Raw genomic sequence first — 72,089 nt, 5'->3', positions numbered from 1 at the left:
TTTCGGCCACTGTGGAGAGCGCGGGAGTGACGCGAAAATCTGCGAACAGCGCGCACAGCATGAAAAACATGCTTATCTCGCTAACCAGGGGCTCGCTGACCCTAATTGAGGTGAGCACTGTGATCAGGACTGACATACTATCACCATGCTCACCCCCAGAGGCATCGGAACAGCCTCGGGTCGCCGGAACGGTGACTAGAACAGGAAATCATGTGCAGAACAGCAAAAACATTGCTTACTTGCCAGGGCAGAGCTAGGGCTGGCCGCCGGCGGCCGGACGGCGAGCGCTTCGGCCGGAGGTAGGAGCAGTTGGTCCAAGGGGTCCAGGGAACCTGCTGGCCGGCGGCGGGAGGTGGCCGGTGGCGCGGCGGAGGAGATCAATTCCTCTAAGTGGTTCTCGGGTTCAACGCTTCCCGGCAGCGCGGCGGCGGCCGGAGGAGGTCGGGGCAACGGCGATCCGTCGCCAGAGGCCCAGGGGGAGGCTGAGGGATGACGGCGCGGCCGATCTGGAGTGGCGGGGCGCGCTGGCCTCGAGCCTACCCGTGGTCGGTCTGGGCTGACCGAGGGTGGCCGCAGGGAGCAAAACGGCGCCGGCGGCGCACGGGACCGGCGAGGGTCAGCGGTGATGACGCCGGGGGGTTCAAGGAAGGTGGTGCTTACCATCTTGAGCGGCCACGGCACGAGGGGAAAGAGATCCCACAACCCCGGCCAGATCTGTTCAGATCTGGCCGCAACTGGCCAGGGTGGTAGTGGCGGCGCTCGGGGGCGACAGGGACGGCGGTGGCCGGTGGCGATGATGCTGGAGATGGATCTCGGCCAAGGGAAGGCTTCCAAAGGTGTTCTGAAGCTCCCCCCGAGATCTATGGCCGAGAGGGAGGAGAGGATGGCCGAGAGGAAGGGAAAGGGTGGTGCTGCGGGGTTTTTCGGTGGCCGGAGCACCTGCCGGCGGCCGTGGTGTGTGCACGGCTAGGGCAAATGTGCAGAGGTGTCGCAGGGAGGTCGGCTGAGGGAGAAGGTGAACCAAGGTTAGGGTTTTCCATGATGAAACCCTAGAAGAACCATACATGATTGTCAACTTTGCACACAAGTCCCTCTAAACTGATTATTAGAAAATCAGTCCTTCACAATGCGAGTATTTTACACTTACGCACCTCCACGTCTGATCTCGCGTGATTCGGTACATTAAATATTACGACTTTTGCGAATTTCCCGATTTTCCACTCTCGACCCCTTAGCGAACTTCATGCAATATCTGACAATCCGTTCATCGGATTTTCAAACGGATTGCACCATCGCGTTCAGCACGACGAGGGCATCAAAACTACCATCTTGTTTCGTCATATTTGGTCACGGATTCGCGACGGAACCTATCCGCTCTCTAATTAATCCGTATATCGCACATATACCAAAGTATAAACCCTAAAACCTTTAATTCAAATTCAAATTTGAATTCCCTACCACCAGTAGGTACCAGAAACAACTCTCACCTAACCCCAGGTCACAAGCACAGAGCACGAGGAGTCTTAAAAATGCACGAATAGCAAAGAGCGAAAACCCTCTTTTTGTTAAAACTCCTTTTTCTCGAAAACCGTGCATCGGATCTGAAATCTGTCAGTGCCATTGGTTCCAGAATAGCTAAACCGTTCGAAACGAGCTATTGGATCGCTATGAACAGAGTCCGATACGCGCTAGAAGCCTACTTCACGCATTGGCCTCTTCGAAAAACCGGAGTTACTATTCACTTAAGTGAAATTTAAAAATCGCGTAACTTCTCCATTTTAGCTCATTTTCTCCTGAAACTTGACGAGTGTTTATGTAATTAAATTACACGCATAAACATCGTCAACAGAGAGTTTAGTAGCACTGTAAAAATCTCAATCCTTACAGTACCGGTCTCCAAGAGCACAAAACTGCAGTTTGCATATTTTTGCTCCAGCTTGATCTCGTGACCCCTCCTCAATGCACTTTTCACATTTTCGACATCTTCGGCATTTCCGAAGCGTACCAACGCGACCCTTGGTCGATTCTAAACGAAGTCCAACTCTCGTATTTCGAAAATTCACTTCCTTACATCCTCCTCTCCTTAAAAGGAGTTTCCTCTTCGAACATTAGAACCTTGCAATTTGCTAAAGTTCAGTGTGCTACAGTAGGGACTAGGGTTAGGGTTTCCTTCATCTTCTCTCTAAATACCAAATATATATACATATACATGTATACAAATTGTATTTGAAGAATTTGCACATAAGTCCTCCTGAGAACCTCAAAATTTTGCACCCAGCCTTTTTTGGCATAAGATACTTTCGTCATTGTCCCTCTCTAAACAATCTTGTGCACTTAAATACGCCCAAAATCACATTTAAGTCCAAAAAGCTACATGATCACAAATCTCCCTCATAAGAAACAAAGCAACACCATTCTGCACCGGTAAACCCTAATTTCGTGAAATTTGAGATATAAAATCCTCTCTGAGTCTACTTTCATGTAGAACCTTCCACCCACCAATACTGTGAAATTTCTCACATAAAATGATAACCTCTTTGCAAAGTGCTCAATTTTGACACTTTGCAAAAATAACAATTTAGCACTCCAATCCTTGAGTTTTGTACAAAAAACTCACTAGTGCGTGTAATATACCCAGTGGCATCGACCTATGGGTTTTCATGCAAAACGGAACATCGAACACCTTTAAAAAGCAAGAACATCAAGTAGAAAAAGGTCAATATGCGATAAAAGCTGATTTTCTCAAAAATCGTGCATCAAACATAAAATCGAACAGTGCAATCACCTTCGGAATAGCCGAACCATCGAAAACGACCTATTGGATCGTCTGAAACGGAGTCCAATTCATGTTAGAAGCCATCCTCGACGCGATGCCTCAAAAGAAAACGTAGGTTACTATTCACTTTAAGTGAAAAGCAATAATCGCGTAAAATCTTTATTTTAAAATATTTTTTGCTGAAATTTGACGGTCAAGTTTAAAATTAAAGTACACACGATAACACTTGAAATATGTCAAATTTACATAGGGAAAAAAATCTCTGCTCTCTCAAAAGTTCAATTTTTTATTTTTATCCCGACAAAATTCCAGTGATATTAATATTTTCCCCTCTGGTTTGTTACCATTCGAGCACTATTTATTTTTTAGGATTAATTGCATATAGATCCCTACAAATATGGTGAATTATAGATATATCCCTACAAAGTTCAACTTTCAGATGCTATCCCTGCAAAAGTCTTAATATTTTCAAATATGTCCCTCTGGTTAGGATTCGTTAGAGAATTGTTTGCTTTTTAACAGTAGGTTCGTGAAATGACATTTTTGCCCTCATAAATATGTCCCTCCAAAAGTTTCAACTGGTACATGTTTCAAGAAATGCCCTCTCAAGTTTTGCCCTCTTTCTCTTTCTTTTCCTTTTTGGGCTGCGGGAGCGGATGGTGGCGGCAGTGGTGGCGGCGGCGGCGGCGACGTCGTGGAGCTTATCAGAGTTGCGGCCGACGAGGACGAGAGGCACGTAGCGGCGAGACGGAAGGCAAAGGTGCGGCTGATGCCATTGGAAGCACTCTTGATGACAGCCCACGCGGGCACGACGATCAGATCATCGATGCGACAACAAGGAAGAAGAAAGAGGTGAAAATGAGGAGGAAAAAGAGGATATGAAGAAGAAGAAGAAGAGGAATGAGGTGGCAGAGGCCGTTGTTCGGCTGTTGCCGCAGTTATCTCAGCCGGAGGTGCCGCCAGGGATGGCGAGGTTGGCGCTGATCTCCCACGAGGACACCGCCGGATCCTCCTTCTCCGCGGCTATCGCTTGCCGCTTCTCCTCCCTCGCCGGCAACAACGACGACCACTCCGACAAGCAGCAGAGGAAGAGGAAGAGAAAGATGGGTAAAATTGTCAATTCACCTTATTAATTAACCATGGTTAAGTATTTTAACTGTGGCTAACTAAATTTCTTTAATGGATCCTAACGGCAAGGATGTATCTGAAAATATTACGACTTTTGTAGAGATAACATCTGAAAGTTGAACTTTGCAGGGATATATTTGCAATTCACCATGTTTTTGGGGACCTGTATGCAATTAACCCTATTTTTAACAATAAATAACTATATTTTACCAAATAACATAAAAGGTAAAAAAAATCAATTTAACTCATTCATAAACAGGGTTAAGTATTTTACTTTGTTAATTACATTTTTTTAACGGATCCTAATAGCAGGGATATATTTAAAAATGTTGAGACTTTCGCAGGAATAAAAATAAAATGTTCAATTTTGTAGGAATATATCTGTTATTCGATATGTTTACGAAAAGTTGTACACAATTAACCCTTTTTTATTATTTTGTAAAATTAGAATGACATTATTTTACTAATTTCAACACTATTAAGGATTCAATAGCACTTTACTAAGATATTTACCAAATAATACTTTTATCATAAGACCAGCCAAACAATTTATATATACTAGTGAAGGCCCGCGCTACGCGGCGGAAAATTTATATAAATTCCAAAATAGGGTTTGAATGAATACTTATATATCATCTTGCATATCATCTTATTCATCATGGCATTAATCTGAAATATATAGGTATAGATAAATATAAATAAATAATTTCTTTGGCTAAATGTACTTTATTAAATCCATTTACATAATAATGGTTAACTTAGATGTTTTTACATGACTTGCATATCATCTTATTCATCATGGCATTAATCTGAAATATATAGGTATGGATAAATATAAATAAATTAATTCTTTGGTTAAATGTGCTTTATTGAATCCATTTACATAATAATGGTTAACTTATTATTACACTCATAGATAAATGTGCATCTTTTTGAGGTACTTACAGCCAAAAAAAAAAAAGCTGCGTAAAAAAAATTAAAAAAAAACAATTTCAAATCAAAAGTGATAATATACATGTTTGAAAATTTTGGGTTGAAAGAAATAGAACCAATTCAACTGGAGAACAGTCTTTTCTTAACCTCTATAGGTTGAAACTGCTCAAACATTAAGTAACTATTCAAATCATCACATGCTAGAGCTATGCTAGTAGAACATTAAACAATTATCTAAATTAACTATCCAAATCATCCCATACTCGACCTATGCACGCAGAACATTAAGCAATTATCTAAATCATTGCTTACCGAGCTTAAGTACCAACCACAGTATGAAATGAAAACCCACATAAAGGACGAAAAGCTCAACATTAAATCGGTTTGTGAAAGTCCAAAAAAGTAGGAAAATATAAGTTTAAGGCAAGACAACAATTCAACCAGAATCAGTAGCTTAGGCAAGAAAATCAAGAGATGGTTGCCGAGGAATTAGGCCGCCCAAATCCCTTTTTTTTTTCCCTTTATAGCACCACTGCCTCAAAAGGCATAGAAAGAACTAAAACCCCAAAAGATTATACAATAGCATACACAGTAAGCTGCAGTTCTCTAATGAACATTTATCTTTTGGGGGGTTGGGGTTGCCATATTCTAATGAACTTCCTTTTTTTTTTTTCCTTTCTTTATAGCATCACAGACTCATAAGACATCAAAAGAACTCATAACTCAAAAGATCATACAGCAGAAAGTCAGCTCAATCAAAGACAAAAGAAGTCTATCGCTCAATCAAAGACAATAGAAGTTTATCTTCCAATGAAAACAAATCCCTTTCATAACAAAGAAAGATTAAAAGAATAATTCGAGCTTAACTGTACAACCACTTGCATTTTACAATGTATAAGTACATCCACAGCAAATCCCACCACAATCTAACCAAACTTGTAGAATAGGAACACAAAAAGAGAACAACTAAAGTAAACTTTATATTAGCTAACAAACAATGCTAGGAAAAGAAGCAATAAAGTTTATTAAATATGACAACTGCTAACAATGCAATCACTAATGGACAGTTTGCATTGGTACATATAAATTTTTCAAGAGGAATCAATATATACTAGTTAAAGGACCCGTGCGATGCTGCGGGTAATTATTTCCAAATTTTATTTCTAATATATATTTTAAAATAAGTTTATGGTGAAATGAGTACATTCCAAATTTTATTTTTGATATATATTTTAGAATAGGTTTGTGGTGTAATGAATACATAAAAAAATTTTAGTAGTCACGGTAGTCCCCCATTAGTTAGTGACTTAATACGTAATAAAGATGACTTTGTCACTAACAAATGAGAGAAGAAATCTTTACTTGCATCTATATAAAATTAACTTAAATTCCATCAATCTTTTTTTTTTTTAATGTACAATCTATATCTGAATGTTTAATATTATAAAATTAAAATTCATATTTAATACAAACAGTCTAAACTATTTAAAATTTCTTTATATATTTTAAATTTTAAAAAATTTTAAGAGAGAGAAAAAAACTCTCTCTTTCCTTTTTCTTGACTGGGCTCCAAAATTTTTAGTAGGCATGGTAGTCTCCCAATATTAGTTAGTCACTTAATATATAATAAATATGACTTTGTCACTTCCAAGAGGGGAAAAAAAATTGAATGCAATATAAACAGTCTAAATTATGTAAAATTATATATTTTAAATTTTTATAGTAAAAAATGAAAAATTAGATTGGGTTTAAAGAAAAAAAAAAGGAAAAAAAATAAAGAAAGGAAGAAAGATTAAAAAAAAACTCTCTCCCCTCTCCCAGTTGGGCTCACCCGCACCGAGCCCACCCTCTCGCACCTGGCGCCGATGCACTCTGTGCAGGCTCTGCGCCGGCCGTCTCGCTGCCCGGCCGCTCACATCCCCCTTCTATGGTAGAGCGCAGACCCCGCCCCGGCACGCCCCCACCCGCTCGCGCAGCCACCTCGCTCGCGCCCGGCCAGCTCCCGCCCCTGCCTCACTCCATGCCTCTCCCCACCGCCCAGCCCCTGCGTCCCCCTCGCCGCTCACCCTGCGACCCGCCCCTCGCCCCACACCAACGCCCAGCACCCTTGCCCTCTGCCCCGCGTGCTCCGTCTTGTATGCCCCGCCCCTCGCTGTCGACTGTCAGTTATTCGGAAATAATATACTTTAGTCAAGATAAGTTTCAAAACCCATAAGATAGTTTCCTTATATATTATATAATACTAATATATTAATACTTCAAGGAATTTTTTTCATTATTTCAATAATTTAGATTCAAAATAACGAAAGATCAACTTTCAATTATAAAACCTGCAAAACAAAGATAGATTGGTTGTGCGATAGATATAACAAGAGTAATACAAGTAAGATGTATTGGTAGAATCAAATACATTCTAATAACAAACGTTTAACATAACTTTAATGAATTTGATAATTAATTTGAATATTGACATATTTTGAAAATATAATATATATATAATATAATATTAATAGTGTTATATATATATATATATATTATATATATATATAATTTATATAGTAATATATATAAGCTGCTACTATACTTATATGAGTATTACAGCCCTGTACTCATAATTTCAGCACGTCAATGAAAATAAATCATCGTTATGATTGAAAAAGTGTTACGGTTAGTGACATGCCCCCTAGGTTAGTTGTTGTAAATATAAATCTAACGGATGAAAAGATTAAAGGGTAATCTAACGAGTAAAACTTAGATACAAAAGCTCTATACTCATAAAAGTATAGTAGCCGACTCTATATATAATACTAAATAGGGAAAATGATTACATTATATATATATAAATCTTATATGCAAACAATTGCTTGAAAATTTGATAAAAAATTGTCAAATGCTCTCTGAGGTCAAATTTAAATTGGATTACCTTCAATTAGAATAATCTGAAGAACGTAACCATATAATAACAATATAGATATTAGAACATTTATTCTACATCGATTTTAATTAAAATATCTATATATATATATATATTATATAAATTATTATATCATATATATATATATATATATATATATATTATATATATATATTTATATATATATATATAACTATATTAATTAATGTATACATATACATGTAGACTGCATATATATATATATATATAGAGAGAGAGAGAGAGAGAGAGAGAGAGTCCGGCTACTATGCTATTAATAGCACGAAGCACTTGGTGCTACCAAGTTTTCCGCCGTTAGATCTACCCTTTTGATCATTTTCACCCGTTAGATCATACTATTTAACCAACCACTCACTCAACCCTACGGGGCCCACATCATCCTAACCACACATCTCTTAATCCAATGGCCAAAAACTTGGTAGCACCAATGACTTGGTGCTATTAATAGCATATTAGCCTAGTTATATATATATATATATATACAGACACACACATTGTCCTTGGAGCCACAAAGATGCATAGTCTCTAGAGTCAAAAAGGTGCATACATATGATCGAATCCGATGCTACCAGGCGAAGTGATGGAAAGCAAGAGAGAGAAGGGCATATGAGCAAAACTTGCAAACACTGGTTAAGCTAGCAAAATTGAACCGTGCATAGACTTTAATCATTTTACCTAAACAAATTGGTAGCAAAATAGCTAAAATAACTCCTAAAAGAATTCAGCATATAACACAAATCATACCTAAATCCTCATAGTCATATGGAGTACATTCTTTCTTAACTCCTTCAACTCCGCCGGTGCCATACAATATGGAGCCTTCGAGACCGGCGCAGTCCCGGTAACCAAGTCTATCACGAACTCGATCTCCCGGTCTGGTGGTATCCCCGGTAACTCCGCGGGAAATACATCCGAAAACTCCCGGACCATGGATAAATCCTCGAGCATCGAAGTCACCCTCTCAACCTCTAACTCCCGGACCATGGATAAATCCTCGAGCGCCGAAGTCACCCTCTCAACCTCTACAACGGTCGCCAAATAAGCCGCGCAACCACTGTTAACCAACGTCCTTGCCCTCGTCGCCGACACCGTTGCGACGAAGCACGAGCTCTTGCACGCCCGATAAGCAAACTCCTCCTGTCATGGCTCACGAAACATTATCACCTTGTTCTTGCAGTCGATAGACGCATAGTATCTCGAGAGCCAGTCCATGCCCAATATAACATCGAAGTCCATCAACTTCTTGAGCACCAACATCCGCATCGGCATGATCCAATTGCCCACTTGCAGTGGACACGCCAAACACTCTTTGCGGATAACAAACGTGCGCCCGGGACCCTCTACTCGCCAAGTGCTACCATTCAGTTGAACCTCTATGCCATGCATCTCAGCAAATGGACGGCTAATAAATGAATGCGTAGCACCTGTATCAAACATAGCCCTGGAGTGAACTCCGTTAATTAAAACCATACCTGCCACAACATTGCGCTTCTCGACTTCGGCAAGTTCCTCGGCTTGAGCGGCGAATACCCGTCCACTCGGAGCCGATGGCGTCACCTCGGGCTGACGAGGCACCATAGCACGCCTAGCCAATGCAACAATAGGTGGAGTACCTCCATAATGAGCCGGAGTCACCGGAGCCGACGCGACAGATGGGGCGGGCAAAGCCCTCACCGGGCAGTGGCGACTTATATGTCCCGCCTGGCTGCACGTGAAGCACTTCCTCTCCCGCTGCCCACAAGTCCTAGGCTCATGATTTCCACCACAAATAGTGCACCGCTGAGGTCCACGGCCCTTGGACTGAGCTCGCGGGTACTTCGGGGGCCTCCTTGACCTCGATTGAGCTCCCGAACCACCTTGCGCCCGCTTCTTTCCACCGTCCCTCTCGGATGCTTCTCGCTCCTCACAGATGCAGGCATTACCCTGCTCCGCCCACAACGCTCGATCGAGCACCTCCACAAAAGTAGTAAGCTTCAGGATGTGAACCGCCCTATAGATATCCGGCCGAAGTCCTCGCTCGAACCAATCCGCTCGATCTCTGTCATCCCGCACCACGTCAGGGGCGCAATCTATAATGTGTGAGAACTCCTGCTCATACTCCCCTACCGAGGGGTTACCTTGCTTCAACTTCCTGAACTGCTCCTGAAGCTTCTTCTTCTCACTATCGGGGAAGTAGTTGGTGTACAACAACCCTCTAAACTCCTCCCACGTCAACGGCGGAAGGTCGAGAGACCGATTCCGCTTGATCCTTTTCCACCACACCTTCGCCGTCCACTCCAAACAACGTGTGGCGAGGTGCACCTTGTCCCTCTCCAATGTGTAGAGGTCCTCAAACAAGGTCTCCATCGAGTCCACCCACGGCTCGAGCATCCAAGGCTCGACCTTCTCCCCGTGGAAGATCGGTGGATCAAACTTGCGGAACTTCATAAAAGCCACAAGCGCGCGCTCCCTTTCTGCTTCAGCTGTCGCACCCTCGGGATTAGCAGTTCCCGAGCTAGTAGCTACCATAGTCGGCGCGGGCCTCGCTGCAACCGGTACGACCGCCATAGCCACACCCTTAGTCACGACAGGCGCAACCATCGGAGGCGCGGGTCGCTCAACCTCTGCCTGAGCCGACGCCTGTTGTGCTACCAACTCCTGCAGCCTTGCTATCTGATCCTTTTGGCGCTGCATCGCGCCGACCATCGTAGCGATTTGTGCTTGCAACTCCCACACTTCCTCAGATCCCGACTGCTCGGGCACCTCGGGAGGTGGTGCTGGAGTGGATCTGGTCCTAGGGTGTCCTCTCGGTGCCATAGCTCCTAAAACGCAACAAATTGGTTAATCACATTAACCCATTAACTTCTTGCAATCACAAGACAACGACTCAACAACGAAATCGGGCGGAAGCACACAAGTGTAATCATCCTAGGCTCTCAACGTCATGTTGTCGGCTGCCAACACAACCACTTCGAGTCGAGAACTAATACAACTTGAATTTGTTTCTAGCAACTACTAGAAACATACTACCAACTTCGACCTAATCGATCAACTTCCGCCACCGGTATAGGTTCACGTCTCACTCACGCACCTATAGTCTTAAGGTTGCCAACCTAGGGTCTCCTAGGTCCATCCTAGACTCTCTCTTTACTTGCTCTTAGCTCGCTCTGATACCACTTTATCTGTCACGCCCCGCAACCGCCGATTTGGTCGGTTCGAGCACGTCAAACAGACGCCGAACGGACAGGACCTCCCCTACACGCCCAAAGCCAACCAACAGAGTCATGTACATCAAGTTGCCCAGGTAAACTTAAACAATATACATGAATCACGCAAGTGCGATACAAGAGAGAGCAAGACACAAGTAGATATACAAGTGACTAAAGAGAGATAGTTCTAGCTATTACAACGAATCAGCATTCATACTTTATTACATTTACATCTCCCAAAATGGATACATGAGTTTTACAATTCCATCTCATCAAACATGCTAGCTCTCCAAAATACATCATCTTAACTATGTACACGAGGGTACTCTAATGCCAAATAGAAAAAGCTGCTAGCTACTAGGGCGCTATGTCCTTACCGCGGTCCTCACTCGGTCCGCTCAAACTCGGTCCTGCAACAAAGTGGGGTGAGAACTATATAAATATAGTTCCCAGTGGGTTCGGCGGCCGACTCTGCCGATCTTTCCACTAGGTCTAAGCATGCATAAGCATATAGATAGATAGATAGATGGAAATGAAATGCTATGTTCTACTATGCCTTCAAATGCGAAATAATGCACGAAGTGTCCAACTAGCAACAAACCTACTATCATGCTAGTATGCTTCAACAGTGTCATGGATATGAATACAACATAGTTATGCAATCTACTAACATACACTATGTCTACTCATGATATGAATGCAAATCTACTATGCTATTCATGTTCATTACTCAATCAACTTGGCTAGCCTGAAGGTTCGCCCCGACTCACTCTTTCAATCTCATAGGTGAGGAGAAACTGCACTCGCACACTGAGACCGTCTGGGGGACAACTACGTCTGCCCCTATCGTGAAGTACTCCGGAGACCACTACTTGGGTGGAGCGACCACGCCAAGTGTAAACAGATTAGTGAGTATGATCCAATCCTCACAAGAGGATACCCTATCTACAAGGGTCGTAGTGCTTCTACCGCACTAATTCCAAATGCACAATACAACAATCAGGAACTCTACTATCCCTAGAATCATGTCATAATGTGTCACTATACTAGATTCGATGCCACTCGTTCAAATCATTAGTTGTAAATGTTTCAACTAGTTTACATGCTACTCGTTCATGTTGTAGTGCTTCTACTACACTAGTTCAATGTCAACTATTATCATCATCTCAAGGTCAGGTTGTCACTTATCTTGTCACTATAGGATTTCATGTCACCAAATCTAATCCTCATGCACCCTAGGTCCTGGTGTCAAGCTCACAATGCTACACTACTAAGGTACATGCAAAGAAATAGAAATGTCACTATACAACATCCTATAATGCATAAGTACAACATATGAAAAGAAATATGATCGACAATATGACTTAGACATAAAAGGAAGCCCAACTGCTTCGGGATGACACCCCCCACCTTTTGGTGATGCCACGAAGCTAAGATTCCAATCCCGCGATTTTTCGACGCTGCCTCGGCTCTCCAAGCGGAAACGAAGTCGAAACGCCCTTTTTGCTAATATCTTTGCGCAGGCACGACGGATCGCGGAACCGTCTTCACCAGCGCGTTAGACTACCTAGCAAATAGGTACAAAAGAGATCAATCCCAACCTTGGATCTCTACTTTACAAAACCTATTTTAGAACCCTAGGTCGGAACTATTGCAAGAATCCGACGTATAACTTCGCGATTCAAGCAATAATCACCTACTTAGCATCTAGGGGTTCCATAAAAATTATTTCTAAGGTATAAAACATCAACCCTAGAAATCTACCGTTAAAGCTCTACGAAGCTCACATTAAAAACTTGCTCCAACAGCGAAGAAGAAGATGAAGAAGACGAAGATCCAATTTCAACTTCAATCTCCTTCAATCCCTTCACTAGCTTCCACCCTTGGGAGAGCTTCTAGAGAGAGAAAAGAAGAAAGAAATGGTGAGGAGGGAGTTCATTGGCTGTGAACAAGAAGGGAAGTGTTGGGGCCCTTTTATAAGCTGCCACAATTGCATAAAAGCCCCTCAAACATTCCCAAATTGCAACAGACCCAACCTGCAGTTTTCTGCAGTTGGTATCGGTACACGGGCAATCTGTCACCGGTTTAACGATTACGCAGCAGCAACCCGAGAGCAGCCTTCTCGGTCAGTAGTCTGGTACCGGTACCATTTTGGTTTGTCACCGGTTAACAACCTTGACAGAGACTAACCCGAAAGCAACTCTGCTCTCGGTTTCTGCAGTGTACCGCTGACACCCCTGGGCTGTCACCGGTTCACAATGCTCCAGACCTGATTCTCGCATTGTTTCGACTCCAATTCGCGCCGAGCAATGCTAAAACCTCTCTAACTCTTCTGGAATTCAACTTTAACCCTTCCAACATAGTTGGAATGTCAAATGAAACATGTCCAAGCATCCGTCTCACCACACTTTGGTCACTTTGACCAAAAGTGGATTATTACTACGAGGATTCGATATCTTACACTATGCCCTTACCGCGGTCCTCGACCTGTGCGCCCGTGCTCGGTCCTGCAACAAAGTGGGATGAGAACTAATAAATAGTTCGAGTGGGTTCGGCTACCGACGCCGCCAATTTTGCCATTAGGTCTAAGCAGGCAAAAGTAGTAAAGGGTTAGCCAAATATTAACATTTCTATCATGCTACTATGCCTCTGCAATATGTACAATAAGCAAGTAAGGTAAATAAATTCTAGCAACTATTATACTCATGATGCATGCCATTTACCTTTGTTTTCATAACCCAATCAATCCTGCTTACCCGAAGGTTAAGCCTCGACTCATAACCAATCCCTACAAATCGCGAGGAGCAACCGCTACACTCACCCGGGACCGTCTGCGGGACAATTACGTCTGTCCCTACCGTGAAGTACTTCGAAGACCACGCTTGGGTGGAGCGACCACCGCCAAGCAAAATAGACGAATGTGAGTATGATCCAATCCTCTAACCCGAGGATACCCTACAAACTAATGGTAATCAAATCTGGGGACACCAATCCCAATACTCATACTTGAGTAATCACCTTGTCTCTAGTTAAATGTCATTAGACCACAATGTCTCTAGCTAACGCCACAATGTCATGTTTATCTTTAGTTAATGCTACATTGTTTTAGTTGTCTGTAATTAATGCCACAATGTCATTTTCTCACATGTTTTCTGTAACGTATCAAAATCCGAAAACGATATTCGAACTTTGACCAAATTGGTTAAGGCGTCGAAGGAAAGCGATGGACAAGTTCCTCTTGCTGCCCGACAAGTTTGAAAGGGCGAAAAATGAGCTAGAGAAGTGTTAAAATGGTTTTGGCGTCAACCGGCGCGAAGTAGAGCTGAATCGAAGTCAAAACGGCATTCTGGAGCTGTTGTACCGGTACAAGGTGATGGCTGTACCGGTACAACCATCACGGAACAGTGCTCTGGTTGCTGTACCGGTACAAGGTCACCTTGTACCGGTACAAGCCCGACGAAACCGAGAAACCAAGCTCTCGGGTTTGGCTGGGCTTCAGACGCTGTACCGGTACAAGGGACCTTGTACCGGTACAAGACCTGCGAAACCGAGAACCAAGCTCTCGGGTTTGGCCTGCTAATTGGCCTTGTACCGGTACAAGACCCCGTGTACCGGTATAAGAGGCTCCAGACAGCCCAGTGAGACTTATTGCAAATAAGAAGAAATAGAGGGTTTAGTTGCAATTGTAGCAACATGTTAACACCCCAACCCCTCTCTTTCTTCCTCCCACAGCCACTCATCTCCCCCTCTCTCATTCCTCTCATTTCTCTCTTTCTCTCTCTAGAACCAAACCCTAGAGCTAAGGAGAAGGTGGAGAGGAGCTAGGAGAAGGAGATTTTGGAGCTTTGGAGGGTCAAGAAGCTCTCCAACAAGAAGGAGCTTGCTAGGGCTTGGACAAAGGTGAGTGTAATTATTTATTTGAGTCTAGAGTTTGGATTTTAACCCAAAGTTTTAGGGTTTTGAGCTTGTTTCTAGATTTAGAAACCTTGGGGACCCATGAAACTATGAAATCCATGGTTTTCATGAAGCCCTCTCATGGTGGATCACTAGGGCTCAGTAGTTGTGTGTCTAGGGATGGCTTGTGTTAGGTGTTGTGTGTGTTTATCTAACTATTTTGCTTAGCTAGTAGAGATCGATATAGAGATACCTTTTTTGTGAATTGGGGTTTGATTTTGCCCTAATTTCAGGGACAATTGACCGTATGAGAATAAGTTGGGAGTGGTGTCTACGGTTGTTGTTAAGCATTTCCAATTGTGTGGTGTTATGGTAATGGGCTAATTGGACTGTTTTTGGTATGATAGGACACGAGTTTTGAGGTCGTGTGGGCACGGACTTAACTTGCTACTGTTGTGTGGTGGCGTGGTGTAATCTTTAATGGTCATAGTGATTATTTTTGGCATATGATATATTTGGCTTTTGCATAATAGGGGTTAAATTGTTGAGCTGTTTGTGTGTTTTTTGTGTGTTGTGTCATTGCATGTGATGTTTGAAGAATGATTATATTATGTATGCGTAGGATTGTGACAAGAATTGTTTTAATGGTTGTAAACAAAAGTGCCTAGACAGTAGATTTATGTCAAGTGCATGGAACGAGTCTAGAACATTTAGTAAAAAGTGTGAATTGGGTTGTGTGTTGTGTGTAGTGTGATTAAAACTTTGACAGTGCATTTTTTAGTTGACACGAGTGATCGCAAGATTGAAAGAAAAGAATATTGTGATTACGAATTTTAACTTTTTGGTCATTGGAATGTATTCTTAGTTAGGATGTGTAATGTAGGATTTGGTTGTTGTTGTTTGGTGTTCCCCCCCGCTTCGGCGATGTGCTCACGAGGTCGTCATCAATGGCGTTGTATGCGAGTATTTCACAGAGCGGCAAGGGGTTCCATCGGGTCTGTGTAGCGGTTCTCCCGATTATGGGAATTTTGGTTGTGTGAGTTTGTTGAGGGCGAACTACGGTGTTAGCCAAGAGTTGGGTAGCACTATGATCTTGCATGCATTCTGAGTTTTATCAGGATGCTTTTAATTGTTCAGGCTAATAGCCATTGCATTTGTTAGACGGTTACTTACTTTGTTTTTCCTATTTATGCTTGATTAGCTTAAGTGGGTAGTCGCAGTGTGTGGTTCCCGATCCATGGGAACTTCGTTGTAGTTCTCACACCCCTATTTCCACAGAGCCGGGACCCAGCGAGCCGGCGGACGATCGCGGTAAGGGCATCGTGCCCTAGATAGAGACCGCCCGAGTTGTTCATTTACCTTAGTTGCATACCCTTTATTATATCATCTTTTGTACCTCGATGACGAACTTACTTTAATGAATGATGTAAGGGATATTTACTTAAATGTCAAAAGTTATGTTTTGGGTGAAATGAGATGTAAAAAGAAATGATGCAAAGTTGTAATAGATTCTATAGGTGTAGTTGTTTACTTTCACTCTTGGCTATTGCTTGCCCTCGTGCAAGCCATTGTGTATGCTTCCGCTTATGCAATTTCTATACTCTATCTGTACCTGTTGTTGAGCCTTGGGCGGACAGGGGAGGTTCTGTCCGTTCGGCGTCTGTTTCACACTCTCGAACCGGCCAAAAGGATCGGGCTCGGGGCGTGACATTTTCACTTTTATGTCGATGTCATTTCCGGTGCCACGATGTTCTAAGTTAGGTTTATCATGCCATTATAGAGCCCTTTGTTCACATCCAATCCTCTATACACATAACACTAGGGGTGCGTTTGGTTCACGCTATCTTTTAAAGATTCCTAGTAATCCAATGGGAATAAAAAAATATGACGGTGTTTGGCTAAACGCACTAAGTAATCCAGTTGGTAATATTGGATTCACTTGGGAATAAGATTCACCCCAAAGTACTAATCTCATTCCCTTGGAGGAGGGTGGGTATCCTCATATTAATGGATTTGAGTAATCATAATATGTCTAATCTCTTTCTTTCTTCCTACTCACCGGCTAATTGATATTATTTTTTTTTTACACTCTAACCTTATATCTCTCTCTAAACTTATTTTTCTTTCTAAAATTCAACTTTTTTTTCTCTTTCTAAACTAAACTTTCTCTCTCTCTCTCTCTCTTTCTAAAATTTCAACTCTCCCACTCCCTCTAATTTTGACTATATTTTTCTTTCTATTTTTTTAATTATGCTCTCTCTCTCTAACTTATACTCTCTCTTCCTTTTTTCTAAAAAGATGTCGAAACTTTTGGTAACATTATCTAAAATTAATTAAATAAATTAATTAATTAATTGTATATTTTTTGTAATATTAAATAATATGGCTATTTAATATTACCGTGCGAACCAAACACAGGAATTCCACATTCTTAGTAATAGGATGAATAGGAATAAGATTCTCGGATATCTTTTATTCCTAGTAATCTTTCATAATGCGAACCAAACGCACCCTAAGTTCCATCTCATATATATATGCAAACCTCATGAGAATAAGCAAGGAAAGGAATAAACAACAATCTACTCTACGATGCATGAATGCTAACATGAACATATGCATGGCCAATGAAGTAACTTAGACATAAAAGAAAATTTGGATGTACCGGATAGCACCCCCCAGCTCTAGATGATGTCAAGATGCTAGAAATCCAATTTCGTGATTTTTGGACGTCGTCTCGGCCCTCCAGGCGAAAACGAAGCAAAAACTATCGTTTTCTTCAATAACTCGCTATACGATCGTAGGAGCTTCGATTTGAGTTGCTCCCATTATCAATTTTACCTTCAATTAAGTTTACGAAGGGTCAATTTAACAATAAACCCTAATTCCACAAAAACCCTAATTTTCAACCCTAGGGTTTCATGCCATGAGCTCCATGGTTCCAACATGGGATTTCTAGGTGACCTAGGTTTCTAATCTTGCAAGAGACTCAAAACAAAGGATTTAGGGCATAAAACCAAGCCCTAGCAAGGATCTTGCAAGAAACCATACCTTAGCCCACTAGCTATCCAAGCTCCACCTTGTAGGAGAGCTCTAGATCCTTCAAGCTCCAAGAATCTCCTCTAATCTCCTCCAAATCTCCTCCAAATCACCTTGGGGGAGAGCTCCTAAAGAGAGAGAGGAAGAAAAATGGTGTTGATGGTGTTCTCTTGGCTGTGAACAAGAGAGGAGAAAGAGTAGGGTTTTTATAAGCCTCCACAATTGCAAAATAGCCCTCCAACTCCCTATGTTTGTAGCAGTCTGCAAACTGCTGTCACAGTGCAGTGTACCAGTGACACGGGCTGGTGTCACCGGTACACCCGTCAGCAGCAGCCAAACCCGAGAGTTGCTGCTCTCGGGTTGCTGCAGTGTACCGGTGACTAATCAGGACTGTCACCGGTACGCTGCCCCAGTACCGGTGACACCCGAATGTTGTCACCGATACACAGTCCCAAATGCCCAAACCCGAGAGCTGATCTCTTGGGTTGCCTGCCTAGTACCGGTTAACACCCTGGCCATCACCGGTACGCAGTGCCCAGGCAGCAATGTAGCATTTGCTCAAGTTCTATTTTGCGCTGAGCAATGCTAAACTCACTAATCTCATTTGGAACTCAACTTTGACCCTTCCAACATCATTGGAATGTCAAATGGACCATGTCCAACCATCTTTCTCGCCACATTTTGGTCATTTTGACCAAAAGTGGATTAATACGACGAGGATTCAATATCTTACAATACATATATACATATGTTTGTATATATATGCATGCACACACGAACAAAGAGATCGAATTAGGCCAGCCAAAAAAAAAAGAGACCTTCAGCATAGAGGCCCAGGTATAAGTGCAAACATTACAAAAAAAATTTATGTAAAAACAAAGTTAAATCTAGAGAGAATTATTTTTTAAAAAATCGAAGCAAGGAGAAGTGTGAGAAAGAAATAAGGGAAATTTATTATGAAAGTAGCCACAATTTAAAGAATGGGCGTATAAAATAGTTCCAACAGTTTTAAAGCAGTAATAAACATTAAAAAATAGAGCAAAAGGATAGGATGAGCAATGAACTATAAACTAAAGAATGGAGATTAAAATTGATAGAAATAGGACTAAAACATTAAGAAAGTAGTAACAAAAAAGAAATGGATAATCAGCTGTTTCAAATGACCCTTCATTCTTTTAATCACACATTAATGTATTTTTTTTAGCAAACAATTGGCGCAAGTGTTGCCCTAAGGCCATCAAGCTTCCTCTTTTTTTTTTATTCCTTATCGTCATATATTTGATGCACTTTTATTATCTAGCAATTGGTGCAAGTGTTGCCCTAAGGCCATCAAGCTTGCCCTTTCTTTAATTCCGTAGCACCATAAGCTTGCCATTTCTTTAATTTCGTATAACAATAGCCAACCAAACCATCCCGTATCATCACATATTCAATATAATTTTTTTAGCCAACAATCGGCGCAAGTGTTGGCCCAAGGCCATCAAGCCTAGCCTAAAAGGAATATAAATCAAAACATTATGAAAGTAGTGTTGGCCCAAGGCCATCAAGCCTAGCCTAAAAGGAATATAAATCAAAACATTATGAAAGTAGCGACAAAAAGAAATAGATAATCAGTGGTTCCAAATGACCTTAAAAAAAATAGGGTGAGCTCAGATGGTAAGGACATCTCCATTCGTTTCACTACACATTCAATGCACTTTTTTTTTTAGCAAACAATTGGCGCAAGTGTTGTCCTAAGGCCATCAAGCTTGGGTTTTTTTTCTAATTCCGTACCGTCATATATGTGATGAACTTTTTTTAGCGAGCAATTGGTGTAAGTGTTGCCCTAAGGCCATCAAGCTTGCCCTTTCTTTAATTCCGTATCACCATTGCCAAGCAAATCATTCTGTTTCATCACATATTCGATATTCTTTTTTTAGCCAACAATTCCATACCATCAAGATTAGCGTTTTTTTAATTTCGTATCATCATCGCCCAGCAAATCATTTGAGGTCACATATTATCCAGTCCTTTTATGGCACTACTTTCATAACATTATGATTAACATTCTAACATTATGATTAACATTCTCTGAGCTGGAGTGTTTATCGAGTGTTGCTTATAAGATAAACTAATTTAACTGAAGCTCAGCAAGGAACAGAAATTTAACTAAGGTAGTAAGAACACCAGCTTTCTTCTCAATCTGTATGGCAACATTGGACGAATTATGGCAACATATGCTTTCTAGATTATCTATATAATATGTTCAAATCATTGGGCTTAGACACCTTTTTTTTTTTTTTTTCTTTTGCCTCATTATCCTTTGAATACCTGGGTATTTGACATGATTGTTTTGAGGTTTCACCTATGTAAAACTTTTACGGGGAATAAGACCGAAAGTTTAGCGCACAAAGTCTTGTTGCCACGTACATATGTTTTTTTTGTTTCAGCATCCTTTGAATACACATTTAACTGATTAATTGTCCAACAGCCCCACCTCAAAAAACTTGTCCAATAAGGATTTCAAATGTAAAAGAAGTATAATTGGAAGGCTTAAAATAATTATAAGACCCTAATTGTCAACAAATGAGCAAATCGACCTATCTAAACTAATCAAAATCCAACAAAAAAACCTTAGGAAAGAACAAAGCTAATCTAAATGTTGATCTAGATCAGCAGATCAGCATTCTAAACAATGCTGATTGTAAAAAATACTTTATATCAGATCAACAATGCTAATTGTAAAAAAAATACTGATTTAGCATTGCTGATCTAAATCGGCAATCTGATCTAGCAATGCCGATCTAACAAAAATGCTGATTTAGATCAGCATTGCTGATCTAAATCAGTTTAAAATGCTGATTTAGCATTGCTGATCTAAATCAGCATTCTAAAAAATGCTGATTATAAAAAAAACCAGCATTCTAACAAATGTTGATTTTGTTAAATACTGATTTTAACTGGACTTTTTTTAAGAGAGGGCCTAAAAATGCTGATCTAAAAAATGTTGTTTTTGACTGTACAGGGAAAAAAGGTCCAGTTAAAAATCAGCATGTACAAATCAACATTTAACTGGACCTTTTTTTACCTGTATTCTAAGTCTCATACATGTAAATCAGCATGCAAAAAAATCACGTATGAGACTTAGAATAAAAATATTATTGGAAATCAAAGAAAGTCTCATATAGGCAAATCAGCATGAACAAAAATCATGAAATCAAAGGAAATAAAAAAGAACAACATAAACTACTTCCAAGAAAGATGAAAGGCTCCATACTAAATCAGCACATGGAAACCATACCAAACAACATACATGAATGCATACTAAAATAATTGGAGAGTAGAAGCGCAGATTTGGAAATAAATTAGACCACCAAAAGCATACAAAATAACCGAGACAAATTTAGTCGAAAATAGTCTATTCATAAGCATAGAACGGTAGTAAGAACAAAAGTTGGCAGGCAAGGTACAAACATTTTGCTCAGTCCTCCCCCATTTATCAAGCATTGATTGGATCAGCAGTAATGTTTTTTTTTTTTGCCTTAGAAGTGTCAGAACCAAATAAGCTATAGCACAAATGAGAAGCGCTGGTTGCCTGCAAAGCATACCATCAGTGATTTAAAAGGCGCGCCTCGGGCGCGCGCCTCGGCGCCTAGGCGCTAGGCGAGATCGCTCGCGCCTAGGCAGCTCCTAGGCGGGCGACCTCGCCCAGGAGCGCGCCTCTTGCGCCCAGGCGCTCGCCTTTACTGAGGCGCAAGGCGCGCTTGATGCAAAAAAAAAAAAAAAAGCTGTTGGGTTGGACTTTGGATCCAACATCCAATTACCCGTTAAGAGTAAAAAAAAAAAAGAAGAAAAAAGAGAAGCCCTAAAAGTTGATCGAACTTCCTCCTGAGTCCTCCGCTCGAGCAACCATCCGCCATTTTCGCTCTCTCTCCTTCTCGCTGGCTGCCTGGCTCTCCACGGCTCGAGCAAGCAGCCAAGCGGCCCAAGCATCACCTCTCTCTCTCTCTTTCTCGCTCACTCTCTGAGGTTCAACCCCGAGCAAGCAGCCAAGCATCACCTCTCTCTCTCTTTTTCTCGCTCACTCTCTGAGGTTCAACCCCGAGCAAGCCTGGGCGAGGAGCGATCTCTTCCCCTCTCACATTGGTTTTTAATTTCTCTTCCTCTCTCTCTCTACAGTCTCTACCTCACGTTTTTTTTNGAAAAGAAATAGGCTCACACAAAAATGCTTAAATGATTTGGTGTATGTAAGGTATAATAGAGCATTGAAGCGGCGGTATAAATTGCGTGATACCAGCGACCCTATCTCAATGAGTGAAATTGATGATAGCAATGAATGGTTGATTGGAAAAATGGATGAAGACAATGATAATGAGAGGGAAGATGATGATCATGTTTGGGAAGATGACTCTTTGACATGGAGTATTGTGGCAAAAGCAGCAGGGGTGGATGAACCTTCACACCGTACTAGATCACGTAGTTCCACAGCTTCCACCAAATGCATTGGTAAAGGAAAGACAAAAGCTTTATCTTCTCACACTCGGAATGTTACTACCTTCATAGATGATGAAGAGCATGATTTTGATGATGCTCTCGAAACAGAAGATGAAGAAGAAGAGGAAGACATTGGAAATGACAAATCTGACGAAGAAGAAGAGTATTCTTCGTCAAGTGGTGGACATGATGATTGATGAATGAAAACTAATTAATATTTTTAGTGTGACCGTGTGACCCATTTTGGCTCGATTGCTCCAAACCTTGACCTTGAATACTTAGTTTCTCTATGATGCCTTTTTGATGTTCTTTCGCTTAAAACTTAAGTTATTAACTTTTTATGCATGCTACATTACTACTTGCCTACTTTTTGATGATCTTATGCTTATAATTGGTATGTTTTTGACGTACTATTAGTTTGGCATTACTAGTTAGCTTCATACTTGCCTTTATTTAAAGATGAAAAGGTATGTTGTTCTCTACTTTAGTTCTTTTTGCATGTGTTATTTTGTTTTTAGCATTATTATAATCATATATTTGTTTATTTCACGTGTGCGCCTCACCTCTCTCAGGCGCGCGCCTTGCGCGTTGCGCTTGCGCCTAGGCTCTAACAGCCTTTGCGCCTTGATGCGCCTTGGGCTTTTTAAAACACTACATACCATCCATAGCGTCTGCACTGTTAACTAAGAAGGGCGCATTCCCACGGAACTATCGAAACCAATTGACACTCAGGGGAAGTATCATCATAACATGCACAAAGGTGGAAAAGGCATAGATTTGTTTTCCTTTTCATTCAGTGTCTTTTGAATAAACGGTTATTTTTACATTGGTGTTTCGAGGTTTCATCCACCCAAAGTTTTTATCGGAATAAGACCAGGCGCTATTAACCAAAAGGAACACCGTGGCAGACTCCCAACAAAGGCCCCCTGAATGTTTTTTTCCGACCTTTTTTAAATGTGCTGAGCATAAAGGCTAAGTATTTTTTTCTTTCTTGTTTTTAAACGTATGCTACTGGTAGGGACAAAGAAGGCCACAGACAGTTAATTAAAGTCCAAAGCAAACAGGTGCACAGGGGGAACTGGTAGGACCAAAGAAGGCCACTGTCAGTTAAAGTCCAAAGGAAATAGGAGCACAGGGGGAAAAGCACAGCATAATTTAGGCCGAGCTGATTGCTGACCCACTCTCCAATTTTTCCCGAGACAACCATTTGGGACGAAGGTTACTAGGTCACGCGCTACCCACCCACGGGAGTGTAGCCGCAGGCAGAGTAGAGAGTTTTAGAGGAGATCTATGTAAGAATTTATCCGGCACAAAAATCGGAGCGGAAATTAAAATTATTTTTTCGAAAAACAAAAATCCATATCACATATGATCCAAAACAAAAACAAAACAATCCAGTGCCGGCGGATCATTCTCATGTTACAATGTAAAATAATAATCTAACCTAAACATATATGAAGTTTAGGCTATATCACCTCAGACCAGTTGAGGTCTCTTGATCTACTGTATGGTTGAAACTGAGATTCCAATTAGCCGCGCACGTGTCTGGCCTCTACGCGTATCCATACGGAATTGATCCAGATCCAACACCTTCCGTCGCACGGAACAGATGAGTCGCAGATTACAAAGACGGTGCTAGCAGTCTTATGATATCTACGTTCCCTTTTGTGAGATGTATTGATTTTTCGAAAGATCAAAGAGAGACGGATAATTTGGTTCACCTCAAGAGCTAATTAATTATCCTTCCTTATAAAGATATATGTATATGAATGGGCTACTTAATTAACTACCTCCATCAACCGCAATGTACGTGGGCTACTTAATTAACAACTTCAACCGAACAGCCAGGAGGATGAATTAATTTCTCCTCAAGTTTCGCCGAAGTTTAACTAATTAAGTATTAGGATAAAAATCAATCTAGGAACTAATTTGATTTAAGGATAATGATCAATTTAGTAATTAGTTGAAGCTTATCCAATAGAATTAATTCTTATCTCTCAATTTAATTTGATCTTATCCATTAAATCATAACTAAATATTCATATTTAAATCTAATCTAATTAGAATATTTTATGAATATTTAATTATTCTCTAATGTAATTAGAGATTGAATCTTTCGTAACATTCAAATTCAAATCATAATTTCTCACTATTTCCACTAAATTGTTTAGTGTATTGTACTCATCTTGTCATGTTGGATGCACACAATTCCTATTGTGTGTAACCGCATAGTTTCATTACTATTCAGCAGTGAGGTCCAATATCAAACCCTTCAATATTGAATTAGAACTCTTCTAATCTGTAAAACAATTTATTTAAATTATTTGTTTACTTCTCTCACTGTCCGTGAGTGACACCTAGCAGTATATCACGGCAATCCAAAATAGTGATGATAAAACGAACCTTTCCGCTAACCGTTACCGTGTGATTAATTCCTTCCAACACACAACGCCCCGATCGAACTAAGATTATGGTTACTCGCCAAATCTTATTATTCGATCATATGACTAGAATATCTAAAACTGACTCAACATGGTAACACAGCTGGAAACTCTTTCCGCACACCACGTACCCTGGCCAAGGATTTTCCGAGTCGAGTTCGATAGTCTACATAGGACGTTCTCTCTCATTGTTGAGAGTGTTGAATTCCTTATTGCACACTCACACGCCTCCCCATATAAACTACTACAGCCAATCAGTACCAGACGTAGACCAATGATTAGAGTCTAAGTATTAGCACAGTCAAACAGTAGTAATCTATATGTGAAGCAACCATGATGCCTAAGGTCTGAGGAGTACTTCACACAACGGTAGCATAGAACTAGTCACTAGCGAATATGGAACCATATGACTGTTCAACTAAATGGTCACGCTCAGTGTACTTGTTCGCTAACAAGCACCTGCATGCTTACTTTAGTGTCCCTACACTAATGACTTGAGATTCGTCACCTCAACTTAGAAGTATAGCATACACCGGCCTATCCGGAAATATCATCGTCCTTATGATATTCCTATGGCTAGGAGCGTTTAAGAATCTTGTATAAAGAAATATATATCTCAAATTCCTAACTCTTAGGAATATATTTTCTTAACGAAAATTCAATGGACGATTTATATAAATGTAGTGTGCTTCTAATAATAAATATGAATAAAACTTGCCCTTTATTAATTAAGAAAAATACTTAATATGTTCACAAGTCTATGTCACCGATTGGCTTTAGGGTATATCACTCACAATCTAGCAGGGAAAACAACTAAAACATGCCTTTAAAACAGAGCCAAGAAGCAAGCTGATCCTCCCTTGTAGACCTGCAGCCCTATTTATAGGGAAAAAATCGCTACAAAAGAGGCGAACGGGGCAGCTTACCTTGGCAGGAACCTGTACGACCACGGGCTGAGTGTGAAGATGGAGGGAGTACGACGGCGAAGCACAGAGAGGAACATAGGTCCTATCGCAGGTAAGGGATCAGGCAACCCACCTCCGGAGGCGACGAGAAGGGAGGAGAAGGATGAAGGGGCGGAAGGTACACGACGCACATGCTGAACAGAGGGAAGAGGAACCGCGGGTACCGCCGTACTCCGGGACACCCTGGCCCACCGATGGAACACGCGTACGGCGGGATTAGGAGGAGGGCATGGTAGAAGGCGACAACCATCCGCGCGTGCGACAGGGATCCGGGCCGATCTACATGGGGCGGACGGATCGGAGAGAGGGGCGACGGACCGCGTGAGATCCGGGCCGATCTAGAGAGGGAAATCGAAGGGCTCGGAGAACGGAAAGGGGGGGTTGGGGGGCTGAGAAGCCGACACGTGACCACAGTAGAACCCAACTGTTAACATTTCTATAGATATTTTTTTCCTATGGCTTCGTACTATATATCTGACATGACCTTTCTAATAGCACTGTACGGGTAAAAGAAAAAAAAAAATAACTGGCCAAACTGCCGTTAATGCTGGAATTTCAAACAAAACAGAGGCTAGTATATGGGGCAGTCTGCAGGTGGCAAATCAATTCAGAGCGCGTAAGCCCATTTCCCGATCTGCCGTCCCTTTCCTCTTCCTTCCCAACTACCGCCCTCCCCCATCCGCGGGGGCCCGCCTCAGTCCTCGCTAACTAATATCCGGGAAGTGAGAGGAGAGGGTTCCGATTCCAATTCTGTCCCTCATTGTTATCGACATATCCTTTTTCTCTCTCTACCATGGATCTCGCTCCCCTTCTCTCTGTCCCGTTCCTCTTCTTCTTCTTCTTCTTCTTCCTCCTGTGCCTAGGCGGCGTTGAGGCCTCGATCCACACCTACCACCTCGAACCCTTCAAGGAAGTCGGCAACGCCTTCCTCCTCTCCGGCGGCAGCGAGGGGATCGTCGCCTCCGACCACAGCTCCTATATCAAGTAAGTCCAATCACAAACCCCACTCGATTGCATTTCGGAACTCAGATCAAAGTAAGTAGAGGCCTTAGGAAGGAACAATTGGTATCGACTTATCTCTAGCTTCAGTTAGATCTATTACACGACTACAGACCGGAAGTTGAAATGTGTTAGGATATCGGAGCTCAACTGGGGCTTCGGTTCTATCTGTTAGATCTTAATGTGGTGTTGATAATGTCTGGGATTAAAAGATTTTCCTATTAGATTCCATGAAAAAGCTTCTTTTTTTTTTTTTTTTTTTTTTTTTTTTTTTTTTTTTTTTTTTTTTTTTTTTTGACACGGATCATTAGATGCTGTCTAATTTTTCTGCTTGCTACGAGTAATGCCACCCGCAATTTTGCTAATTTCCCTTTTCCTTCTGTTTCGTTTGGATCTGTGGGCAGGAACTGCTAAATCCAACAACTTACTTGTTTTGAGACTAGTTAGCTTCCTTACTTCCGACGTGGCTTGCACAGTTAGGGAAACACTGTGGCAATTGGTTCTTAATTTGATTGATCTATCCATGGCGACAGTTGTCACAGTTCTCAACTCTCATTGTCTCTAATTTAGATGGTATCTATCATCTGAAACTAACGGCATGTTTGGCTCATGATTGGAATTGAAAATGGGAAATGAAATTGGATTGCATTAGAATTGGAAATGGAATGACGAATCATCCAAAAATGTTGATTGGAATGGAAATCGGAATGGACAACTCCCATTCCTCTTGTTTGGTTCGTGAAAAGTGGAAAATGTTATCAATATTACAGTATAACTAATCACAATTATAGATGTCCATATAAAGATAAATTAATTAAACTTGTTAGGAAAGTATTATATAATTTTAATTTTACTATCCTTGAACAATAATTTTTGCATACAACTAAAATTGTTCTAAAAATAAGGAGTTTAGACCAAATTTTATAAACATCATAAGGAAAAACTTATAAATTTTCTAAAACTTCATATTATTCCGATATCAAAAAAACCTCATAACAATACATATCAGACATATCGAAAGAACCCGCTCGAACACATTCCAGAATTAATTACAAATATCAAATATTTAAAGAATAAATATCAAATAAAATCTACAATAAGCTACTTGAGAAAGTTAGAAAAACTTCCAAATAAGTTATGTCATAACAAAAGAAACTTGAAAAGTATGGACAAAAATATACAAAATACAAATTTGGTGTATAAAGCATAATAAAAATGCACAACCACATAAAGTACTAAAAAGAAATGTAGATAGTCACTTATAGTTGTATCAAGCATATCATTACGAAACCTAATGCCCTTTACTAGTAAAACTAGACAATATGACCTAATACTTAAACTGAGAATATCAAGTATATATGGTCTTTTCATGTTTGCTGGAAGGGAGAAAAATATAGCAGTTTTGCTTGGTTTGACTAGAAGCAATGTTTGAAAAGGCGTGCGATGCAAAATGGCGCAAAGGCCTTTTGGAGCATAGGCGCGAGGCACACTGCGAGGCACCTAGTGTTTGAGGCGTGCGCCTCAGCGCCCAGGCGCAAGGCGCAGGTCTTAGCGCCTCAGGGAGTGAAGAGCGCGCCTCAGACGCACTTTGTGATATTTACGTTTATTGTGTCTAGGATTTGGGTTTTTGGGTTTGGGGATGTTTCAATATATTTTAAAATGTTAAGGAATTGATTTTTTTTTTTCTAATTTGAATGCTTTTTTCCCCTTTTCTCTTGGTCGTTCTCTCTTTCACCCCCTAATGGCTATAACCAGCAGCAATAAGAAGTAAGAAGTAGCAACAGGCACTTTTAACTTGAAAGTTGGAACATATTTTTTTCTTTTTAGTTTGAGAACATTTATACAGATGATTTCTTTGCTTGTTTCATGGTTATTTATTTTTTCAATGGCTATTTTAATTTTTTTTTTTACAAAAAACATCCATTTAAATTAGACTTGTTAAGAGTGTTTTATTGTATTAGATGTGCGCCTCATCTTCTTGAGGTGCGCATCTCGCAGTGTGCCTCGCGTCTAGGCTCTAGAAGGCCTTTGCGCCTTTTTGCGCCTTTTTTCAAACACTATTTACATATCTATGTAATGTATCCGATATGTCTATATTACACAGGCCCATAATATCAGCTTTAAATTTTAATTTTCTTGATTCTCTCAACAGAGTTTTTGAAGATCTAAATGTAGTGTCATGATAATAAAATATAATGTAAGATTTAATGGTGCAGTCCACCTGAGGAGATCATTTCTCTTGATCCGTTCTCTTAATTTGTTAATAATTTCCGCACGATGTAAATCTGCTATGACCTCAAAGATGGTATTGTTTGTTGATGAATTTCCCAATAATGAAACTAGCACATAAAAGGTCACTTTTCTGGAATAAAATGTAATGCAATACACAAAATTTATTACCCCATGAAATTTTCTTGCCAATATGATTTCCAGACAGATCTTGCACTACAGAATCCTAAAGCTGTACTTGTAGAAAAGTTGCTTCTAGTCTTGGACAGAATGGATGACATGCTTAACTTATAGATTTAACAAGGTGAGCATGAAGTCAAACTCCAAGAGATCCTGCAGCTCTAAAACTGAGGTCTGAAATGTAAGTTTATCAATTAAAATATAACCAAGTATATAAAATACAAAATACATAATTAGATTCAATTGAAGATGCATAATGAAACTTTAACATATAATTGTCAACAAGTGCTGGTAAGTCACAATTTATTCTTTTTTTTGAACATGGTGCATATTGAGTTACGGATGACACCACTAACCTGGTGTTTTTGGGCCTCTCCATGTAAGATGGCTGGGTTTTTCCCCCCTTTACTGGCAATAATATTTAGTCTTACTAGTATAAAATGGCATAGATCTTTTTCACTATTGTCATCACAGGAACTTCCAGTGGCAGCGTACTCTTATCATACTTGACATACGTTCCATAAGGTGGCATGATGGTTGATACATGCTTATCAGAATGTATGGAACATTATCACGGAATCACCATCTGTGCCACTAGTTTAGGAGGTGCCTGCGTTGCTAATTCTATGGTATCTTTCCCTTATTCTTGCTAATGTCCCTTTTACCTTCTAGGTGACAGTAATATCTAAGAATAGAATAAATATTGTATTTCAGTTGGAATAGATGATATGGTGATTAGGAACCAACAATTGGTTAGCCTGGGATGACCTGAACCTTAAGCATTACACATTTTCACTTAAATCAAGAAGGCAACACAAGGCATCCTTGGTATATGCCAAATGCACCTAAATCTATTTGATCTAATTGACGAATCAGACAGATCATTCCTTTCTCTTGGGCATGTGGATGATGCTATTGTCATGTAAATATCAACCTCTGATAAAGATCTTCCTGTATGCTCATTTTCTCTTGAGATAAATCAATTTATTTATTGTGCTCCCCTCAAATTTCCTGTTCTTTAAAATGCATCTTGATTGTTTTAGAAGTTTAAATAAGTTGTTTCCTAGTCAAATTTCCATCTGTATACTCCTAAAGATATATATTATCTCACTTGTAACATACCTAAGATTTTAGTATCATAGATACCTCCTAAACAAGGTTTAAAGTGTTGCCCCGTGCTGTACAGTACGGGGTGGCATGTACTGTGCCTCCAAGATGGGGGCACGGTACCGGGGGGGGGGTTCGGACAAGGTTTAGACTGCCGTGGCACGGAGGCGTGCCGTTGTCTGCCTGGCACGGTACGGCACCTGCATGCTTTTGTATCGACACATGGTATGCTTACGTATCGATGAATACATATGACCTCCTACTGGCACGCTTTGGCACGTACTTGTTTTAGTTTTTTGATTCCAACAAGCTCTTATAATATTATTTTGAAAGATTTAATCAAATAATTATGAATATTTGTTATGTATAACTTGTAAGCTTTTTTGTATGTAAAGTACAACTACACCTGATGCAGAATAAATATTTTTACAGGTTAGAATTTAAAAAATACAAAGACATCTTTCTTTCTTTCTTTTGACCATATTACAGTTTTTCTTTTATAAAATACAAAAAAATTATTATAAAAATTATTTGAAAAAAAATATTTTTAATTAATTTTTCAAAATTATTAGATCTATCAAAAAAATTAAGCAATAAATTATATGACAAATAAATTAAATAAATTTAAGTATCAATTGATTTAATTTAGTTTTTAATTTTATCAGTATTTTTAAACTTCTAATGCAAAAATAAATTTTTTATATTTGATGTGCCTCAAAATTTGTTTATTGAGTTCAATTTTGCTCCCTTAATTCGCCAAAAATTTTGCGGTACGACAAATTTTGATAAAATAATTTATAAAAAGAATGGATGTTTGTGGTGGAAGCAAAGTGGCCTGAGTCCGCAACCCACCACTGACATCCAAGGAGGGTGCGGGGGGCTTCGCCCCCTACGGTATGGATCGGATATGTAAATTAAAAATTTGCCCATATATTGTGTCACGCCCCGGATTACCGCATTTCTCCGAGCACGCCAACAGATCCGCCGTATACAAAAGAATTTTTCCTGTATACGAAGCGATAGCTGTATCTGTAATCATACAAAACTACAATCAGTAGTATAGAGCTGCTAACAGAACTGAATATAAATAAACATCAGGTTCCCTACACATACAAAGTCTCCAAGACACAGACATCACTCGCTCCAGCGAGTACCAACATAAGTATGTACATGAACCAAAAATCCAAAACTACCTGTAAATGGTACTCCTCTAGAACTACAACCAGGGAAGGGATCTAGCTCGCGACTCCCTTTCCACGATCAGTATCAGTGACAGCAGCAGCCGCAGAAGGAGGCTCTACAAAAATGGGTCAACAACTGGGTGTTAGAACTACTGCAAAAAGTAGTCCTCATTGGGTACCGCTACCGACCTCAACGGCTCACCCACTAAGTGTACAGAATGGTATGCAAGAGATAGTAAGGAAAGCTGGAAACCTTACAGCTATATGCCCCTATGTTATCACTAACCAACTCTAGCTATCTGTAGATATGCATCCCCTGCAACAATGACTATATTGCCAAGGGACTGCCAACAGGCCCATCCCGCCTGCGTCCGAGCTATACCACACACCACCATTGAGGTGGCTGGTCCTAAAGCACCGTCCAAACAGGATTGCTGTGACAATAACGCAAAAGCACAAAGCCTGACTCCGGAGTAGCACTCGTGGGCGCTACCCAACCGAGTATGCAAGCGTGTCTCTGCCGAGCTCAATCAGGCTCTCACAGGCTGTAATCGAAACAAATGGGTCTAACTGGTCTAACAACCAAAGCTCAAGTATCTTCGGCACAATCTGATGCAAATACAGAAATCTGGGTTCACCGTCAACCGCGACGGCACCCGATAGTCCGGAACAGTTTATACACTACTGTAAAAATAAAATCGGCATTCTAGCATGAGCGTAAACTCATCCTACACTAATCTGGGTATCTACCGCATACAAACTGCGGCAATACAAATAAACTACAGCTCCTAAAGCTAAATCTGGTAGTTTTCAGAAAATGACAGTGTAGGATTTATATGTTTTCTCCTAAGTTAATTCCAAGTCCAACATGTAGAATTAAACTACTAGCTTAACTTCAAATTCAGATTTAATCACTAATCCATGAATTTGAGTACTAGCAAGAAAATAGACAAACGATACATGTCGACAAATGCTAGAACTTAGAAGATATTCCGACGATTTCGATAAACTTCAACCCACCTCGAAACGCTAATCCAACCACGGCGAGAAGTCGAAAGGAGAGGAAATCACGTGCTCGCCCGGCCTCCAACGGCGCAACTGCGATGTCCACACGCTCGAACGGCTCTCCGGCGCAACGTTGACGTTGATTCGAGCTCAAGCCGCGGCCTCCACCAAGCACACAATTAACACTTGAGAGAGAGAGTAACTTAATTAAGCTACTCTCCCTCAGGTGGATAAATACGAGGGAGAGTTGGTGGTGTGGATAACCACCAACACAAAAAGACCGTAATACCCCTACCAACTCAACATGACAGCTGGAGTACCGGTACCCGATTTGGTTACCGGTACTCGGTCTCTCAGTCCGCAAGCTCGCACATATGGTACCGGTACCAACCCGATGCCATACCGGTACTCAACACTGAAATCCTGCATTTTGCGGATTTCAGTGTCAGAACTCCACTCTCGCCTTGCGTCGAATCCGTTTTGCCTCCGTTTCGCGCCGAAACGACTCCGACTTGTCCCGACACTCTCCAGATGTGTCGCAAAGCCTTAGATGCTGAGATCTACAAGCAACCCAAAAACCAAGGATACTACATATTGATAAACCAAAAAAAATTAATTATAATTTTTTTGACTTACCTAACTAGATTTTCAATTTGCAATGTCTTTGGGGGTTGTGGAATGCTTCTTGGTATCCCAAAGAACAAAACAAAAAGAAAGAAAAGCAAAAAACAAAAAAAAAAAAATGTGCCGGCACGGCATTTTTTTGACTTACCTAATAAGAAGATCTTCGATTTGCAATGTCTTTGGGGGGTGTGGAGTATCCAGGATGCTTCGCATACCCAAAGAACAAAATAAAAAGAAAAATAAGCAAAAAGCAAAAAAAAAAAAAAGAGCAAAAAGGTAAAAAAAAAATAGTACCGGCAAGGCATAGTGCGGCGGCACCCATCCGCGTATCACGCTGTCTCGTGTGATACACAGTGTTGCCCCATGCCGTACGGCATGGGACGGCACGTATCGTGCCACCAAGAAGGTGGCACGATATAGGGAGGTCTCGGACCCCCCATTCGTGCTGCAGCATTGAGCTGCGTAATTTAATTTATTTTGCTTATCAATACACGGGCTGTTGGCTCGGGCCTATTGGCCCGAGTCCTCTGCTTCCACCACAGGCATCTATTTTTTTCTTTATATTATTTTATTAAAATTTGTTGCACCGCGAAACTTTTGGCGAATGTAGGGAACAAAATCGAACTCAATAAATAAATTTTGAAGCACATCAAATATAAAATTTTATTTTTGCGTTAGAAGTAAGGTTTAAAGTACCGCTATGTATCACGGACACTTCTGTAAGCCTCACGTGTCTGTGTTGGACGCGCGCGTGTCCGTGTTGGACGTGCGTGTGTCCGTGTCGAATGCGTGTCCAATATGGACACTCCTTGGACGCTTATTTAATGCCGATTCATAGTGCATACAATTAAAAAATATATATATATATATATATTTAATTTTATTTTACTTTTTCTATACATATATAATATAAAAGATGATAAATATTTTAGCGTTTTGATGAATGCGTACAATTTTTTTTTGGCAATATAAATAAATTATGTATGATAGAGAATTTTTTTTCTTAAAATATATAACTATCAATGAAAATTTTATTAACTTTCATTCGTACGAAAAATATAATAATATTTTGCTAAAATTAATATTTTATATAATAAAAATATATTATTATATTAATAATATTATATTTTATTAGCAAGTTTCATGTCGTGTCCGTGTCCTAATTTTTTAAAAGTTGCTGAGTCGTGGTGTCTGAATCGTGTCGTGTCTCGTGTCTCATGTCAGTATCCGTGACGCTTAGAAGTAGCGTGGCACATGGGTGTGCCGTTGTTTGCCTAGCACGGTATGGCACCGACACACTTCTGTGCCGACACATGATATACTTGCATGCCGATGGATACGAATGACCTCCTACTAGCACGCTTTGGCACAGACTTACTTCAGTTTTTTTTGTTCCAATAAGCTCTTATAATGTTATTTTGAAAGATTTAATCAAATAGTTATGAATATTTGCTATATATAGCTTATTATACTCATCAATTAACATACTTGTAAGCTTTTTTGTATGTAAAGCAAAGATTTAAGTGTCGTGGCACAGGGTTGTGCCGGAAACTTGCAGGCATGGTACAACACGGTGCGTGCCGGGCCGTGCCGAGCCGATGTGTGCCAATCATAAAAAATGCATGTGTGCCGACACATAATAGCATGAAATATATACATTTTCTTTACCAACAAAATACTTTAAATGTTTATTATGTATTTTTATCAGATCTTTTGAACTTTATCGAGAAAATTACTTACTAATTTAAAGAATAGAGGGTTTTGAGCTATGTCATTGGCACGAGGGCTGTATCATGCCGATATCTTGTTGGCATCGTAGATACGGCCCGTGTTGATGAGCACTTAAATCCTTGATGTAAAGTATAACTATATCTGATGCAGAATAGAAATTTTTACAGGTTAGAATTTTTAAAATTCAAAGATATCTTTCTTTATTTTTTTTGACCATATTACAGTCTTTCTTTTATAAAATACAAAAAATTATTTTAAAAATTATTTTAACAAATATTTGAAAAAATTATTTTAAAAAGTATTTGAAAAAAATATTTTTTAATTAATTTTTTCAAAAACTTAGTAGATCTACCAAAAAAATTAAGCAATAAATTATATGACAAATAAATTAAACAAATTTAAGTATCAATTGATTTAATTTATCTTTTAATTTAATTTTTAATTTTATCAGTATTTTCAATCTTCTAACGCAAAAATAAAACTTTATATTTGATGTGCCTCAAAATTTATTTGTTGAGTTCGATTTTATTCTCCTAATTCGGCAAAAGTTTCGCGGTGCAACAAATTTTGATAAAATAATTTGTGAAGAAAAAATGGATGCCTGGCTTCACCCTTTGCTGTATGGATTGGATGTATAAATTAAAAATTTGCTTTTATATTGATAAAAAAAAATATAAATTGTAATTTTTTTTGACTTGCCTAACAAGTAGATTTTCGATTTGCAATATTTTTCGGGGGGTGTGGGGTACCCAGAATACTTTGGGTACCCCAAAGAACAAAACAAAAAGAAAAAAAAAGCAAAAAACAAGCAAACAAGCAAAAAAGCAAAAAAGCAAAAAAAATCAGCACAGTGCCGCAGGCACTGTGCCGCGGCACACTGCGTCGTGCCGCACTATTTCATACGGCATGGCGTAGTGTGCTGCGGCACAGAGGAGGGGTCTGAGACCAAGGTTTAAAGTGCCGTGGTACGGGTACGTGCCGTTATGTCCCTGGCACGGTACGACACATACGTGGCACGCTTGTGTGCCGATAGATACGCATGACCTCCTACTGGCACGCTTTGGCATGGACTTATTTCAGTTTTTTTGGTTCCAATAAACTCTTATAATGTTATTTTGAAAGATTTAAATAAATAATTATGAATATTTACTATATATATCTTACTATACTCATCAATTAACATGCATGTAAGCTTTTAGTAAGTAAAGTACAACTATACCTTATGTAGAATATAAATAAAAATACAATAATAAAATTCATAAGTATAATAATTATTTAAATTTACATTTTTACATAGAGATGACTGCTTAATTTCATATAGATCGTCGCGCTTGATCATATGATATATTGTCATCTGCATATACAAGATTTATTTGACAATATTGATATAAGTATTGCTGATGTTGTGAGAAAGTCATATATTCCAGATATTACATCTATATTTTTTGTTCTTTTATTCTTTTTAAAAATATCTGATCAAAATTTGTTTAGGAGATTGATGTTTCTTCCCCTGATTCACCGAAAGCTTTGCGGTGCGAAATATTTTGACAAAATATTTTGCAAAGGAAAAATGGATGTCTGTGGTGGAAGCGGAGGGCTCGGGCCGATACCCCGCGGTATGGATCGGATATGTCAATTAAAAATTTGCTTTTATATTGATAAATAAGAAGTTAAAAAAAGGCATTCGCCAAAAAGCAAAAAAAAAAAGTTGAAAAAAAGACAACAAAGTGAAAAAGAAAGACAATATAGGTGGCCTGGGGGGGGGGCTCGATATCCTAGAGAACAAAAGAAAAAAAGAAAGCCAAAAAAAAATCCAAAAAGGAAAAAAAAAATGGGCGACACACACGGTACATGGCGCTGGCACGCACCTGCGTGCCGCTTTGTCTCAAGCGGCACGCATGTGCGTGCCGTGAGACAGAGGAGGGTCCGAGACCCCCTCCTGTACCGTGCCCCCATCTTGGGAGCACGGTATGGCACGGGCGACACTTGATTCCCTATCCGAGAACCCCCCTGTACCAGCCCCGTGCCGTTCGGCACGGGCCGGTACTTTGATTCTTGGTTAGCAGATTGAAAATACTGATAAAATTAAAAGCCAAATGAAATCAATTGATATTTAAGTTTATTTAATTTATTTGTCATACAATTTATTGCTTAATTTATTTGATAGATCTAATAATTTTTAAAAAAAAATATTCAAAAAATAAATATTCAAATATTTTTAAAATAATTTTTAAAATAATTTTAAAAATTATTTTTTCGTATTTTATAAAAAAAGACTGTAATATGTTCAAAAGAAAGAAAGATAGAAAGATGTCTTTGCATTTTAAAAATTCTAATCTGTAAAAATTTCTATTCTGCATGAGGTATAATTGTACTTTACATACAAAAAAGCTTACAAGTATATTAATTAATGAGTATAGTAAGCTATATATAGCAAATATTTATAATTATTTGATTACATTTTAAAAATAACATTATAAAAGTTTATTGAAACCAAAAAGACTGAAATATGTCCGTGCCAAAACGTGCCAGTAGGAGGTTATGTGTATCCACTGGTTTGCAAGCGTACCATGTGTCGGCACGGAAGTGTGCCAATGTCGTACCCTGCCGAGCAAACAACGGCACGCCCCTGTGCCACGACACTTTAAACCTTGCTCCTAAAGTAAAGCCAGTTTTATGAAATGTTCAAGCCACATGTTTCTTATCTCATAAGCATGCAATATATATTTCACGTAAATGTATTATATGAAGAAAGTCATATAGAATCATAGGAAACACATATATATACTTATGAATTGGGAACCCGGAGTTCCCTGGCCCGCCACGTGGTGGGCGGACGCGAGGGGCCGGGCGCCAGCGGGCGAGTGCGGGCGGGCGTGGTGGGGGTAGGCGCGGGCGGGCGAGCAGGCGCGGGCAGGGCGCGAATCGGTGCGGGCGCGCGCAGGCGCAACTGCGAGCCCGCGCGGCTTTTTTTTTTTTTTGCTTTTTTTCTGTGGACCTACTCCTATCTCTCTTTTTTATTTTTTTTTTCCTTTTCTAACGCGTTCTTATTTAGAGTGTTATTGGCCACATACAAAAATAAATTTAAATTTAAATTTAAATTAAAATTAAATTTATTATTAATGATTTTTGAATGTGTTGCTTAACTTTATATATTTATTAGTATATTTTTAGTAATTGTTGTAATTAAATATATTTTAAAAAACTTAATTGTAGTGCTTTTATAAAAATGGGATCTATATATATCTAAATAATTATAAAATTAAAATTAATATTTAATACATACAATCTAAAATATTTAAAAATTAGGCATAAATAATTATATATTTTAAAGTTTTATTATAATTAAAACACAAACTTATGAATTTACAATCTGAACCCGAACGGGGTGTTAAGATCAGCATTATTGTTTGTAATCAAAACTTGCATATCTGATACAATTGATCGCATGTGAAAATGTCTCTAAAACTTTCTTATTTAATCAACTAAAATATATTGTTATTTACTTTATAAAAAATATATTTAATTATTTATTAATTATTTATAAAGAAGATAAATGAACCCGTTGCGTAGCACGGGTTCCTTAACTAGTTCTTATTTAACTTGGATCAATTTGGTATCAATTCAATATCAATCTCTTTGGGATTCCTAGAAAATTATATTTGTTTATAGCTCTAATTTGTTACTACACAAACCTATGAGATCAAATCAAAAACCAAGCCATCATTTGTTCTTCATTTACAGAATTCGCTTCATTTTTCTTTTCTTTCTCAGAATAAAGCAAATAACCAGACTAGCTATCTGATATTCCAGTATCACTTTAGATTTTTCACTAGCAGAAGTTCTCGAGTGTCCCATTAAATATCTGTTCACACTTTTAGAATAGATGTTAGATATTTGATTCCTCCTTTCATCATTATGCATCAGTAAGTTGTCATTATTGTATCTTATTTCATCTAACATACAATGAATGCAAAATCTCTATTATCTTTTGTGGCATTTCCTGCTACGATAGATCTGTATAATTCTTATATCGAGCCTCTTGGTTCTTGCTTATCAGTTGCTCTTTGCTTTGAATTTTAATCATCTTTTTTAACTTGCCAATAATATATCCTCTAGAAAGTCTTGAGTTATATTCAGATGCTTCTTCTTTGTAATAATCTATCAAGCTTACAGGAGCCGTATCCATTCTCATAGTTTGTGCATAGGACTAATTATCTCTCTCTATCGTATTCAAATGTGTATCATGTGCAGTGCAGGAGAGTGCCTTGTAAGTACTCTTTACTGGACTGATTTATTGTGTTTATGTAGTGTGAATACTGCTTAGTAAAAATTTGAATTTGAATTTGAATTGAAATTTCAACTAAAAAATCTAAATTAAAAGGAAATATCAATTCATAATTTCAATTCAAATTTAGAATTTTTGAATGAATTTGAATTTTTCAAAAATTAAATTGAACTAGGCTAGTTTGCTTTTGAAAAAACAGAGCCCTTCGTGTTTTCAAGTTGTTTTCGATTTTGGGACATCCGATTCGGTGACCGGCTCCAGCAAACCTAATATACATTATTGGAACTATCTAGAAACCAAATTTCATAATTTTTTGACTTTATTTGACTAGTAAGGAGTAGTTTTCAAATAAATGGTTGAAAATAAAATTCTCACAAAAACAGTGATAGGAAACTTAAATTTTGAATTGAAAGTACATATCACACTCTTAATGGTAAATAGAATTTTATATTAAATTTCACCTAATTTGGATTGTTCTACACCGTTGAATGTGTTACATCGGCTATTAAAGTAGTCATTTTTGAGACTTTTTGATCATTTCGCAAATGATGATGAAAAATTATAAAAATTGGTTTCGAGATAGTTTCAGCAGAGCAGATCATGTCTATCGGAGCCATTGTCGAATCATACGTCCCATCATTGAAAATAGCTTGAAAACACGGAGGCTTCCGTGTTTTCAAAAGTATACAAGTCATACTCAATTAAATTTGCATTTAAAATTTGAATTCAAAAACTAAGTTTGAATTTTGATCCAAAATTAGAATTTGAATATTAAATTTTAATTCAGACTCAAAATTTTAATTTAAACTTTGAATTGAAAATTTGAATTTAAAATATGAATTCAAATTTTAAATTTGAATTCAATTTGAATTTAAATTTGAAACAAAATTTGAACTTAAAATTCAAACTCAAAATTAAAATTTGAACCAATTTTTAAATCTAAATTTAAAATCCAAATTTAAAAGTTTACTTAAATTCAAAGTTTACATTCAAGTTTCAAATAAATATTGTAACAGTATTGAGTAGTATAAACTTTACTATCATAATTATTAAAATATATAAGATGAACCGAGCAAAATAATCCTACATATGCAATAATTCGACATTAAATTACTGCATTGAACAAAATGGAGTAATGCAACATTAGTAGTAATATGAATCACAGATGTCAGATTATTAGTTTTGCGAGGATTAAAGTGTCGTGGCACGAGGACGTGTAGATTGTTGCCTTGCACTGTACGGCACTGCCACGCCTTTGTGCCAACATATGGCTTTCTAGTGGCACGCTTTGGCACAATTTATTTAAGAATTTTTGGTCCCAATATACTCTTATAATATTATTTTGAAAGATTTAGTAAAATAATTATAAATATTGGCTATGTATAGCTTACTGCACTCACCAATTAATATAATACTAAGCTTTTTTATATGTAAAGTACAAATTGTCACACCCCAATAATCCCACATCGAATATGAATGGGGATGTGATTGGATATATAAGAGACTTAGAGACTAGTAATAACAATTGGGCTTAAGCATTTTGGGCCGGTGTTTGGGCTCAACGGGTTATTATTGCTAGCGGGTCGGGTCGTTACATTTGGTATCAAAGCCAGTTCACCAGCCGGAAATGTGTGGTGAGTCTCGGCTGAGCCAGGGTCTGAAAGACAAGGTGATAGGCTATGTCGGAGTCTGTATGACAAGGTGACCGGTTATGCCAGGGTCTGGATGACAAGGCTAGCAAGACAAGTCTCTCATCGCCTGGTGATTTTGGGCTGTGTGTGTGATTAGATTGACGAGGACGTCAGGGTCTTAACGGGGGAGTCTGTGACACCCCAATAATCCCACATCAGATATGAATGGGGATGTGATTGGGTATATAAGAGACTTAGACACTAGTAATAATAACTGGGCTTAAGCATTTTGGGCCGGTGGTTGGGCCCAACGAGTTATTATTGCTAGTGGGCTAGGTCATTACACAACTATACCTTATAGAGAATAGAAATGAAAATACAATAATAAAATTCACAAGTATAATAATTATTTAATTTACATTTTTACAAAAGAGATAACTGTTTAGTTTCACATAGATCGTCGCGGTAGATCATAAGGCATATACAAGATTTATTTGACAATTTTGGTTTAGATATTGCTAGTACTGTCAAATTAAATTGGTTATATAATCTACTATAATCAACTATATATTCTAATATATCTCATAATATTAAATCAAAATTATTTTTTTTATGCTAATTTACAAATTCTAGATTGTAATAGAATAGCTTAAGTAATTCTAGATTACATTAGTTCGTTCATAAGATTAGATTAGACTAAATCTGATTAGGAAACTTAAATATAATTAGATTCTATATTAGATAATTAGATTCTATATTAGATTAAATCAAGTAATTTTAGATTAGAATTTTTAAACTAGGTTAGTTAATTTAGGTAATTTGGCATTACGTCGATCAAATCTAATTAGTTATATTCTATTATATTTAATGCTCTAATAGATAATTCTAGATTCTAGATTAGATTTGCTTAGGTTTCGTAATTATAAATTAGAATTAGATAAATTTAAATATATGTTATATTAGATTCTTGATTAGATTAGATTTGACTAGATTTTATAGATTAGATTAGGTAATTCTAGATTGGATTAGATTAGATTAGATTCTAGAATAGAGATGATTAGAATCATTAGATAACTAAATTAAAGACAAGGGAGAAAAGGGAATAACAAAATCGGAAAAAAAAAAAACTAGCGACAGGGATGAAGCCAGAAATTAAGATTCGGGGGGGCCAAGGTTTAGATTTGATAGAAAAGAAATTTGACCTCGGATAGTAAGAAAAAAAATTTGTCAAATTCACTGATCAGTTATTACTAGCAACAATAACGATAATATGCTAAAAAAGGAACAAAACTGTAAGAGTTGAAGGGAAAGGACTAAGAAATTCGAAAAAAAAAATTGAAACACAAATTTTATTAAAAAAATTAATTTGGCCCCCTAAAATTAAATTTTATAATATTTTAATTTTTATTATAATGGACTTTTATGTAATTTTAAAAAATTTAGAGAGGGCCATGGCCACTGTGGGCCCCTCAATGGCTCCGCCCCTGACTAGCGATACATTGCGGTACATACTGTGGCACATCTCACATACCATAGTGTCTCGCAAGGTATCGCACATGTATCGCGATACGATAACCCTCTGGGATATACTACGTACCACGAGCCGCTTCTGTAAGGGCACGGTACGGCATGGGCGATACCTGCCCGTGTTGCGCGGCACTTCAATCCTTGTAGTTATGTTGAGATAACTAGTAACGCCACATAATGCAAGCCAAACGGGCCCTTACAATTTATGGAATCCCCAAATTTGACTGGTGAAAATAACCCTAAGCAAAACATTTGAAAGTTAAGGGGGTGTAGGATCTATTTTAAAATAGCCAATAGTTGATGAGATCTCTGTACATTTTGTCCTTAGTATGATTTTATAACTGATGTGTGCTTCTTGGGATGAGCGGTCTAATATCTTTCAATTTTCTTCTCAATGAAACATCGTACTTGTAACGTGCATTGCCCTTTACAAGTGACAGTTCATTAACTCAACAAAACTTACTACCCATTCCATCCCATTTGCAGAAAACCTGGCAATAGTGTAAATCACAGTAAATCACAGGAGATGCACTTACATTTTCTTATATCCACATTCTCATATTCATGTCATAACCAATCAATGATCAGGTTTGAGAATGTCACTTTCCGGAGGCCCAAAGAAGCCGCTGAGCTCCATTCAAGCATGGAGCACAGTACTGGTCTGGTGCAAGCAATAATATTTGAAGCAGCTGATCGTGATAATATTGGTGGGTCTGCTTATGGCGGGCAAAGGTCAATATGCTGCACCCCTGACCTAGCTAAGCTCGAAGGCTGCAGACAAGGAGAAGTAATTAGGCGACCCTCATCTAACGATCTTAACTGGCCTGTTGCAATTAGTACACACTTCAGTGCAAATTATTTATTCACAAAATTGGACACTCAAGAAGTTTACATCAAGAAAACAGGAATGTATAACCTCTTTTTTATTTCATGTGATCCAAAGCTGAGAGGACTCATGATGAGTGGCAAGACAATCTGGAAAAATCCTGGTGGTTATTTACCTGGACGTATGGCTCCTCTAATGATGTTCTACTTATTCATGTCGCTGGCTTATTTGCTACTTATTGTTATTTGGTTTTTCCAGTACGTGAAGTTTTGGAGGGATATAATGCCAATTCAGAACTGGATATCTCTGGTTATTGCTCTTGGCCTGTTTGAAATGACTCTTTGGTACTCTGAATATTTGAATTTTAATAGTAATGGCAAAAGGCCTGTTGGAATAACAACTTGGGTAGTGACTGTTGGGGCTGTCAGAAAAACAATATCACGGCTACTCATTCTTTCGATTTCCATGGGATATGGTGTTGTCAGGCCAACTCTGGGAGGTCTAACGTCAAAAGTGCTTCTTCTCGGATTAACATATTTTTTAGCATCGGAGTCACTGGATATTGCTGAAAATGTTGGAACTATTAATGACATATCAGGAAAAGCTAGACTTTTTCTTGTCCTTCCGAATGCCTTTCTGGATGCTTTTCTCATTCTCTGGATTTTTACATCTCTTTCACGGACCCTGGAAAAACTGCAGGTACCAAGTTAGACATATATGTGGACCTATGCTTCTAGAAATATAAATTCTTTCAGTCATCCTCTTTGTTGGCTATAATATTTAGAGCTTGTTATTTTTCTTCTTCTTTTCCTTTTCTGGGCCTTGCCCCTTGCTTTCTAACTAGGCTATGATTTTCCCACTGTTTAGGCAAGGAGGAGTTCAGTAAAGTTAGATATTTATAGGAAGTTCACTAATGCCTTGGCTGTTGCTGTGATCGCGTCAGTTGCCTGGATAGGATATGAGGTATGGAAATTTCTCCCATTTAAATGCTAAGAGTATAGTTTTCTTTAGCTGGTTGTTTACATATGCTTTTACCGCTCAGTTTTGAATTTTTATGTGTCGTAAGATTTTACCATACATTTAATAAGTTGCCTTATACTTTTCTTACAAGAGTCAAGGATATCGTGTCTTTAATTGCAAGAAGTCTCAGGAGACACCTGGTGTCTCAATATAGCGTCATTATTTGTACAAGGGGATGCTACAAAGCCCCAGTTTTGGAGGTGCTGGCCTGTGCCATGCATGACCCATAGCTTGATGCTGGCCAGGACTGCCCCAGCAGCTACCTTCTTTTGTTCTCTAAACTAAATAAGATCGGCGAGGCTTCTTACATTTCTCCTGTATTGATTTTGCCTTTTATGGAACTGAGGAAGGGTGATTTGCCATGGTTCAGAAGACTAGAGCAGATGGCTTAACCAGAACCAGTTCGATTGGCTTGTTCGTTCCAGGTTTGGAAACTGCATTATAGAAATAACTAGGTTGAACGTGAAATCAGTTAGACGGCCAGTTTGGTCCAGGTTTGGAAACTGCATTATAGAAATAACCGGGTGGAACCGGTCTGAAGTGGATAAATCAGCCGGTTAACTGTGGACTTGGTCGGAACAGCCGAACCGGCTGATTCAATCAAACCCATCAACTTGGTGGTTCGATGGTTGAAATAAAACCCACCAACTAGGTTTTATCGTAAAAACATTTGATGGTTTGGAGGTGTCAAACTTGCAACCTTTATATAGGTTGTCCGTGCTTCTACCAACAAGGTTGAGCAACGTATGTATCATAAAATACAGAAATATTATTGAAACAATAAAATGTGTTAATTTTTTAGAAAATACAATTTTATGTATGTGACTTTTTTTTTATATAGTTTATATATTTTTACGCTTTGACTCCAGTCAAACCGCTAAACCTTTCGACCTCTAACCCTTTAACTTCTTCCCTTTCTGGTTCGATGACCAGTTTGGTTGTCAGAACATTGTGTTTTGCTGAGAAATGTTGATCAGCTAGTCTTTTACATTTCTTACTATGGTTTAAATGTATTATTTGTTACGCCCCGAGGTCTCTTGTATAAAGCCCTTTTTATTTAAAAAGAATCATCAGTTCGAAAGTAAAGCCAACGGAGAACACCTTCTCTCTTTTTTTTTTTTCTTTTTTTTTTTTTTTTACCACAGGATGTAACAGACACGCCACAAATACAGATTTTCCCTGTCTACACGGACATAGTCTTCCCTGTATTTGTACGGCGTACCACTATATAGATTGTTGCAACACTTATTTATTCACACACACGAGTAACATTCACCATGCGGATGCGCATAATAAACAACCAGCTAACAATCCTTGACATGATGCATACTCTAAGCACTCCTTAGGCGAAAGATGATGCGATGCATAGTACAATAGTCAATTCTATCATTTGCAAGTGTTTCTCACTCAGAAACTTTATTTTGAAACACTAAGAATCGAGAAAACTAAAAAATCTTTTTGAAAATGTTCTGCCACACGGAAACCCATTATTTTGAAAACGCCGACTACCTTGAGGGGTAGAAAACTACATATCATACAACAGACTCCGGATCGAAGAACCCGCCTGAAGTTGTCGCAACGTCTAATGTTCAAGGCGTGCTTGGACGTCGACTGGACCTAGAAAAGACTCATCAAGTCAAGATCTACCAAAACGACTCTAAAACACTAAACTCACAACCCCGGAATTGCTAAGAGTTCCAAACATCCACTGAAACACTTCCGATTGCCACAGGGTGTTTCGGAAGATACCATAGTACCCTACTAATCACCGCTGTCCCGAGATGCACCAACATGGGTGTTTGGACAGCCACCACAAGCCCACAACATAAGGATACACCATGTCACGCCCCGGGACCGGCAGAGGCCCTCCCAGTAGCGTGCCCAGACCCGCCATATGTCAACACATATAAGGCGTCTAAAACAACAGCGGAAATAAAACCAAAGATAATCTACATCTACAGATATCAGAGCATAGATAGTTCTATAATCTATAACAAGGTAAACGGAAAATACTAAACAATAGAAGTGAAACATATAGTTATACAATATTTGTCTAAAAAGGTACACAAAAGGGTGGTCTCTAATACACTGGTACAGCTCTCATCCTCTCCAAAATAAAAACATCGAGAGGTAGACCACCTAGCAACTCGTTACTCGCTGAAGAGCTAGCTCGAAGCAACGCCCTTCCCACGGTCCCTAGCCTCTCCCGGCGTGGAAGGCTCTGAAAGAAAGCATAAAACAGAGGGCGTGACAACTATAATTTATAGTTCCCAGTGGGCAATTACTGACCTCAGCTCAATGCACCACTAGGCCCCAAAGAAAGGGTAAGTTTAAGAAGAGAGCGATAATAGTGAATAAATTGCATTTATGAAAGCATAACTGAAATGCTAAGCTACTATATTGCAATTAAACATGGTGTTCGTATGATACACCTTTACTATGTCATAAACAATATGTCCCTACATGGCCACAAGTAAATGTCACGGTTTACTTTATGAAGTTATGAAGATCATGCTCTATCATGGCAACAATGTAAATATGAATGCAATAAGCAACATCTCCTAGCATATTACATGTATGTATGTATACTCAAGTGTCCAAAACTATGCTAGAAGCAAGTCCAAGTAATCCAACTACTACTCTCTATCTAGTAGTGATTATAACACACTCAACACCGTGTTGATTTTCATTTCCAATTAAGGACTTACCCAAGGTAGTCCAGCTTGTGCCGCCTAAGTGCCTGTGGTAGCCCAACATTCCTGCTCTTGAAATGTGTCTGTCCCACTTGACCCCGTAGGCTTCTCAATACCGCACGAGCGAACATAGGTCGCATAGGCTAACTCCGGAGTGCCGGTTTGTAGGGAGCGACCCTCACAAGCATGTGCGAATGAGCACAAATGGCAAACAAGCATAGTCAAAGGCTCAAGTATCCAATCCTCATGTCTCAAACATGGCAATAGCTACTAGTAATCCAATGGTCTAGCTCTATGTCACAATGTGATGTCTCAACCCTCACTTGCTTAGTGCCTCTTTAAGACACTTAAGCATCACAACTAATCAAGCTCAATTCATGTTCTATGTTCCAAATATGACATTAATACCAATGTTCACTATAGCCCGGGGCCCAATGCCTCTTTATGACATTGGCCCAAAATCTCAAATAGTCTAAGTCCCCAAGCCTCTCTAGGCTTTCAATGTCCCTAATGTCACAATTAGGCATAAAGGTTAAATGCATAAAAGCAATGTTCATTTTCATAATAGGAATCATGGTTCCAAGTCTCAACTAGAATGCTATATCCCACATGCATGCACCCTGCCACATAGGGGTCCAAAAATTTACTATACATAACATATGCATGTTAAGCATTCTAAAATTCATAATAAATATATCTAACATGATTATGCATGCTTTTTCAATTAATGATACTCCAATCATCACAAATGAGATTTTCTCATTGTGTGGCTAGGTCAAACCCACCGAACCGTCGCGTAGTCCCTCGTTTCGCCGAACGGAGATATCCACGAGTCTCAAAATATCCTAAAAGTAATGAGCGCAGAGATACACGAGCGTTATGATCAACTATAAGATCAAATATTAACAACCAAGGCAAAAGGGCTAAAACTCACCTAATGAGTAGAAAATCTCTCTCAAGCTGCTAAAGAGAGCTAGAATCCTTCCAATCCAATCCAAAGGAAGATTCTAATCCAATTAATCATGCTCCAAAAGCCCTAGGTTCAAAATGCCCAAAATAAACCCTAAGTCTCCATTCTAGGGTTTCATCTCAAATCCAACAATAAAATTCAATTCTAGAAGGAGAGAATAAGTAGATTATCTCTTAGAAGCTTCAATCCAAGCTCTAAACTCTCTAAGTCCCAAGATCTTCCCTCAACAATCCATCAAAATCAAGCTCCAAACTTCAACAATGGTGGAAAAGTCTCTAATCAGGCAAAAGAGAGTTTAATCTTAAAATCCCACCAAAATCCAAAGAAATCACAAGGAAAAACAAGGAGGGCTCCCTTACCTCTATTCTTGCTGTGGCAAGCTCAGGAGAAAGCCCTAGGGGCGTGGGGTGCTATATAGAAGTCCATAATTGCGAAAAACCCCCTGCAGTTCAAATTGCTCAAAAACTGTCACTGCGTACCGGTATACGGGCCCACGTACCGGTACACCACCTACGAAAATGCCAAACCCGAGCCTCGGGTTGGCTGAGAAGCAGCCAATGTTGATGGCTGTACCGGTACAGCCATCACCCCATACCGGTACACAGCCCTCTGAAGGTTACCCGAGAGCTAACCAAAAATTCGATTTTTTCGGGTTTTGGTGCTAGGCTTTAAACCTCAATCCTCGGGGTACGAGCCATAGGTCGGAACACTGTCTACGACCCACCAAAAAGTCTGGAAAAACTCAGGACGCCGTCCAAACACTCGAACCTCGCAAATTGCAAAGGTCCAGTGTGTTACACACCATATAGCTCGTAGTTCCATTTCGGGTTTTTGAAAATGCCATTTTTAGCGTCGGAACCCTCCATCGCTTACTCGTTGTCTTCCAAAGCTCGAAACAGCGAGTGTAACCAGCCAGCAAGGCTCCACGACACATCTGGGGCGAGAACACTAGCAACCAGTGGGCCCCACTGCGGTCACGGCGTTCCATTGACGATTTATCGAAAAAGCGCATCGGAAAACGAATCTAATTTCTGCGAGGGTCTTAGCAGCTTGGACAATCAGTCCAACAGGTCACATCAAGTGGCTACACGCTGCCCGAGGCAGTCCCACTACCAAAATTGCAATGACACCCCTAAATAAAGGTCAAATGTGAAAAATACACACTAAACCGGGCCAATAGGGCACATTGTGCATCTGCGAGATCAACCGAGGGCACCAGGGGATAGGTCTCGACGCAACGAAGCCCGTGCTCACTGTACCAGGCCAGAAAAACAACCCGGGGACACACTGGGTCCAGGAATACCAAACAATTATGGAGGTCCCAACAGCGATATTGCAAAACCAGCGAGTCACGGCTTCCCTGACAAAAATTGAGGTGAGCACGGTGATCAGCGATGGATTTGGGTCACTGTGCTCACCTTTCGAAAGATCGGGAGGCCTCGGGATCACCGGAATAGGAGCCATGGCAAAAACAATCTATATTCGACTTGGCAGGGAGCTAGTGGCTCCGGTCGGCCACCGGCGGGCGTGCACCTCAGGCTCGAGTGTGGAAGGGGTAAGGAGTGCGAGGCTCACCTCGACCGGCGGCGAGGAGCGGCGGCGGTGTCGGGATGAGCTCGGCCTAACTGAGGCTAGGGCTCGGTCTCGGCAGTGCTTCCGGCGAGGGCGGCTGTCGGGGATGTGAGCGGCGGCCACGGCGTGTCCCCCACGGCCGGAGGAAGGCGGCGGCGACGCTCAGGGGCAGCGGCGGCGGCGGCGGCGGCGCTGAGATGATGCGCAGCTGCCTCAGCCCGTACTTGCCCTGGACGACTGTAACGAGCTCCAGCGGCACGTGGCGGCAACGGGGTTGCCGGAGGGGAAAAGGCCGGAGCTCGGGGTGCCGGAGATGAGGTCCGTAGAGCTGTCCTCCTCTCAGGATTGCCCGAGCTCGAAGAGAAGAGGGAATAGAGAGAGAAAGGTTGAGAGAGGAGGTGGTGGCCGGACTGGGCTCCCCGGAAAGAGCTCGCTAGCGGCCGGGGAGGCGCGCGGCGAGGTCAGGGGAGGGAGAGGAGGTGGCCAGGGCTCGGGGTGGACAAGGGAGGCAAGGGTTAGGGTTTCGCAAAGGAGGAACCCTAATGCAACTTTTATACGTCGACGTACAATTGCACTAAACCCCTCGTACACTGCAAATTCCACCCCAAGTCCTGCAGGGCGCGTGTAAAACGCGTCAACACACTTCCACTTGCGATCTCTCGCGATTCCATACATAAAATATTGGGATTGCCGAAAAGCCCCAAAATGCAAGATCGACCCTCCCTCGAACAATGTGTCATATCGGACGATCGGTTCATCGGATTTACGAACAGATCGTGCCAGTACATTTGGCACTGCCAGACCTTCAGGTCTGTGATTTTGTTTTACCTGAATCGGTCGCCGATTCACAACGAAACCAATCCCTCTCAGCTTCCTCAACCTAACACCTAAATATATACAAGTTATATGTATATAAAAATTTCAAAATTCCAAATTCAAATTTCAAATTTAAATTTTCAGGTATTACATTATTAGTCACTAAACTTTTAACAAACTGCAAATTTCATGAAAACATATTGGTTCTCTTATCTTCTTGCAATGTTATTCTAGATTTTTTTTATTTTTTTTGGTTATTTTTTGTTGTCGGTACTTCAAGGATTGGAACGGTTTCGTGGATCTCCCATAATGAAGCAATATGAAAAAGGAAGCTTAAAAATTGCTACCAGCATAATTACTTGGTAACCTAACTGTGTTGGTAGTGCCACATTAGATGATCATAAATCAGGAGTCCCTCAGAGTAGAATTTTTCTAGTTTGTGAGCCATAAAAGTCCAAAAGACCTAAAATGATATTACAAAAGGAAGGACATCACTTTTGTAGTTGTAGATGGTTTGAACTTATCTTTGTTTTATTAAAGGAGATTGTATAATGAAATTAGGAGAGTGATAATAATGCGGTCAAAAAGATTTGTTAGGATTTTAAATTTATATTTTTAATATTCGGAATTATTATTTTTGCTAATTTGTTATGGAGTTTTTTTTAATATTTTTAGGAATTTTTGGAATAAACCCGTAAAAATCAGGATATGATTTTGAAAGTTTTAAATTAGAATTAATATATTTGTATTAGTTAGATACCTAAAATCAAGGGATTTGAGCAGGATTAGACTTGGTTTTTTTTTTTTTTTTTTTTTTTTTTTAATAAATATGGTTAAGGTCTTTGTCAAGAGAGTTTATTTGATTAATGAAAATTTTATTTAGATCTGGTTGAACTTTTTATTTGCTTTTGTGGCCTTATCCTAACATATGTGGCTTCCCTCTATCTTTTTCCTTCCCTTTTTTTCTTCTCTCTATCTTTCTCTTTTCTTCCCCAGAACTATTGTATCTATCGCTAGACTACTTGCTATGGTATTTTTCATCCTGCATCTCATAAAGTCTGCAAATATAAACGAAAAACTGATTCAAGTAGTGATTCAAGTCCTGATTAGTTCCAAAAAGTGCTCAGATATACTTTGTAAATCATGTCAATATGGCTGATGGACGAGCACCATTACTTGTTGGCTGGCTGGTCTGAAACTATATGAGGCTGCTGATCATTTAGTTTCTTCTGATTGAACTTTTACTTTTTTTTTTTTGTTTAATTTAAATTTTGTCTAGGATGATTCTTTTTGCTCTTTCCAATGAAGATTTTCCTCATTTAATTCTTCTTTCCTTTTTTATGCTGCATTTCTATGATTTGAATTTTAGAACATTCTTTCCTACCTACAGTAAACTGAGCTCTTTTAGATTTTACTGTACTGTTATTATCTATCAGGTTTGCTATCAAGTAGATGGTTGTTCAACCGTTACTTGATTTTGAATTGTAGATGTTCATATTCAAACTAAAATATTCTTCAGGAAAATTCTGTTGTCCTAAAATTATTTTAATGCTGCAGGTTTACTTTAAGGCGACAGATCCATACAGTGAAAGGTGGCAGAGTGCTTGGATCATTACAGCCTTTTGGGATATTCTTGCGTTTGCACTCCTGTGTGTGATTTGCTATCTATGGACTCCATCCCAATGCTCACAAAGGTAAGGAAATTCCTTCTCTGGTGCTAGAGAATGCTAAGACATTAGTTTTTACTCTTTTTTCTCTCTTAATCTTTGAACAGATATGCCTATTCGGGTGAAGCAGTAGAGGGTGATGAAGAGGCTCAATCTCTTACAAATGGTGCTTCTGAAGGTGATATTGGATTGACGAAGCTGGATAAAGATAGGAACAATCTGGATCCTGCCAGAGCTTTTAGACTTGACGATGAGGAAGAAGAGGACAAGCGGGAATAGTATTCCATTAGCCATATACTTACTGTACCTGGGGTGGTTTTCCTTGAGCAGTGAGCCAAATACCAGCTGTTAGAATTGAAGAGTGCTCGAAAGGAACTACCATGTTATTCTTTCTCCTCCTTGTAGACCCACTAGTTGCTAAGGTATGTGGATCATAGATAAGTTGAGTTAAAATGAGAACTTGAGACCCATAGAGTCATAGTTTCATATTTGTTCTTTCAAGTTGAGATCAATCTTAAGGTTTATGTGGTGAAGTCCCATAGATGCTGTTCCAATTAATGCTGAAAGAGGAATAGCAAAATGAAAAGGGACAGTACTAAGATAAGAGAAATATCGCAAACTAAGAAGGGGACCCTCCTATCATATGGTTAATTGAAGTGTCCTGTTAGGCCAGTAGTTTCGACATTGTGTGGCTCTTTCACCTTCTGTTTTCAACGAGGTTTAATTAGGGATGTAACTGTGCTGCTTCCTGAAGTCATCTGCTGTATAGTTGGTATGTGATGTTGATTGGCTAGCCTAGTAATTCTGGCTCAAAAGAAAAAGACTTGATCGATCATGTCGTGTTCGTTTTCGGTTAGATAACATCATGAGGCCAAGGGCTTCTATTGAATATTTTACATGGTTGGATCAGTCTAGTTATAAGATCTGAAAGCAATCTAAGGGTCTGTTTGTTATTGAGCTTCATCCAAACTAGTAGGCAAAATGGAAAATGTGTAGAGATATATATGCTTTTTCGTTTTTAAGTGGGATTTAAAAAAAAAGGTATCGTAACTGACTAATTATGATATACAAAACATGATGTTATGAATAAAAATAAACCTAGTAAAATGCTCCAAGCAACGACTAGCTAGATGCGACTCCCTTGCCGCGATTTCTAGCCTCTTTCGGAGTGGATGGCTCTGTAAACAAAAACATCAACAAAATGGGAATGAGAGCTATTAGTCAATAGTTTCCATTGTGTAAGCCGCCGACTTCAACGAAATACACCATTAGATTATAGAGGCAAAGAGTAGTATAAAGTAACTGAAATAAACAACATAAATATTGAACAAGTATTAATTTGCTAAGCTACTATGCCTCTAATTAGCAGGATGTTCAACAAGTGATACTTCTATTCTATCATGAATATGTCCAAAGAGTCCACGAATATGCACTATCTAGTAGTGATTGTCATATTAATTGTTTAAATGTCATTTTCCAATTCCAATTTGAGACCTACACAAGTGTAGTCCGACTTGTGCCGCCTAATGGCCTGTGGTAGTCCGACATTCCTCCTCTAGGAATGAGCAATGGCAAGCAAGCATGATCATCCATCTCAAGTTCACGGTCGTCATGTCTAAAACATGGTACAAGTACTAGCAATCCAAAGGTCTAGCTCTATGTTATAGTGTAAAGGTTTAATCGTTTACTTAAGTCAAATACCACTTTAGGACATTAATGTTCTCTATGTCTAACACATGTCCTTTGTTCATAAGCATATAAAAGCTTGTCATTTTACTAAATATAACATGATTTCCAACATAGTATAAAGATGCTACTTCACATGCAAGCTTAGTATACATTTCTCTCTCTACTATATAGAGGTTATAATCATGACATGTAACACATATATCTTAAGCATTCAAAAATTCATTTATACTCTATCTAGCATGAATATGCATGATTTTTTATTTTAAATCACGAGATATAACATAGGGGAGTTTACACCCATTTCGGTGAGGTCAAACCCACCGGATACCCCTCACAACCCTTTCGTTTGCGCGAACGGAGTTGTCCACAAGTCTCCTAACTCCCTAACAAAAATTCCAAGAGGGTTAAGGGCTTCGAACGAACACCCCACAAATTCCTCACAATCCAACTGATAAATAGATAGAAAAATACCTTGAATGGTTGAAAACTCTTCCAAAACCCAAATGAAGGCTAGGATGCTTTTAATCCAACATAGAAGAGAGTTCTACACATCAATTTAACCCTAAAGGCTACAAATCAAAAGCCCCCAAATAGAATCCTAGTTTTTCCAAAACTAGGTTTTCATTTCAAAAGCCCAACAAAGTATGATCCAAAGGAGAGATCAAAGCTACTAACCTTCCTTTAATCTCCAAACTAAGCTAGAAAAGTGCTAGGGTTGGAGATCTTCCCTCAAACAAGCTCAAAACCTCAACTCCAAAGCTTCTCCAAGGTGGAAAGCCATCACCATGCAAAGAGAAGCAAAAAGGAGAGATCAATCTATGAAATCTTACAAGAAAAGAGAGAAAAGAACCCCTCTAAAGGGTGTGGGGTTATTTATAGAGATGCTACAATCCCAAAAAGACCCTTAAAACACATGCAGTCTGCAAGCAGCATTGCGTACAGGTACGCGAGCTGGAGTACTGGTACCCCGCGACAGATTGCGCAAACCCGAGCCTCTGTCAAGCAGACAGATTGCAGAGTACCGGTACCCGCACGATGCAGTACCGGTACTAGGCTCCAGTACCGGTACTCGTGCAATGCAGTACCGGTACTCTGCCTCACAGAGCTCAAACCCGAGAGCACATATCTCGGTTGGTTCCGGTACCTTTCTCTGGTACCGATATCCAGCATCCTAAAACCTACAGTTTGGAGGTTTTGGTGCTAAGTACCCACTCTCGCTCCTCAAGTAAACAGGTTGGAACACAGCCAACGACCCTCAAACACACCACGAATAGTACTAAATACTATTCGAATACTAGAATCTTACAATTTGCTAAAGTTCAGTGTGCTATATCCTCTCCTCTTAAAAAGGAGTTTCGTCCGCGAAACTAGAAATCACATACCTCAAGCTTCAATTTGAAAAAGATGAGGATTGCGCTCCTGCAGTGCACTCTCCAACTCCCACGTGACCTCGCGCTCGTCGTGGTTGCTCCAAAGAATTTTACATACGGAATATCGCGATTCCGTTGCTTCGTCACCTCATGAGCCAAGATCCTCACAGGTTGCTCTTCAAAGCTCAAGTCTTCCTTCAGCTCCAATAGCATAGCATCCAAAACATGAGCCGGGTCGAAAATGTACTTCCGGAGTACCGAAACATGAAACACATTGTCTACTTCCAATAGGTTCGGTGGTAAAGCAAGCCGATACGCTACCGGGCCAACACGTTTTAAAATCTCATAAGGTCCGATAAACCGGGGACTCAACTTTTCCCTTATACTAAATCTTCTAATTCCCTTCGTCGGCGAGACCTTCAGCTCAGCTTTTCCTTTATACCAAATCTTCTAATTCCCTTCGTCGGCGAGACATTCAAGAAGACATGATCTTCAACTTGGAATTCCAAATCTCGTCGACGTTTATCTGCATAGCCCTTTTGTCTGCTTTGAGCTGTCAACAATCGCTCTCGAGTAAGGTGAACCTTGTCTTCTGCTTCCTGGAGCACATCAGGGCCCAAAGCCAATCTCTCGCCAACTTCACTCCAATGAAGAGGCGATCTACACTTCCGTCCATAAAGTGCTTCGAAAGGTGCCACCTTGATGCTTGCTTGATAATTATTGTTATAAGCAAACTCTGCCATCGGTAAGTGCTGTGACCATCCTCCCTGGAAGTCTATCACGCACGCTCGAAGCGTATCCTCCAGAGTCTGAATAGTATGCTCAGATTGCCTATCACTCTGAGGGTGGAAAGTAGTGCTGAAATCCAATCGAGTGCCTAATGCATCCTGCAGACTCCTTCAAAAGTGAGACACGAATCGGGGATCTCGATCGGATACTATAGTAGTAGGCACTCCGTGGAGTCGCACAATCTCATCCAAGTATACTTGTGCGAGTCTCTTTCTTGTTGTCACGCCCCAACCGCACGGCCCGAAAACGGTACCAATTTGGTACATTTCGAGGGCGGCGGGCGTGATGCCGAACGGACAGAGTCTCCCCTGTCCGCCCAAGGCTAACCAACCGGATTGTGTATAACAAGTCCCCAGGAATACAACTTGAATTCATACACAATCAAACAACGATAATCGAGAGCACAAACAGTGCTATTTATCAACAAGAGCAAGCGATACAAGTAAACGGTATACAAGTATTCAAAAGAGAGAAACTTAACTATTTGAGACATTTAACCTATTTCGATATCATTAAAATTTTAATCATTTAATACAACTTGCATTCTTTTCCAAAATGTAAATACATCATATGCTCTCCAAAATCTCACCCTATACAACATCTACTCTCAAAATGTAAAAGCAGGGCGAATTAGTGCAAGTAGGAGAGTAAGCTATCAACTGATACCGCTAGGGCGCCAAGCCCTTGTCGCGATCCTCCCGCTCGGTCGGGACGCTCGAACTAGCACCTGCAACGTGGGGTGTGAGAACTACGAATAGTTCCCAGTGGGTTCGGCCGCCGACTCCGCCGATCTACCCACTAGGTCTTAAGCAGGCATAGAGAGATATATATATGCAGTATATATAAAGCTAAACTGAACTGAAAGCGGGTATGTAAAACAGGTCTATCAAGCTATGCCTCAATCTGATATCATGGATGCATGAACAATAAGTAAAGCTGGGTAAGTAAGCAACTATGAACAACAACAACAACTATGAAAGCTAGCTATCATGAGCAATAATAATGAGCATGACTCAATAGGTAACCAAATCTCGAGGTGAACTCGTGGTTCACAAGCATAACTCACGTGTAAATCTCATAGGGAAAGTCTCACTGAACTACTCCCCGAGACCGCCTGCGGACAGCACACTGACCGTCCAGACAGCACACTGACTGTCTCTCTAGTGACCAACCTCCGGAGTGCACAGCTTGTGGGGAGCGACCCCTCCAAGCGCAGACAGGCTATGTGAGCACGATCAACTCACGAACAGCAGCAACCTACCCTCTAAGGGTAATCTCATGATGGAATCAAGGTATACTTGTACCCAATCTCATAGTGTCTCAACTACACTAATGTTCTCATATCAAGGTCATCAACAATCATATGCCACTCATCATAGTTTTCTAACTAGATGCCACTCGTCATTTAGACTCATCATCAACACTAGTTACATCATACTAGTTCTTTAGCAACATAAGTATTAATCATCTCACATAGGGTCTAGGTCTTTATCATAGAGTTTTCATCATATAATCATCATGCATACTAGATCATGAACCAACTAAGCAAGATACATTAAGCTACTAGCATGCAATTATAAGCAACAGTCCATCTCTAGCCCTATATGAATATGCACAATATGCAATTGGATCAACTTTTAAAACTTAGACATAGAAGGTAGCCCGATTGCTTCGGGATGATCACCACCCACCTCGTGGTAGTACTGTAGAGCTAAGAAACTTGGCATCGCGGTTCACGTGCGCCGCTTCAACACCTTGGGTCAAAACGAACCCTAGAGCACCCAAATCGGCTATATCTCCGCACTCGCTCGACGGATCGACGAACCGTCTTCGCCTACGCGTTCGGGAGCATAGAAATTAGGTTTCTAACCCATCAAAAGAGATCAATCCCTCATATTTTCAAAAATCCCAAAATCAAGCCTTAGGTTTAGCACCCATGGGAAGCAATGGTTTCTAGCTTCATTATGAGCTAAATCCATGTTTTCTAAGCTCATTAGGTTCCATTTGAACAATCAAAACCAACAAAAAGCTACAAACCCTAGAAATCTCATGTTTAGGGTTTAGACTTACCTCTAGGGTTTGCTTTAAAGCAAGCCCTATTTCACGGACTAAACGAATTTGCTCGCAAAATCCGTGTGGCGCTCGCCTTCCTCCGCGAAGTGAGCAAGCCTGCCTCTCTACTTGCTAAGTTAGGACCTCACTCGCCCTAGACTAAGTACAAGAGAGATATAAGAAGAAAGCTCTTCTATTACTTTAAGGTTGAGAATACAATATGAGATTCTGAAATGAGAGGGGTGGAGGCCACACTATATATAGGCCACTCGCCGCCCACAATACCAATGAAAAGGTGCCAAGTGGCACAATACTACTAGCCAAAAGGAGAGGCCACGCGGTCTCCCAAGAGTCTTAATAAATAGCATCGAGACTCGAAGAGTCATACATTTATTGACTACCTAGAAACTCTAAGGGACTCTTGACCCTCCGGTATCCGCACCATCAGTCTCGAGATCCGCGTAGAAGCTTCAAGAAAGTTCCAAGCCAAAACCTCCGTCAGATGTCCGCTTTGGAGTTTGGGTGATTGCAAAGCGAAATCGCGGAGAAAATCTTTGTGCCGTGACAATCTCCCCCACCTATTGCGCGCTGGTGTTGGAAGTCATCGATCAGCTTCTGATACTTCCAGAGAGTGTCAGCCTTCTCCTAGCTTATCTCGCCATGCAGGAGATTCTTCCACTTGACAAGGTACTCGACGCTCCTCGGGACTCCGCGACGCCTAATGGTGCGAGTGTCCAGCAAGGCTTCGACCTCCTTGTCGATTGCAGTGGTCATAGTGGCGGGAGCGCGCTGCGACACGCCCCGGCTCGGGTCCTCAGCGTCTACATGGTAGGGTCGCAGGCAACTAGCATGAAAGACAGGATGGATTTCAGGTTGGCCGGGAGCTGCAGTTTGTAGGCTGCCTTGCCCGCTCGCTTGATGACAGTGAAAGGTCCTCATACTTTCGCAAAAGCCCACGGTGCACTTTGCGAAAAGCCTTGAATTGTTGAGGTTGCAGCTTGATCAGCACTCGATCTCCCTCGGCAAACTCCAAGGGTCGCCGCTTTGCATCGGCCCACTTTTTCATTCGGCAGGCCGCCTTCTCGAGATAGGCTCTCGCAATGTCCCCCTTCTCCTGCAAATGAGAAGTGAATTGGAGAGCCATTGGGCTGCGGCCCTGCTCGCCCGCAGCAGCAGAATGCGGAGTGAGTGGTTGCCTCCCCGTTGCCAGCTCGAACGGGCTGAGGTTGGTTGACTCGCTCCGCCGCAGGTTGTAGGAGAACTGGGCCACGTCCAGATGATGCACCCAATCCTTCTGGTTGGCACTGACATAGTGCCGCAGGTACTCCTCCAGTAAGGCATTCACCCGCTCCGTCTGGCCGTCCGTCTGTGGGTGAAAACTGGTGGAAAAGAGCAACTCCGACCCCAAGATCCGGAACACCTCTGTCCAGAACTTGCCCGTAAACCTAGGGTCTCGGTCACTCACAATGCTTTCGGGGATGCCCCAAAGCTTCACCACATTGCTGACGAAGAGCCGCGCCGCTTCTTCCGCCGTGCAATCCGCTGGTGCCGCGATGAAAGTCCCGTACTTGGAGAATCGGTCCACCACCACGAGGATGGACCCCAACGTCCCCACCTTGGGCAAGGCGGAGATGAAGTCCATGGAAATGCTCTCCCACGGACGCGTCGGTGTAGGCAGGGGCTCGAGGAGGCCCCCAGGACTTTGGCGCTCCACCTTGTCTTGCTGGCACACAAGGCAAGTCCGCACGTACGCCTCCACGTCGTCGTGCATGCGAGGCCAATAGTAGGCGGCCTCGAGTAGCGCCATCGTCCGCTTCTGTCCTGGATGTCCGGCCCAATTGGAGTCATGACACTCCTTCATGAGCTCGCGACGAAGATTGCCCCACCTGGGCACATAGACGCGACGCCCCTTGGTGAGGAGCAGCCCATCGCTAAGCCAGAACCGCTGCGCCTTGCCCTCCTTGACGAGTCGCACGAGTCCTTGGGCCACAGGGTCTTCGCAAGTCCCTTCGCGGATTCGCTCCCTGATCGCGCCTTGGATCTGGCACACCGCTGCCAGTTCCGCCTTGCGGCTGAGTGCGTCAGCCACTTGGTTCTCCTTCCCGGGTTTGTACAAGAGCTCCATGTCGAACTCCGCCAGGAAGTCCTGCCACCTCGCCTGCTTGGGTGACAGCTTCTTCTGAGTAAGGAAGTAGCTCGTCGCGACATTGTCCGTCCGCACAACGAACTTGCTTCCAAGGAGATAGTGCCGCCAGGTCCTGAGGCAGTGCACCACAGCGGTCATCTCCTTCTCCTGCACCGTGTACCGCCGCTCGGTGTCGTTGAGCTTGCGGCTCTCATAGGCGATGGGGTGTCCGTCCTGCACGAGAACACCACCAATGGCAAAGTCCGAGGCGTCAGTATGTACCTCGAATGGACGGCTGCAGTCGGGAAGCCGCAACACCGGATCCTCCGTCACCGCCCGCTTTAAGTCCTCGAATGCCTCCGCGCATCGAGGGGTCCAGTCCCATGACTGGGTCTTCTTCAGCAGATCCGTCAAAGGGGCCGCTCGAGCAGAGTAGCCCGCGATGAAGCGGCGATAGTAGTTGACGAGTCCGAGAAAGGATCGCAGCTCGGACACCGTCGTGGGCGCTTCCCACTCGCAGATCGCCCGCACTTTCTGCTGGTCCATATGGAGTTGTCCTCGGCCGATCCAGTGGCCAAGGAAGTGCACCTCCTCCTTCGCAAAGGAGCACTTCTCCCTTTTGACATAGAGTTGGTTCTCCCGCAGCACTTGGAAGATCGTCCGCAGATGCTCGACGTGCTCCTCCAGAGTGTTGCTGTACACGACGATGTCGTCGAGGTACACTACCACGAAGCGATCGAGGTAGGGGTGGAATAGCTTGTTCATCAGGGTGCAGAAGGTCGCCGGCGCATTCGTCAGGCCGAATGGCATGACGAGGAACTCGTAGGCTCCATACCTCGTCACACATGCCGTTTTCTCCTCATCGCCCTCCGCGATCCTGACTTGGTAGTACCCCGAGCGAAGGTCCAATTTGGTGAAGAACTTCGCTCCGCCAAGCTGGTCAAACAAGTCAGCAACAAGGGGAATAGGGTACTTGTTCTTTACCGTCACCTTGTTGAGCGCTCTGTAGTCAATACAGAGCCGCAGGCTTCCGTCGCTCTTCCTTTGGAACAAGACTGGTGCTCCGTAGGGTGCCTTCGACGGCCTGATGAAGCCCGCATCGAGGAGGTCCTTCAGTTGACGCTGCAACTCCTCGAGCTCTGGCGGGGCCATGCGGTATGGTGCCTTTGCTGGTGGCTTTGCTCCTGGCTCGAGCTCGATCGCATGGTCCACCTCCCGCCTGGGTGGAAGTCTTTTGGGCAACTCCTGGGGCATTACGTCCTTGAACTCCCCCAGGACAGCATCGATCACCGCTGGATGGTCCTCCTCCTCGAGGTCTTCTTCGCTCACCTCGCGGATTGCAGCAAGATAAGTGGTTTCTCCGCGTTTTACCCCCTTCCGCAGTTGCAGAGCGGAGAGGGTGTGGGTTGCCGCTGGCTCGCTGCGGGTAGCCAAGACCATGCACGGGGCTGCCTCCTCCATGATGCTCAAGGCCCCGAGATGCGGCATCGGGACCGCTTTCGATGAAGCGAGAAAGTCGATGCCGAGAATGACTTTGAAGTCGTCGATGGTCGCGGCGGTGAAGTTCGCTGTACCCGACCAGGGTCCTACAGCGATCGTCACCCCTTTGGCTACTCCCACGACAGGCTGTGCCACCGAGTTGACAGCCTTGATCTTGCTCGTGTCCTTCTCGAGTGTGAGGCCCAGCCGTTTGGCCTCAGACTCGGTGATGAAGTTGTGGGTCGCTCTCGTGTCCATGAGCGCTCGAGTGGCCCTCCCGTTGGGGTTCACGTCACGAACAAGAGCTCCTTCTTGAGCGGTTTGCTGGGTCGCCTGCCCCTGGATCGCGCTGACGAGTCGTAGCGCGCCCATCTTTGGTCTCCGCTTGTTCCTCGCTTCCTCATTTGTGATGGTGCGTTGACGGTCTTCTTCTTTGGCAATCTCTCGCCCGGTGATCACCCCGCAGAACATAGCAAGAGATCTTCTTCTTCTGCGGAGGGCCTCTTCGCTCTTGGCCCTTGTGATCGCTGCTCGCGGCGGTCTCCCCACCCTTTCGCTTGCCCGCTTGGATGGTTGCCACGAGGAAAGGTCCGCTTGTCATACTCCAGCAGCTTCTCCGCTTTGCGGATAGCGGAGTCATGTCGTTGGACGTCTCTCGCACGAGCTCCTTGTTAGCCACGGTTGGAGACCGATCATGAGGAGAAGAATAGCCGATCCTCCTCGGCCATGCTGGTGATGGCCAAGCATCAGTTTGGAGTACTCTTGACATACTTTGAGAGGATCCTGTATGTTTGAGCGTCGAAGCTTGCCTCGGCCAGTATTCGACGTGCTCAGGGTAGAACTGTGCTTCAGTTCGCGCACGAAGTTCCTCAAGTATCCAGTTTGCATTGGCCCTTTTCAGCCTCTACAGAACGCTGACGCAACCACAACATCGCGGTCGTCGGTGAGTGTACATGGAAGCGGTCTGGACCTGTCCTCCTCGTCCTCGACGCAGCGCTTGAGATAGCGCTCCATGTGCCAAAGGAGTTGTCTATCTCTTCTCGTGCCGCGGAACCCTTGAAGCATTGGGGTTCAGGGACGCGGGACCTTTGGGGTGTACTCTTCTGCGTTTCACCGCCTCAAGCCACGCCCCCTTCTCAAGGATAGTCACTCTGTCTTGAGGTCCTCGACCTCGTCGACTCGAGTGACTGAGCTTCCTCGATCAAGTTCTTCCGCTCGTCATCACGACGGGTGATATTGTCCTGGATTTCTCGAGCTCGCCTCGAAAGGTCGCCATGGAAGTGGCGACGCTCTCCTCCTATACTGCGACATCAATCATTGAAGGCGTTAAAGGTATCGGCCATCTCGGTGTACCTTTCCTCCACTTCGATAGAATGTCTTCCAACAGTGCAAGGCGGTCCTCGACCGACGCGGAATCTTCGTGATATCGCGTGTCCTTACCTTGCCCCGCTTGGAGGTTGCTTGGAGGCATCACCCCAACGTCGCGCAGCGGCTTAATGACGACATGGCTCCTTCTCGAACGGCTTGATACCAACTGTCACGCGACTAACGAATTTTGCTCGCAAAATGTGCGCCGCCTCGCTCTCCGCGAAGTGAGCAAGCCTGCCTCTCTACTTGCTAAGTTAGGACCTCACTCGCCTAGACTAAGTACAAGAGAGATATAAGAAGAAAGCTCTTCTAATTACTTTAAGGTTGAGAATATAATAGTGAATTCTGAAATGAGAGGGTGGAGGGCACACTATATATAGGCCACTCGCCGCCACAATACAATTGAAAAGGTGCAAGTGGCACAATACTACTAGCCAAAAGGGGTGGCCACGCGGTCTCCCAAGAGTCTTAATAAATAGCTCGAGACTCGAAGAGTCATACATTTATTGACTACCTAGAACTCTAAGGGACTCTTGACCTCCGTATCCGCACTTCAGTCTCGAGATCGCGTAGAGCTTCAAGAAAGTTCCAAGCCAAAACCTCCGTCAGATGTCCGCTTGGAGTTTGGGTGATGTGCAAAGCGAAATCGCGGAGAAAATCTTTGTGGCCGTGACACCTAGCTTGAAAAGTGGAGGGAGAGAGGTTGTTTCTTTTCTTGATCTTCTCATCCTTTTCCTTCTTCCTTTCTCCTTCTTTCTCTCATTTCTTTCTTCTTCTTTTTTTCTTCTTTTCACAGGTGTAGGACGAAGAGAAAGAGACAATGCTATGAGAGGAGGGAGAGAGCAGAGGCTAAGTGTGAGATGGAGTGGCTGAGAGATGTGTATAAGACCTATATTGTAAAATATCAAAAGAGCCTTAACTTTTCTATTTTCCAAAGTCACCCTGCTGTTTCGGGCTCCTTGTACCGGTACACGGGTTCTTGTACCGGTACAAGGCCTGGCAGACAGCCAAAACCGAGAGCAAACCCGAGAGCTCAGGTCTTGGTTTCATCGGGTTTGTACCGGTACAAGCCCCTTGTACCGGTACAGCACCTGGAGCCCTCCAAAACCCGAGAGCTGCGATGGCTGTACCGGTACAGCCATCACCCTTGTACCAGTACAGCAGCTCCAGAATGCTGTTTTCACTCTGTTTCGGCTCCACTACGCGCCGATCGCTGTCAAAATCATTCCAACACTTTTAGAACTCATTTTTGCTCTTCCAAACTTGTTGGAATGCCGAATGGAACTTGTCCAAACCGCTCAATCGCCCACTTTGGCCGATTTGGCCAAAGTTAGCCAATATCGTCGAATCTTGATATCTCACATTCTCCACCCCTTAAAAGGAGTTTCGTCCTCGAAACAACTAACTCGTAAATCGAACTTAAACTCTTACCTCAATTCTTAAACAAGTGAGGATGATTCGCTTTCATCTGGTCCTCGAGCTCCCAAGTGGCTTCACGATCGTCATGATTGCTCCACCGGACTTTAACATAGGGAATTTTTCGATTCCTTAGCTTACGCACCTCTCGAGCCAAAATCTCTACCGGAAACTCTTCATAGCTCATATCATCTTGAAGTTCCGGCGGCTCATATAGCATCGCATGTTCGGGGTCGTGAATATACTTGCGGAGGTTGGAGACGTGGAAAACATTGTGCACACCCACAAGCTTCGGGGGCAATGCAAGTCGGTACGCCACCGTCCCAATTCGCTCCAAGATCTCGCAGGGGCCAATATAACGAGGGCTTAGCTTTCCTCGCACCCCAAACCGCTTCACACCTCGCATCGGTGAAAACTTCAGAAATACGCGGTCACCCATCGCGTACTCTATATCTCGCCGGCGTTTATCCGCATAGCTTTGCTGTCTCGACTGCGCCGTGAGCAATCTTTTGCTAGCAAGGCGGACTTTTTCTTCCGCTTCTCGCAACACATCTGGGCCGAACTCCGCACGCTCATCTACATCGCTCCAGTGTATAGGAGATCGACACGTTCGCCCATAGAGGGCCTCAAACGGTGCCATCTCCACACTAGCATTATAACTATTATTGTAGGCGAATTCGGCCATCGGTAGGTGGTCACACCAACTTCCTTTATAGTCGATGACACACACTCGCAACATGTCCTCCAGAGTTTGAATAGTTCTCTCTGTTTGTTCATCGGTCTGAGGATGAAACGCGGTGCTAAAGTCGAGCCGTGTGCCAAGGGCTTCCTGCAGGCTCTTCCAGAAATGTGAAGTGAACCGGGGGTCATGATCCGACGCGATCGATTTCGGCACCCCATGCAGTCTCACTATCTCGTCAAGGTATACCTGCGCTAACTTGTCACCCGACCACGTGGTATGGATCGGCAAGAAGTGAGCCGACTTCGTCAATCGGTCCACAATTACCCAAATTGCATCGTGGCCGCCCTTTGAGCGAGATAAGCCGACCACGAAGTCCATCGATATATCTTCCCATTTTCAAACGGGATTGGTAGGCTGTGAAGCTTTCCCGCTGGAAATCGATGTTCAGCCTTCACTTGTTGGCATGTTAGGCACTTCGCCACACAGCGTCCGATGTCGCCCTTCATTCCTGGCCACCAGTAGAGCATTTTTAGTCCTTGATACATCTTGGTGCCGCCCGGGTGATTAGCATACAGGGACCAATGCGACTCCTAGAGTATAAGCTTGCGAAGCTCCTCATCAGCAGGTACACACCTTCGGTTCCGAAACCGAAGCGTACCATTGGCGTCTACATTGAACTCGCCGCCATGACCTTCCTCGATATTTCGCCGTACCTTTTGGAGTTCTGGGTCCGCAGGTTGCAGATCCTTGATCCTTTCCAACAAGGTCGGTTGGACAACGAGTGCCATCAACTGAGTCGGGACCTCAGGAGCGACCACTTCAAGGTCCAATCGCTCCATATCCAGCCATAGGGATGTTTGCTGGGTAACATCAAAAGCGAGGTTCTTCGCCGTCTTCCTACTCAGCGCATCCGCGACCACATTTGCCTTCCCGGGGTGGTAAAGGATATCAACATCATAATTCTTCAATAGCTCCAACCACCACCGCTGACGCATATTGAGCTCTTTCTGTATGAACAGATACTTCAAGCTCTTATGGTCGGTGTAGATCTCGCAATGAGCACCATATAAATAATGTCTCCAAAGCTTTAAGGCAAAAATCACCGCCGCCAACTCTAGATCATGAATGGGGTAGTTCTTTTCATAACTCTTCAGCTGACGGGATGCATAAGCGATAACCTTCCCGCCCTGCATCAGCACACACCCCAAGCCCAGATAAGAAGCATCACTGTAGACGACGTAGTCCTGCCCCTGCACCGGTAAGGCGAGTACCGGAGAAGTTAACCTTTGCTTCAACTCTTTAAAACTCCGGTCACACTCGTCGCTCCAAACAAACTTGGTGCCCTTTTGTGTCAAGCGGGTAAGTGGAGTCACAATCTTTGAGAACCCCTCCACAAACCGTCGATAATAACCGGCTAGGCCCACAAAACTACGGACCTCGGTAACATTCGTCGGGCGCGGCCAATTCTCAATAGCCTCCACTTTCCTCGGGTCAACTAAAACACCACCCTTGGAAATAAAATGCCCGAGAAACGCGACCTCTCGAAGCCAAAAGTCGCATTTCTTCAGCTTTGCGTACAACTTCTTCTCCCGAAGGATTCGAAGTACTGTGCGCAAATGCTCCGCGTGCTTCTCGTCGCTACGCGAATACATCAAAATGTCGTTTATGAAGACCACGACAAATCGGTCCAAGCATTCCTGGAACACTCGGTTCATCAAGCTCATGAACGCTGCCGGGGCATTCGTGAGCCCAAACGGCATCACCGTGAATTTGTAGTGTCCATAACGCGTGCGAAACGCCGTCTTTTGAACATCTTCCGGCTTGATCTTTAACTGGTGATAGCCGGACTGAAGGTCGATCTTAGAATACACTCGCGACCCTTGCAACTGATCAAACAAGTCATCAATACGGGGTAGCGGGTACTTGTTCTTCACCGTGACCTTGTTCAACTCGCGGTAATCCACGCAGAGTCGAAAAGATCCATCTTTCTTGCGCACAAATAATACCGGGGCACCCCACGGCGAAACGCTCGGCCTAATGAATTCCTTGTCGAGAAGATCCTGTAATTGATCTCTCAACTCCCTTAGCTCGGCCGGCGCCATGCGATACGGGGCCTTAGAAATCGGTGCCGTCCCGGGAACCAAGTCAATCATGAACTCGATCTCCCGGTCTGGAGGCATACCCGGTAGCTCCGCGGGAAACACATCAGGGAACTCTCGCACAACCGCCAACTCCTCGAGGGTCGGAACCACTCGATCAATCTCCACAACGGTCGCCAAATAGGCTGTGCAACCGCTGTTCACCAACTTCCTTGCTCTAGTCGCCGATACCGTCGCGGCGAAGCACGAGCTCTTGCAAGCTCGATAGGTGAACTCTTCTTGACCCGGCTCCCGAAATGTGACAACTCGAGTCGGGCAGTCGATCGACACATAGTACTTCGAGAGCCAATCCATGCCCAATATGATGTCAAATTCCTTCAACCTTTTGAGCACCAACAAGTCGACCGGCATAACCCAGTCATTCACTTGCACTGGACATGCCAAACATCGTTTCCTAACCATAAATGATCGCCCGGGGCCCTCAACATGCCAAACGTGCTCCCCTAGACGATACTCGATATCATGTGCTTGTGCGAATGATCGACTAATAAATGAGTGTGATGCGCCGGTATCAAACAAAGCTCTAGCTCGAACACCTTTAACCAAAATTATACCTGCCACAACGTTGCGCTCGCCGGCCTCAGAAGGCTCCTCAATGTGCACGGGTGCAGCATACATCCTCCCGCTCGGCGCAGATCGTGCAGGCTCTGGTTGGCGTGGCGCCGCCGCTCGCCCAGTAGATACTGCAGGAGGGGGCAGAGCATAGCGAGCTGGAACCGCCGGGGCCGATGCAGTCGACATAGCGGGCAAAGCTCCTCCCTGAGGACAGTCGCGGATGACATGCCCCGCTTGCCCGCACTTGAAGCACCTCCCACGGCGATGCTCACATACACCCGGTCGGTGGTCCCCGCCGCAAAAGACGCATCGCACTGCACCACGACCCTTAGGCTGAGAGCGTGGATACTTCGGGGGCCTCTTGGAGCTAGACTGTCCCCCCGAGCCACCGCCCTGCCTCTTCTTGCCTTTATCCTTGTCGAACGCCTCACGGTCCTCACGCTCGCAAGCGTTCCCGTGCTCGACCCATAATGCGCGGTCTAATGCCCCCGCCAAAGTGTGGAACTTGAAGGCATGCACCAACTTGAATACTCCGGGCCGGAGTCCTCGAACAAAACAATCCGCCCGGTCCTGCTCTGTCGTCGCCACGTCCGGGACACAACTCAGGAGATGGGTGAACTCCCGCTCGTACTCCCGAACCGTGCGGTTGCCTTGCTTGAGCTTGCGAAAATCTTCCCGCATCTTTCTCTTATCACTGTCGGGGAAGTACTCGGCGAACATTAGCTTGCGGAACTCCGCCCAATCGATCGGGGGAAGCTCCGGGGATCGGTCCTGCTTGACCCTCCTCCACCAAGTCCTGGCCCGCTTCTCGAAGCAATGCGCGGTCAAGTTCACCATGTCCTTCTCCAAGGTGAAGATGTCCTCAAATAGAGTCTCCATAGCTGTCAGCCAAGACTCCACCGTCGCTGGATCCACCACCTCTCCGTCGAAGGTAGGCGGGCGAAACTTCGTGAACCTCGTGAGCGCCACGTAGCCGCGCTCACGCTCCGCCTCCTCAGCCGCCATTGCGGGGGTGGGAGAACTCGAACTAGCCAGAGGAATATCCACCGGTGGGGGTTGCGCCGCCACCGGAACCGAAACGCCACCCGCACCCTCGGCGGCATCAGGGGCACGAGCCGAAAGTGCAGGCGGACCGCGGCCTAGACCTGCCGCCGCAGCCGCCGCCACAGCCTGCTGCTCCAATAGCTCCTGGAGCCTATCGAACCGTCCTGTGAGCGCCGCAACCTGCGCTCGCAACTCCTGCACCTTAGTAGGCCCAGCTGGCCCTGGCGCCACTGGAGGTACGGCTGGCCCGGGCACCTCTCGAGGTGGTACCGGAGCGGTCCTACGCACGTAGCGTCTCTTTGGTGCCATAGCTTCTGAAACGCAAACAGTTGGTTAATTACTTAACCCAACAACATCGTCGTGATTGCGAAACATAACGATTAAACGACATCAATCAGGCGGTAGCTTGCAAATGTCTTAGTTCTTGACTTTCGGCATCGTGTTGTCGGCCGCCAACACAATCACCTCAAGCCAAAAATTAATACCACTTGAATCATCTCTAGCCATAACTAGAGTAACAACACCAACTCCAAACACAATCATTTAGCTTCCGCCGCGTCATAGGTTCACGTCGCACTCACGCACCTATAACCTTAGGGTTAACCAACCTAGAGTCTCCTAGGTCATCCTAGACTCTCTCTTTTGCTTGCTCTTAACTTGCTCTGATACCACAACTCTCACGCCCCAACCGCACGGCCCGAAAATGGTACCAATTTGGTCCATTTCGAGGGCGGCGTGCGTGATGCCGAACGGACAGAGTCTCTCCTGTCCGCCCAAGGCTAACCAACCGGATTGTGTACAACAAGTCCCCAGGAATACAACTTGAATTCATACACAATCAAACAACGATAATCGAGAGTACAAACAGTGCTATTTATCAACAAGAGCAAGCGATACAAGTAAACGGTATACAAGTATTCAAAAGAGAGAAACTTAACTATTTGAGACATTTAACCTCTTTCGATATCATTAAAACTTTAATCATTTAATACAACTTGCATTTTTTTCTAAAATGTAAATACATCATATGCTCTCCAAAACCTCACCCTATACAACATCTACTCTCAAAATGTAAAAGCAGGGCGAACTAGTGCAAGTAGGAGAGTAAGCTATCAACTGATACCGTTAGGGCCCAAAGCCCTTGCCGCGATCCTCCCGCTCGGTCGGGACGCTCGAACTAGCACCTGCAACGTGGGGTGTGAGAACTACGAATAGTTCCCAGTGGGTTCGGCCGCCGACTCTGCCGATCTACCCATTAGGTCTTAAGCAGGCATAGAGAGATATATATATGCAGTATATATAAAGCTAAACTGAACTGAAAGCGGGTATGTAAAACAGGTCTATCAAGCTATGCCTCAATCTGATATCATGGATGCATGAACAATAAGTAAAACTGGGTAAGTAAGCAACTATGAACAACAACAACTATGAAAGCTAGCTATCATGAGCAATAATAATGAGCATGACTCAATAGGTAACCAAATCTCGAGGTAAACTCGTGGTTCACAAGCATCACTCACGTGTAAATCTCATAGGGAAAGTCTCACTGAACTACTCCCCGAGACCGCCTGCGGACAGCACACTGACCGTCCAGACAGCACACTGACTGTCTCTCTAGTGACCAACCTCCGGAGTGCACAGCTTGTGGGGAGCGACCCCTCCAAGCGCAGACAGGCTATGTGAGCACGATCAACTCACGAACAGCAGCAACCTACCCTCTAAGGGTAATCTCATGATGGAATCAAGGTATACTTGTACCCAATCTCATAGTGTCTCAACTACACTAATGTTCTCATATCAAGGTCATCAACAATCATATGCCACTCATCATAGTTTTCTAACTAGATGCCACTCGTCATTTAGACTCATCATTAACACTAGTTACATCATACTAGTTCTTTAGCAACATAAGTATTAATCATCTCACATAGGGTCTAGGTTTTTATCATAGAGTTTTCATCATATAATCATCATGCATACTAGATCATGAACCAACTAAGCAAGATACATTAAGCTACTAACATGCAATTATAAGCAACAGTCCATCTCTAGCCCTATATGAATATGTACAATATGCAATTAGATCAACTTTTAAAACTTAGACATAGAAGGTAGCCCGATTGCGTCGGGATGGTCACCACCCACCTCGTGGTAGTACCGTAAAGCTAAGAAACTCGGCGTCGCGGTCCACGTGCGCCGCTTCAACACCTTGGGTCAAAACGAACCCTAGAGCACCCAAATCGGCTATATCTCCGCACTCGCTCGACGGATCGACGAACTGTCTTCGTCTACGCGTTCGGGAGCATAGAAATTAGATTTCTAACCTATCAAAAGAGATCAATCCCTCATATTTTCAAAAATTTCAAAATCAAGCCCTAGGTTTATCACCCATGGGAAGCAATGGTTTCTAGCTTCATTGTGAGCTAAATCCATGTTCTCTAAGCTCATTAGGCTCCATTTGATACATCAAAACCAACAAAAAGCTACAAACCCTAGAAATTTCATGTTTAGGGTTTAGGCTTACCTCTAGGGTTTGCTCCAAAGCAAGCCCTAGCTTGAAAACGTGGAGGGAGAGAGGTTCGTTTCCTTCTCCTTGATCTTCTCCTCCTTTTCCTTCTTCCTTTCTCCTTCTTTCTCTCCTTCTTTCTTCTTCTCCTTTTCTTCTTCTTACGGTTAGAGAGAGAGAGAGAGCTATGTGAGAGGGAGAGAGAGAGGCTAAGTGTGAGAGGGAGTGGCTGAGAGAGGTGTATAAGACCTCTATTGTAACAATATCCAAAAGAGCCCCTCAACTTTTCTATTTTTTCCAAAGTCATCCTGCTGTTTCGGGCTCCTTGTACCGGTACACGGGTTCTTGTACCGGTACAAGGCCTGGCAGACAGCCAAAACCGAGAGCAAACCCGAGAGCTCAGGTCTCGGTTTCGTCGGGTTTGTACCGGTACAAGCCCCTTGTACCGGTACAGCACCTGGAGCCCTCCAAAACCCGAGAGTTGCGATGGCTGTACCGGTGCAGCCATCACCCTTGTACCGGTACAGCAGCTCCAGAATGCTGTTTTCACTCTGTTTCGGCTCCACTTCGCGCCGATCGCTGTCAAAACCATTCCAACACTTTTAAAACTCATTTTTGCTCTTCCAAACTTGTTGGAATGCCGAATGGAACTGGTCCAAACCGCTCAATCGCCCACTTTGGCCCATTTGGCCAAAGTTAGCCAATATCGTCGAATCTCGATATCTCACACTTGTCCAAGTCGTGTGAATAGAAATAAAATGAGCCGATTTCGTCAGCCTATCCACGATCACCCAAATAGTATCATGCCCGGCCTGTGAATGAGACAATCCCATAACAAAGTCCATGGTGATCTTCTTCCACTTCCACACGGGAATAGATAAACTCTGAAGTTTTCCCGCGGAGTGATCAGTTTTCATTCGCTGACAAGTTAAACATCGAGCTACAAACTCGCCAACGTCCTTTTTCATTTCGGGCCACCAATGAAGTAGCTTCAAATCCTTG

At 42.2% G+C, this 72,089-nt stretch overlaps 1 protein-coding gene across 1 annotated transcript; it reads left to right on the top strand.

Moving 5' to 3' along the window:
• On the top strand, positions 26,492-52,744 carry LOC109714607 (transmembrane protein 87B). Its single transcript, XM_020239308.1, has 5 exons — positions 26,492-26,771; positions 42,878-43,814; positions 43,983-44,078; positions 51,744-51,880; positions 51,961-52,744. Exons 1-5 carry the CDS (start codon positions 26,581-26,583, stop codon positions 52,130-52,132), a joined length of 1,533 nt encoding a protein of 510 aa, XP_020094897.1. The 5' UTR covers positions 26,492-26,580; the 3' UTR covers positions 52,133-52,744.

This window comes from Ananas comosus, linkage group 1 (genome assembly GCF_001540865.1).
Source record: "Ananas comosus cultivar F153 linkage group 1, ASM154086v1, whole genome shotgun sequence".
NCBI classification, from domain to species: domain Eukaryota; kingdom Viridiplantae; phylum Streptophyta; class Magnoliopsida; order Poales; family Bromeliaceae; genus Ananas; species Ananas comosus.
This window is presented reverse-complemented; position numbering and strand designations above follow the sequence as displayed.

Excerpts from the sequence above, each read along its gene's own strand:
- LOC109714607 (XM_020239308.1), top strand. The coding sequence starts at position 26,581 with ATGGATCTCGCTCCCCTTCTCTCTGTCCCGTTCCTCTTCTTCTTCTTC. Across the intron at positions 26,772-42,877 it reads GACCACAGCTCCTATATCAA|GTTTGAGAATGTCACTTTCC; the intron begins GTAAGTCCAATC and ends ATCAATGATCAG. Across the intron at positions 44,079-51,743 it reads TTGCCTGGATAGGATATGAG|GTTTACTTTAAGGCGACAGA; the intron begins GTATGGAAATTT and ends TTAATGCTGCAG.